The sequence below is a fragment of the Oryzias latipes genome, chromosome 17 (assembly GCF_053564925.1).
Source record: "Oryzias latipes strain Hd-rR chromosome 17, Olatipes_Hd-rR_3.1".
Classification (NCBI taxonomy): domain Eukaryota; kingdom Metazoa; phylum Chordata; class Actinopteri; order Beloniformes; family Adrianichthyidae; genus Oryzias; species Oryzias latipes.
Window position 1 is genome coordinate 21,020,497 of NC_136253.1, and position 71,680 is coordinate 21,092,176.

General features: G+C 38.8%; 4 protein-coding genes across 5 annotated transcripts in view; all 4 read left to right on the plus strand.

Moving 5' to 3' along the window:
• The first annotated feature begins 30,274 nt into the window (after positions 1 to 30,274).
• On the plus strand, positions 30,275 to 36,182 carry rgs18 (regulator of G protein signaling 18). The gene is made up of 5 exons (XM_004079087.5): positions 30,275 to 30,595; positions 30,985 to 31,089; positions 31,300 to 31,361; positions 31,687 to 31,853; positions 34,389 to 36,182. Exons 1-5 carry the CDS (start codon positions 30,474 to 30,476, stop codon positions 34,638 to 34,640), a joined length of 708 nt encoding a protein of 235 aa, XP_004079135.2. The 5' UTR covers positions 30,275 to 30,473; the 3' UTR covers positions 34,641 to 36,182.
• Positions 36,183 to 44,865: 8,683 nt separating this feature from the next.
• Positions 44,866 to 47,103, plus strand: rgs1 (regulator of G protein signaling 1). 2 transcript variants are annotated; one of them, XM_078934995.1, is made up of 4 exons: positions 44,866 to 44,967; positions 45,634 to 45,713; positions 45,791 to 45,957; positions 46,131 to 47,103. In XM_078934995.1, the coding sequence occupies exons 1-4, from the start codon at positions 44,957 to 44,959 to the stop codon at positions 46,305 to 46,307; spliced, it is 435 nt and encodes a 144-aa protein (XP_078791121.1). In that variant the 5' UTR covers positions 44,866 to 44,956; the 3' UTR covers positions 46,308 to 47,103. The 2 variants fall into 2 exon arrangements, with proteins under 2 accessions (XP_078791121.1, XP_011484809.1); XM_011486507.4 differs by having other exon boundaries at positions 44,881 to 45,067; positions 45,629 to 45,713.
• Positions 47,104 to 56,921: 9,818 nt separating this feature from the next.
• Positions 56,922 to 59,045, plus strand: LOC101157397 (regulator of G-protein signaling 21). The gene is made up of 5 exons (XM_004079002.5): positions 56,922 to 57,221; positions 57,314 to 57,373; positions 57,455 to 57,516; positions 57,600 to 57,766; positions 57,873 to 59,045. Exons 1-5 carry the CDS (start codon positions 57,142 to 57,144, stop codon positions 58,056 to 58,058), a joined length of 555 nt encoding a protein of 184 aa, XP_004079050.1. The 5' UTR covers positions 56,922 to 57,141; the 3' UTR covers positions 58,059 to 59,045.
• Positions 59,046 to 71,063: 12,018 nt separating this feature from the next.
• The window catches only part of LOC101157566 (regulator of G-protein signaling 21-like), a 1,461-nt gene continuing 844 nt past the window's right edge, over positions 71,064 to 71,680 (plus strand). Inside the window, exons 1-3 of the mRNA XM_004079089.5 lie at positions 71,064 to 71,262; positions 71,386 to 71,454; positions 71,569 to 71,630. Of these exons, the coding sequence (XP_004079137.2) occupies positions 71,210 to 71,262; positions 71,386 to 71,454; positions 71,569 to 71,630 (184 nt within the window). The 5' untranslated portion in view covers positions 71,064 to 71,209. The remainder of the gene's footprint in view (positions 71,263 to 71,385; positions 71,455 to 71,568; positions 71,631 to 71,680) is intronic.

Consider the following 71,680-nt stretch of genomic DNA (forward strand, 5'->3'; position numbering starts at 1 on the left):
TAGAGGACATAAATATATCAAAAATGTATCTTAAAATCGCTTTTCTGAGCATTTCTTTATTCAAATCATTGTGGATCAGGAAAAGACAAAAAAATTCAGTTTGTAAAAGAGCCTATTTGTGAAGTAGAAAATACACTGGGTGTGCCACAAGCTTCCTCCTTTGACCTCCCAGCGCAAGGGAGGGGAAGGGGGGGCGGAGTACCTCATTTGTGTATTTCTTAAGCTAAATTCTGCAGGTCAGGCACAGCCTTCCCTACCACTCCTGAATTCACGTCACTGGTCTATTGTCACTTTAAATGCATCTTGTAAAAAAATGATGACAAATCTTTAAAAAATAAATTATTTGCATCTAATAAGAAACCAAAGTTTTGAACTCTTTAGCTTCTATAAGAAGTCTTTCATAAATCAAACGTTGCTTTATTCTCACTCCTGCTCAGCTACTTGTACTTACATTGTCATCTTCAAAATATCATGTTGTATATGTAAGATCAATTGAAAGCTGCACTTAATGTTTGTTTGTTGGAAATGTGAAGTGCAGGTAAAAAAAAAGTGAACCAGTGCAAAGCTTTCAGATTTGAGATGTCTAAATAATGAGGCTGCAATTCAAAGCTTGTTCATTTGTAATTGTATTTTCACAGCAAATAAAAGCCGACATCTATGGGTGCATTTGCATGACTTCTCCCATCGCCAATGGAATGGGGGGTCAGCTCTTGCCCGTAAAGCTCAGTGATTATCCCGGACACATTTGAAGCCATTATTGTTGTTTTTAAGTTGTACGCTGTTGTTTGAACCACCACACAACTCCAGTCATTTAAGTGAATGTGTGTACTTGATTTGCATGACCTGCCACATCTCAGAACTTGAGATGGATGGTTGCATCACTTAACTTCCTCAGAGCTGCTCTGAGCCTTTATGGTTTGACTGGCAAGCAGACGGAGCCACAGAACGAAGCGGCGACACAAGCCTCTAATGTGAAGTGTTTTTCTTGTTGTTGTTTTTTTTTTTTTTGTTAAGCAGTGATGGGCTGTCTTCTTGATGATCATGAGCTCAGAGTTAAAAGAGTCAGACTTGGTTACTCAGCCTGCCAACTCTCTCGCGTCCTTTTCTGAAGGTTTGAAAGGAGACTCTCAGCGAGTCTACGCACCTTCTCTCCCCTTCTGGAGCCCGTCAGACATGTTTACCATTTTCAGCCTCACATTGGAGATGCTGCAGTGGAAATCCTCTTCAGGATTCGCACATCAAAAAAGCTACAGCAGCTATTTATCTCAACAGAAAGCAAAAAAGAAAAAAAAGCTTTGTTTTATTTGTTTTATTTTCCCCCTGGATAAACAGGTTAAAAAAAGCGAAACGCCATTCCAAATTTAGAACTTCAAAAACTCCTCGCTTAAGATTTATTGATGTTTTTGTCTTTTTATAATCCTTTTTTAGGGTATGTTTTATCTAAACGTCTTTTAGGGAGGCTTAGTCTTGCTTGTCTTTAGAAAAAAATAAATGACATCAAACCTGAACTAAAAACAACAACTTTGTCTTGTTTTGCTCTTGTGATTTTTGGACATGATCTGATGAGATGAAGCAGGAGTTGCAGTGTTTCAGTGGAGCTACAATAAAAAACTTGAAACAAAAGAATAGATGGTGCAAATCACAACTGGAGATGTGGCTTTTTTAGGACTACTACAAACCAGTTAAGAGATGAAACACACTTGCAATTATAAAAGAGATGCAAGGCAAAAGGACATTTGCATCTTTTCATTTGGAGATAAAAGCTTTGTCACACAGCCATTATGTACCTTTTGCGTATTTTCCATGTATGAAATTGTGGTCTTTTGTGATACGTGCGGGATATACGTAATTCACAAATGTGTTTTGTGTTTGTCATTCATTGATGTGCGCAGATGTCCGTTAAGGGGTTTCAGCTGATGGTTCTTCTTGTAAATTCATTTTTGAGATGTTCAAAACTTATGGTAGGTTGACACCTATTTTACGAAGTTCATACAACATTTTTACATAAATGTTGCACAATTGTGCATGCTTTTTGCAAGATCCATAAGCTTTTTGCAAGATCCATAAGCAAATTTGACTAATCCACATAGTCCAACGGACTTTTAACGCATGTACCACCGATGTATAACTTTTAAGGCCCGTTCACACCGGGACGAATTTCGCCGGCGATTTTTTCGCCGACGTTTAACGCCTCGTGACTAAACAAAGGGCACCAATGAGAGTGTGCACACCGACGCGAAAAAACGCCACGCATCAAAGCGTCAAAAAAAAAAAACGCCTCGGGTTCGTTTTTTTTTTTTGACGCCTCGCGTCGAAATCTATTCGACCAATGAGAATGGCGCTTTTGCACACGTGTCTGGAGCTTCTGAAGTTACAGTAAAACACAACTTGGGGGCGCTCAAACACAAAACTGCCTTGCTGAGCACACATACCAGCGAAGTAGATAGACGCCAAGTAGCGTCTACACTGCCGCGGAGAAATAATGACGGACATTCTAAAATATGGTGCTTGAAATATATAATATTTCAAGCACCAGTAGCTCCAACTGGTGCTTGGAGCTACTGGTGCTTGAAATATTCATGTTTTCTTTGTATTATTCTGACAAGCGCGTAAATACTTGCTCTCTTCTTCTGAGTGAAAAGCGACTTTAAGAAGCGTAAAGTTGCGCAGCGCCACCTTGTGTACAGGAGTATTTCTGTTTACATTAAGCGCCATCTAATGTCAGGGAATGAAATTGCATGTTCGCTCGGCTCATCGTCAGCGAAAATCGCCTGGGTGTGAACACAAAAAACGTGGCGAAAAACGCTGGCGAATAACGCCTGGCGAATATTCGTCCCGGTGTGTACGGGCCTTTATACTGCTCATACAACGCACATATCACGTTCAAATTATGTAATTGATGCACAAATCAATAATAAATCGCACATAAACAGAGCAATAATCACGAACGGTTCATGTTTGCGTTACGTGTTCTTTCCATGCTTTATTTATACTTCTTCCATGGTTTTATTGTGGTTCAACTGTAATACATTTGTGAAAATTTGGGGCCGTGGGGGGTTGTAGAGAGGTGTGGCCACATCTGATGCTACGTTCACACTGGGGCATGTGATGCGCTAATAAAGACGTTTACATAGACTTTTTATTGGGTATGGTTCCTGAAGGCGGTGTGAACGTTTAAGGCATAAACTGCTCTTCAATCAACTCTTATTGTTGTTAATAAGTGAGTAAAAAGTTATTCTTTCTTTATCACAAATGTTAACCCTTGTGCTATCATATGGGGTCCAGATGACCATGACAAAGGTGGATAAAGGTGAAGAGAATTTCATGTAATCCTTGGACACCAGTGAAGATCACAAATCATTGAAGAGAAAAAGGTTTAGTGCACTGTATTGTGGGGTCTAGATGACCCAACTCCTAATGTTAAACCTCCTATGGATAGCACAAGGGCTAAGGGAGTGCAGCTTTGTCCAGACAGCTCAAAAGTAAATTAAAAAATAAATAAATAAACAAATAATAATATATATTAAATACATAAATATATATGTATTTAAAATATCCAATAGTTTTTATTCACTGTATGTTTAGAAGAGTTCTAACTAAAAAATGTATAAGCCGCATTGATTATAATTCAAGTTCTTGCCAAGAAATGTAAAATCTGACAGTTTGTGGCTGAAGCTGACCTTTATTTCATCACCCTCTGATGCTCTCATAAAAGCCAAGAGCTCTTTCAGACTTTTTAGATGTCTTTTTGTTCCAGACTCGGGGCATACTTTGTGTTGAAAGTACATTTCAAGCAATCTCAGCATCCAGCTGCAGCATGAGGTACTTTCACTCAAAATGCTCTTCCTTGTCCTAGATTTTCATCTTTTAACAAGACAAATGTGACTAGCGGGCATGTTAGTTACTAATATTAAGATTTTAAATTGAACTGCAACAAGGGACATGGTTAGAACCTGAGCCACGCTGTGACGTTTTTGTGTAACTAAATCTTCCACTTGTGATTGTCAGTAGTATTTTAACCAAGCGAATGCGGGCAACAGCAAATCAGGTTGAATGCTGCGGTGCAAAATGCAACAGAGGTCACCAAGTTTCTGCAGAGTCAATCAGTGTAGATATTCAAACTTTCTGTGGCTTTCTGATGAGGCCGACAGCAATGTGTAGAGAGCTTAATGAAAGGGGTTTCCATGGCTGAACGACTGCAACCAAGCCACACCTCATCAACTGGAATGCAAAGTCTTAGATGCAATGTTGTAAAGCACATGTAAAACATAAAAAGGTGTGTTCTTTGGTGTGACGTTGCTTGGAGCGCCTTACTGGTGTCACTTCACTTTGTCAAGAATATTGATAAGAAAATTTGACATAGTGAGTGTGACCTTTCCCATGGAAAATGACTTACTTCCGGCGTCAAAAAAAGGAAGTAAATTCAAATGCCTTTTTTTTTTTTGCTGTACTTACACTCTCATGTTGGAACCAGATGACGTTTATAAGCAGTGATTAGTTCGAGTAGGTATGAGTCCACATTTCTATGGAAACCACTCTCCAATCAGAGGTGAGCTTGTTGAAAGTCTCTGGAGAATCTGTCAGACATTTTGAAGGTTCAACATAGGACCACATGCTTTTATTAAGCGATCTGATTGGTCAGTTTACAACTTGAATAACTTGTACTACCGGATAGATACAGTGAAAAAATAGGATTTAATAAGATCATGTTAAAAAATGTAAAAGAATGGTTATTCTAACAAATATAACAACTTCTTAATAGCTGTTTTTTTTTTCCTCTATAGAAGTCTATGGGATTTTTGGCTTCTAGAAGCGAGCGGGTACTTCCTGTTTGGACTGCAAGAGGGGGAGGACACACAGTCCAGTTCTTACATACAGTCAATGGTCACGATTTGTGGAGGAGGGGGCATGGTATGGGGTTGTTTTTAGGAACCTGAGTTCCAGCAAAATAAATTCTAACTGTAGCTTCAAATGCGTTTTTGCAGACAAACAAATACTTTTGCCAGTATAATGTAGGTCTTGTAACAGTATGGTGCAACTTTGCATTAGGCCCTTTTTCTTAAGTCAACCCTAATAAAATTAGAATTTTTTGACAAACATAAAAAAAATCCTATTTATATGGGACATTGCTGCACATTTAATGACACTTCACACAGCGGTGTGTGTCTTATCTAGTCACTGTAATGCACTGTAACTGCAGTTAAGAGTTTAAAGGTCCGTTTTTCATATTGAATGATGAAATTTTTATATACGTCTTATGTAAAAGCATAGACCTTCAGTTTCTCCACTGAAGTGTCTGATAGTTCTGTGCTATATTTTATGGAAACACATAGATGTAGTTCTAACAGCTTGATAAGTGTTACATAAATCTGACAAATTAATCAGTTAAAGATGGATTCAAATCAAAACAGACAGATGTTTAGCGGATCAAGGTAAGATGCTTAAAGCAATTAAAGCATATTCATTAGTAAAAAAATATGACAGGGAATGTGTATTTATTTACCCATTCTTTAACTCAAACAAAAGTCGCTGTATTTTGTGTTTATATAATTGACAAAAATGTTCATGATCCAGATTGATTCCATCAAAGTAGAAGGTAAAAAAAACAGTGATCTGGTGGCTCTAAGGGTTCTATAGAGAAGAGGGAAAACATATTAGAAAAAAGTGTTAAACCAATTTTAGTTGACTGCTTTTAAAAAAAAATGTTTACCACCTGTATTTAGTGGACAAAAGTTGCTAGTCCTGGATTCCAAACTACAGCTGCAACATTGCGCATGTGAAAAAAAAATAGACATCAGCTTTCAAAAGTGGGTTCCCCATCAGCGCAACCTGACCCACTTTTGTAACCTCAGGAGAGTTACTAATCTCCTGAGAGAAAGAAAAAAGAAAACTAACAAGCTGAAACCTGGCCAAAACTATTTCTAAATGACTTGATCCTTTCAAACTTCTCTTGGTGAGATTATCAATATACTTTCCTGAACAATAAAACTTGCATCTGTTTAGCTTGCTTCAGTAAGAAATATTTTATATCATTTAATATTATACTTGTCACTCACCCTGGTCACCACAGTCTTTTTCTAGAGCTGGGATTTACTGACAAACTAGTGGTTGTTTCCATTATAATTCACAACTTCCCCTTTTATCTTTTCCCAAATCAATATGTTTTTACTAAATATTCATTTGCTCCTTTTTTAATTTGTTTATTTATTTGGCATATTTTCTAGCTAACTTGAACTTTAAACTAAACAAAAAATAAAAATTCTCACTATAAGAACCTACCAGAAAAAAAGTGTTTTTCTTGTCTCCTGAAAAGAAAATATTTCAAAATAAAATCCCTTCATTGTTTTATATTTTCCCTTCAAAAATACATTCAGTTTTGCAAACCTAGTTTACACATTTTACTCCAATATGGAGCCAGTTTGCTACGGCAGATTCTCAACTGCTGAAAAAATCAGTTGCTCATTCTGATTTCCCTCTTCCCTCCCAGACTGCGAGGCTTTCTGTTTCTCATAAAAGTCGGTTGTGTCAATCTCCTGTGCATCAATCTCTATGTTTAGCTTCTAGGTAATAAAAGTCAAAAATATTTCAAACCAAGAGGGAAAAATTATATTTTTAGGTCATGAACAAACCAGAGAAAAAAGATGCTTCTGTAATTTAGATTATTGAGTGTCATTTCTAAGATCTCTGCAGAGGATCTATTTCTTCCTTCAAGCAGGGAATACCTGAATTACTCATGTATTACTCCAGTGAATGACAGAGCTGGAAATTCCGTCTGATTCACTTTGCTGAAATCTCTTCCTCCAAAAAGTGACATTTTGAGGATGAATGGTCTGTGGAAGTCTTTAAATGGAACAGCGTGGATGTTGGCAGCTGTTTTTCCTGCCTTTTAATTAGTTTTTATAACAGGAATGCAGGAAAGGAAGTGTGTCCCTCTGTCACATTCAGCTAATCCCTCGGAATATTAGAAAGGAGGTTCCTCAGTCTAAGGTTCACATTAATACTTAAGATAGAGGTGGTAGAAGTGTAGAATGCCTGACCTCATTTCCTGTTTTGGTAATAGTGTTTTTCCTTTTCTCTCTGTAAATAGATTACACTGGGAACACCCCCTCCATTCTAAGATGACAAGAGATCTGAAAGAGTGAGCAAATGACAAGTCCCACATTTATCTGTGAGTTTTGTAGGGAGCTGCTTTATGGAGAATTCAGTTGTGATCCTGCAAAAGTTAAAGATAGTCAAAGAAAAAGCAGTCAAAAAGAGAACACACAAAACACAGGATCTTTGAACCTAAAGGCTTGAGGCGACAAATCATAAAAAAAGGCCTTAAATCTCATTTATTTGACTGGGCTGGTGGGGAAAAAGCATATTCTAACTTATAGAAAAATACCAGTCCACCTTAAGACTCACTCTGATCATCTTTTAAATTATTCTAAAAACGTTCCCAGTGGTCTTTTAATTATGCCATTTTTAGCCAAAATCAAATTAGCTGTGTTGTCTTCCAGGACATAGCTTCTGCAGAGCAGCTGTAGTTCATTAGAAATTAATGACAGCTGACCGGTGCGCTCCGGTCACTTGTGGGAGGGACCGTTTGATCGAAGCAAAACCGCCCTTCATCCTCTCCTTGTTGCTGAGAGCTTGAAGCAGGAAGCTTGTAGCTCACCCAGAGTATTTTCTTCGTCACAAATAAGCTTTTCTTCAAACACCATTTTTTCACCTGCTACTGATTCTCAACTATTTGAATAAAGAAATACTCAGACATGCAATTTAAGCTTAATTATCGTTAAATATGTCTTCCATCATCAGAAAAACGATCAAGTTAAAAACACCAAAAACAGGATTTTCATTGGAGTTGGTCTTTTGGATGGCGATTTATCTGAAAAACTAAAATGCAAAAGAATTTTCAAACTTATGGACTTGCTTTTTTTTCTCTTTTTTTTTTTTACCTTTCTACTTCCATTCATCCAACTGTTCTCCTCCGGTCATCCGGGACTAGGTTGCAGAGGTAGCAGTCCAGACTTTCCTCTCCCTGGTCTCTTCCTCCAGCTCCATTAGGGAAATCCCAATGGAGTCGATTTCCAATGACTTACATGTAAAAAGTCAGATTATATTCCCAAAATAAATGTTTTAAAGTCAACAGTCAAACATTTGTGATGTCTGTTGCTTTGTTTTCTATTCAGGACAGCAATGGGGGGGTATTTTATCAACTTTTTTTTTTCAATGAACAATACTGATTATATTGAAGATTATCTTTAAACATATTTAAATAATTACATTTCCAAAATTGATCCATAGTGCAGGTTTTGTCATGGTGCCTCTGTCAGGTTCCTCCCCCCTCCCCTCTCTGCTTGGCCTAATTCTCCGCAGCTGCCGCCACTCAACTCATCAGCCTGCCAGACCTTCATAAGGAGCTCCAGGACCAGTAATCAACGCGAGTTTGTTGCCTTTAATGGAATATCCTAGTCCACGAGTGGACGGTCAAGCGGACGCGCCGAGCAGATTTCCATCCACACTCACCTCCTTCAGTGGAGCGCTGTTGGAGTCCACGCCAACTCTCAAGCCACAGTCGGTCCATCAAGCTACGTTTCCAGTCCTCGATCGTCTCGGATCCGCGGACCCCCTCCAGCCACGTCGCCTCCCTGCCGCATCAAGACTACATCACCAGCTGAACTAATAAACCCATTACTTACCACTACTCACCTCCTGTCATCCTTCCGGGTTCCAGCATCTGGGTCTGCCAAGCCTAGTCAGTCATGACAGGTTTATTGGTTTGTTTAGATAAGAGCACCGTGCATCAGATGTCCTCATCTGACATGTGAAACTGAAATAATTTCCATTTCGTTTCTCAGCTCGTACAATCAACTTTCACATGTTTGGATTTATTTTTGCTTTAACCTTGACTTAAACAGAGACAACTGTGTCCTAAAGACAAAAAAGGCTGACTTTAAGCACAGAAGGAAAGAAGATATCGTAAAATCTTTGCCTCAGATACAATCTAAATGGGTTAATTAGCCATAGAAGGACTTCTTCAAGCACAAGGGAGATGCTGTGATGGGACATTCCAACAAGAACTTGATCTGAGGTGCATCATTTTGGGAGTGATTCAAAGTCATGATATATATACTCAAGATTTTTTTCTTATGGGTTTATTGTTAAATGGTATGAAGTTATCTATGGGCAGAGTTTCCTATTTAATGATTATTCTCATTAGCTTTGTCTCTGAACAATGATGTGTAACTATTTCACACTCAACTTCCAGATCTTAATGAGTTTGAAGTTATAGAAATAGTAGTTTACGAATATTTTAGAAAAAACTTCTCCAAAATTATTTAACATACAAATGATTTTCCTGATGAGTTACTTCTTCAGTTTTTATCCTTAATAAATTGTGATTTGCCCCTCCTCCAAAAAAGGAATAATTTCTGTTTAGGCAAAATTTAGTGAACAAAACTATGAACAATTAAGCATAAGGAGAAAAACAATCAAAACAATGTGGAAAAATTGCTGAAACAGGCATCAGTTTTACGGTTATGGTATTTTTCATTTAAGTTTTCGGTATTTCTTTAAATTTTTATTTTTTTATTTTTTTTCAAAGTTCTTTCAAATTTACAAGCACCTTCAAGTTTGAAACTATTTAAAAAAAAATGTAATTGACGATCTGTTTTTTCATTTACTTTACGCCATACAGTGTGTCTATTTTGCAGGTATGTTGGTTCCCACATTGGCAAACCCCATGCTACAACTGGTAATGCTGCCATGTTCACCAATAACAGTTTGGTTTAAAAGTAAAATAGGAAGTTTTTAATGCATTGAATTTTGTGGTCCTGTAAACAAACTGACTGTCTCTTTTTGATGTAGAATTTTTGATGTAGCTTGTTTGAAATACATGATTAGAAAAATGTATGATCTGTTCTGATACAAGAGAACATACCTAAGGTCTTCCTGGCCTCAACAGTGCTTATTCATTTGGCTCTCAAACATTGAACAAGACCTTCTTTTCTCATGTGGAAAGATGGGGGTGCTCTGAAAATGAAGCAAATTTGCTCAAAATGACACAAATGTAATGTTGTGCAGAAGATTAGGGTATATTTTTAAAGAATCCTGGAAAAACCCCTTTGTCAGCACTATTCTTAAATCATGATATTCCTTAAAGATCATGGTAGGAGTCCTAAAGGAAAATGGGATAGGCACGACTTCCATCCTGTCTGACTAATCTGAGGCTGTGTACAAACAAAGACGGGTAATTTCAAATATGCACAGGATGACATCGTAAGTTGGATTTCTTAGCTTAATGTGGAATTTATTCAAAATGTTAAGCCATAAACAGGCCACGCTTACCTTGATGTTTGTTAGATCTCCAAGCTTTGTGCACATTCTTGGTAATCAGCCAGCCTCAGCCCACACTTTGATGCTGGCTGGTCCTAATGATGTTCTAAATCATCATAGGTCACTACCGGAGCACATTAAGTTACTTCTTTACTCATTAAAATCTTTTAATGAGACCCAAATGAGTTGTGTTAACTAGAGCACGAGCTATTCCGACTCACTAATACATTTCTGGGCTGTGTGGTGAGCTGGCAACGCAACGAATCTTTAATCTTTAATCTTTAACATAATAAGGTAAGCTGCTGTGGGGCTTCTTTACAGTGGACTTTAACTCATTAAAAGCACAACACCAAAGACCAGTTTTATCTAATGTAAATGAAAGAAAAATGAATCTTTTAGTAGAATTTTTAGGACATTTCTTAAATGTAGATATATGTAAAAATAATTAAAGTTACTTCAGTGACATCTGCAATTTTAATAGTTTGTAATGATGTAATATATTGATTTATTCCTCATTTAAAGTTGAATACTGAAGTGATGAATCTAAAAATGATGGCTTAGGTCACTTAGTTTTTTCTTAAATTTGACTTTTAGTCTTATTTTCTCTTGCTTTGGAGGAGTTTTAACAAATCATCTGGAAAATTTGAAATTCATATTAATGTCAAAGTTTGATGAAATGTTAACCAAATTGGCCTACTTTAACAAGACTTTAAGGATTTGTATTCACTGTTTGTGAAGATTGTGCCCTTTTTTGCTTTCTTTTAAATAATTTTTGGGTTCTTTTTTGTCATTTTTTAGTATTTTTCCTGCCTTCACAGTCACTCTAAATCCAGGTTGCTAATTATCCACAGCTGTCTTCAATTAAGATAATCATCCTCAGCACATTTTAGGCTGTGGTTTGAAGTTTTTCTTGGTCAGGTCATTTGTGTTGTCATTCTTTTTTTGGTTCTTTATTTTGTCATACAGTAATTTTATTTATTAAACTTTTAAGTTCCTGCCATCCAACCTCGTCTCCTGCATTTTGTCTTCCTCATCTGCAGGGCCTGACACCACTAAAACAATGATGTCTTCCATATCAAGTAAATAACACTACAAGTTATATATTAGATAGAGAGACGATGTGTTTGATAAAGGGGGACAATAAAGAAGAGTGAGTTTGTGGGATTTCTAGGGTGGCCCTGATGTGCAAATCATGTTGACGAATCAACACAATAGTATATTAAAGATCACTTTGGCAAAAAAGCAAAAAAAAAAAAAAGCATTACATTTTAGAAATCAAAACAAAATTTTCTAAAACTAACTAAAGTGATTTCCAGAAATCCAAATGAAATGTTAAAAATGGAAACAAATTTGTACTAGATTGCAAGCTCGGTGCATGAAGAGTGCTGTTAAAACCATGAATGACGTGGAAGAGAGCTGTGCTTTTTCTAGCTCTGGACGGAAACCGTGACGTGGCTCTTTCCTGCAGGGAGCAGAGAGGGCAGCTGATGATTTTAGGAGCTGTGTCAATCACTCTTAACTGCAGGTGTGTCAGCTACAAAGCTTCCAGAACACCACACAGTCAATCAGTATGAGAGGATGCTTGTGACGGTGGAGCGATTAAAAAAATCCCAATAGCTAAATTCCCTCTCCTTTACAAGTCTTATGTAACTAAATATAACTAAAGCCGCTCATGGGGTTTATTTTAGCAGCACCTGATGGTTTGTCTGATGTGTGTGTTTCAAGAAATGTGAAGTTGCTGACTATCTCTGTGCTGACTACATATACTCTGTGTATATATATATATATATATATATATATATATATATATATATATATATATATATATATATATATATATATATATATATATATATTAGGGCTGCACGATATGAGGAAAACTTGCGATATGCGATATTAGAGATCAGTATTGCGATGACGATATAACTTGCGATACTTGCACAAATAGCAAAACAACAAAAACAATTCCATTTCACTGCCACCGTTTAATTTAAATAAGAGTTAAAATATCTTAAATTATTCTCCAAATGACCCTGGTCTCCATAGGAGGCCAAAATCTAACATAAAAGCTCCATCCGATTTGTCCACAACATCAAGGGCTCCATCTGATTGGTCAAATGCATAAATTGATTTCTGCGATTCGTTAAATAGTTCAAGCTGCCATAAGATTTTTTAGGCACATTTAAGGTTTACCATTTATTGCGATTTTCGCCAACTTTTGCGATATGGATATTGCTCAGCTTGAAATCGCGATAACGATAAATTTGCGATTTATTGTGCAGGCCTAATATATATATATATATATATATATATATATATACAGACACACATATATTTGAGAAGCAAGTCTACAATGTTCTATGAAGTCTAAGATGAGTTTATTTCAATCAATCAATTACTATATAGAGCACCTTTCAACAACATGCTGTAGAACACTAGTTGTCTGAGTGTCAGAAAGACAAAGACGAGAACGCAACCATGCACTTATTAAACCTTTACAGTTTAACGGGTAACAAAAGCAATGAGAATGCTATTGACACGTTTTGTTTGGTTACTTTCTAGAATTTGTCAATGTTTGTCTGGTTTTTGTTTTTTAAACCTGCAGAGTGGGTATGTGAGGATTCTGCACTTGGATTTTTGTGTCAAGTCAAAGTCAAAGTCAGCTTTATTGTCAAATATGCTGCATACACAAGACATACAGCACAGATGAAATTGCTTTCCTCTCGCCCCACAGTGCAAGCAGCTTATAAAATAATAAATAAAATAAAATAGATAAAATGACTAATTATAACAAGAATAACAGCAATCTAAACAGTGCAAAAGAGCAATGAGATGGTTATAGTGGCATTTTAAAGTGATAGCAGTGCTAAGAACAGTAAGTAGATGAGTCAGTGATGGCAGTCTTTGGTGAAGATGATGTTCTGAACAGGTGTGAACGTTTTCAATGTGAGTTTGTAGCATGGAGTGAAGGGGGCAGAGCGGGGAGGGCAGGGAGGGAGTCGAGTTTCCTTATCGCCTGGTGGAGGAAACTGTCCTTGTGTCTGCTGGTTCTGGCCTGGAGACCTTGCAGTCTCCTGATGGCAGCAGGTTGAAGTGTCTCTGGGATGGGTGTGAGGGGTCCCCTGCATTCCTGATAGCTTTGTGGGTGAGGCGGGAGTGATAAATGTATTGTGATCCTGGTCCCCTCCTCCCAAGTGTTGTACTGTGTTTGTGGCATCTGGGATCTGCCATTTTGGGGAAGACAATGAGGTTTCTGCATTTGGATTTTGGGTTCTGCACTACCTGTGCCTGACAGGTTATCGTTAAAGTTGTCCAGAGGCATGGGTCTATAGTGGGAAAGCTGTAAAGACAATTTTAATGCACATAAACAAGGCTGAGGCAAATTTACATCAATCTTTCTATTTCACAGAGAACCAGCTAAAGCATGGCACTAACCTAACACATCTTTGAAAACAGACTGACTGCCTTCCCGTTGGACTGTTGGCTTGATTGACATTGAAGTTAAAGCTAAACAGATTGCAGATCAGCTCATGGGTTCCCAACTTCTCCTGCTCCCTGCTGGGGGGACGTATGAGAAAAATGTCCAAATATGGGATCGTTGTGTGGATCTGCCACCCACATGGTGTTTGGGCTGCATTGAAATCTTGCTGAGGACCCTCGGTGATGACTCAAACTGATGGGCCTCACATTTGAAAGATAGACAAAAAGGAAAAATACACGGCAAACAAATGTTCACAATTTCCTGCATCATAGAAATAATTGTGTAAATTCAGTTTAGATGATTTCTTGGTCAGTCGGTAGGTCAGAACCTTCCTAAGGATAGATTTATTACAAGCAGGATAGGTTACTCAGCTTTGATGGATACATGGATTTGATAATAACTCCATTATTATCCATCTCTCCATACTGTACAATAGGCATTGATTCACAAGTTATTTTTTTTTAAATTAACTGGGATAAGAGAATCAAATCATTTGGTCTCCAATAAATGCTGGTTGTCTTATGATGCAAACAGACAGCACCACTTAGGAAAAAATAACGTTTTTTTCTGTCCAACTTTAAAGTTGAGGGCAATTTCCTGTTCAGAGTGCTATTTTTAAATAACATCTCAGAATGTGTAGATGTAAAGTGTCTTAGAAGTAAGTAGCCTTAAAATAATCACTTTTGTGTGAATCTCTGGTGTAAATTTCAGGTATTTTTTATTCATAAGACAAACACAATAAGTCATATAATGTTAGTTTATAGAAACAACTGCAAAAAGGAAATGGTTACACTCCACCTCCATTGGAAATCAAACATTCAAAACTTTAAGTCAAACTAAAAAAGAAAAAATACAACTGACCACGGGCTATTTCAGTGACCTGCTGTTGCATGATCATTATGCTCCACTCATCATTCTTTTCCGGGCAGAGGGATTTCACAGATAACAGTCTATTTGTAGTTCATTGTTAATTGGTTCAGTATGTTTCACAGTCCATCAGCCACAGCCACTGTAATTAGAAATGTCTCATACAAAGCAGGAGCAAGAAATGTGAGCTCTTAGAAAATCAAACTGTTGGACATGAAAGGTTAATGAGCAGAGCAAAAAAAAAAGGAAGAAGAAATTAGGAAGGCAACTTTTTAGGGCTTTATGACAATTACTCAAAATAAAAATATAATGCTCTACAGAGAGGCGACTTAACTGATCCCTCATAAACTAGAGCCTGTGCCCCCCACCCCCCTCCAACAACCCTAAAAAGCATGAGGCTGTTTGAAAATGAGTGGATGAATGGATGATAATAACTATGCAATTATGGATGTGACAGCAGCACACTGTGGGATGAATGTGAGTCACTCTGTACTGTGTGACAGGCAACAAATGAGGAGTCATGAGCTGCAAAGCAGTTTGGTTCAGTTCAACATCATTACTATTTCTTTATTTTAACTTAGGTTAATTTGTTTGCTAGTAAAGTGTATTTTTATTTGCCAATGCCAGCTATATCACGGTATAGTCTAAAAACCAAAAACAATTTTCAGAAATGTCTTTGAAGGTATGTTACAAATTATTGGAGAAAAATCGTTTTTGTTCACCTGCTGTTACTCCTAACAACAAATATAAGGATAAAATCCAATAACAGGTCTGACTTTAAGGTTTAGCAACATGAATGCTGGCCTTCAAATATTAAGATAAATACATAAATAGATAAATAAATAAAATTATGGGTTATTCCAAACATTGTTTGAATTTTTAGCTTACTCTGTTGGCCAGAGACCTTTCAGAGGTGACTCTGAGGCAGCAGTGCTGCTCACTGAGCTGGTCCACTCACCTTTTTGCCTGAGGACTGAGAAGAGAACCTTCTTCATCAAACAGGCTTGAAGCTGATGATGAATACGCATTCACTGCTTCTAAACAGCTCCAGGACGGATGGCCTGCACCTAACCGTGGCGTCTGATCCCCCTGCAGAGGGCAGCGGCAACTCCATCAAAAAAAAAAGAAAATAACTCCCAGTTTCTTGGCAAGAAGTACAAACTGGAGTCAGCCTTTCATGGATGACATCACACCCAGGATAAGTAACAGATTCAATGACAAGCAGGAGCGCTTAGGGGTCATTAATTATGCAAAGGAATAGTGGCTTAAAAGGGACAAAACGTGTTATTTTAGGAGTGATGAAAAGCAGTGGACATGGGATTTTTTAAAATACCGATTATAGCAGAATTATTGTTCACGTTCAGCCAGTGTATTAAAGTAGTTTTCTAATATGCAATCAAAGATTTATAATGTTTTTTGCCATTGATTTGCAGAGAGGCTACATGTGAAATACTGCATTGAGATATTGACAGTAAAGTTTTAGTAGTCCTGCAGTGTACGGGTGTTCTCCAACAGCTGTCAAGGCTGTTCCAGCCCCCAGCCCCCCCACCCCCACCCCCCACCCCCTTTCAAACCTGGGTTGTACTGTACTAGTAGAAATGCTTTTTTCTGACATTCATTAAAACCATCACAAATTACTGAAGCATGCCATATGCTGTGTCCTTATGAATTATTTATCTGGCATAGAAGAAAACAAAACATAAAGTTGTTGATGATTTTATTTCGCTTAAAGCAGCATCCACCCATCTGTCACTGTGGTGAACACGCAGGATTTTAAAAATACAAGCAAAGTTTTACTTTACTGGCTGTTTGAATTTTACCCCACTTGTACATCAGTTCTGCAAAACACTTTTGTTTAAAAAGACTACTGTAGCAGACAGATGTTGATCATCAAATGTTACAGATCATCAGCAAGTGGATCTATAAAGTCCCATCTTTTAAAGTCTGATCATCTTCTGATCTATTGTAAAGTGTTCCCAGTGGTCTTTTAATTATAATGATGGCATTTGTAGCCACACAAAAAAGGGTTATTTTCTAGGACATAGTTTCTGCAGAGCGGCAGCAGTTCATCAGAAATTTACCTCTGAGCTGTGGATGGGACTGTTTGCGTAGAGTAAGCCTGCCCTCATTTCCCATGATCCCTTTAATTTCACTCTCTCCTGCTAGCTTACAGCCTGTCAAACCCCCTTTCCTCGACCGTTTCACGAATGTTTAACAGACTTTTTTCCCGCAGATGTTTAATTTCTATATCGCGTATACAGCGCACATATTACTTTTAAAAAATTATGGAATTGACGCACAGATCACTAATGAATTGTATATAAACAGCACAACAATCACGCATGATCCATGTGAAAATTTCCTGTAAAGAACACAACTTTTCTCACTTTTTTCCACATATATTCACATGTGACCAATTTTCATCCGTGCAATGTGCGCAAAATCTATGCATTAGTCCTGTGTTTAAGCCACACTCCTGGCCAAACTATATACAAAAAAACGCGACTTATACTCCCATGGAAAAAGATCCGGCAATGCACAATTCATTGTACAGCTGCTCTATATTTCAAAAATACATTCTTGGAATGTGCTAGACAAATCATTAGAAACTGATTCCCCTTTGTTTTATCTCAATGACAAAAAAAGAAGCCACAAAACGAGGTCACCCTGTTTGTGCATTCTCTTCATTATGAGGATAAAAGTTTGATCTGATAATTAAAGACAGGCTTGCGGTCCCAGTCACTCCTGAAGAGTAAATTTTTATTGATCAAAGAGAGACTTGGGCATGTAAATTCAGATTGTTATGTGTGTGTGTTGCCTGTGGGGTAGCTGCAGAGAGGAATCCATCACTATTGGCATGTGGACCTGATTACTGGAGACTCTGAAAGTCTCATAGAAGTATGATAAAGAACTCTGTCCAGGCCTCTTTACAAGCACATCACTCAGGGTGTCTGCACAAAGGAGTAGTGTAATGCACAAAGAATTCCTCATGTGGCATGGCTCATCCCGAGAATATTTTAAAGAAGAAAGCCAACTTGAAATGCATAAAACCCGAAACATAAAATCACATTAAAAATTATCCATATCAAAACAGATTTAATATTCATTGCTGTGCAGTGCAGTGTATTCTGACTTGCTTTGAATTCTCATTTAAAAAGTGAGGAGAAAGTGTTTATGCAAAATTCATAACAAGATCTATTTTAATGTGGAAGAATGAAAAGATAAATATGACAAATAACAGAGACGGACTTTGTATTTTGTAGCTGTAGGCGGATCCATTTGAGCTCCCAACCCTGTTTATCCCAAGTGTTTCCTTTTCTTACAGTTTCTCTTTTCAAGCTTAAAATTACAGGGTTTTCAGTTTTACATCAGCTCTTGATATAAAACATAAGCATTATCAGCTACTAACTTTATTAAGTAAAAGTTTTTTTCTATGTGCTCTAACAATGTTCAAAACCAAAGGCTCTCACAGAGTTTACAGTAATTATCCAATGCAAAGGTACAATGGTTTGACATATGTGTCATAAAAGTGTTGCAGCACTCAGAATTATCCTATCAGAGCACAGAAAACAGAACGTTATACCTAAAAGTAGCATGAGGAGTTCACCTGTAGTCTTTCATGGCATAAATCAAAACGATTCTTTTTATTTTCTTTCATTTTCATAAAAGAAAAGTAAATGGTTTGGAGACAGCATTAGCAATGTTGTATGGGGTCCATCCAAGCACAGCACCATTAAGAACCTATTTATTTATGTGACATTTTCAAAACCCAGTTATTTTAGACCCACTCCGATTATTTTTTGATCTATTATAAAATTCCCACTGATTTTGTATTTATGATTATGCCATTTTAAACGTGTCGTTTTCTAGGACATTGTTTCTGCAGAGACGCAGTTGCGTGCAGTCCGGGGAGGCAAGTGATATGGGTGATATAAATAAAAACCCAATAATTTATGATTACTTATCCTGTGTGGGTTTTCAACAGTTCTTTGGTCATTTTTTTTAGGTAGCATATTTACAAATTTCCTGTTCAAATAGGCTACACGAGAGAGCAGCAGGTGAGGCACATGCAGTTTGTGCCTCCCCTGCGCTAAGACAAAAAAATGAATTCATAAGGGATCTAAGATGGGGTACAGGCAGCTGTCTCAGAGCGCAGCAGCTGATCCTGAGAAAGAATAAAGTGAGCAGTAGAGATGAGGAGCTGACTGTGCACATAAGAAATGTTCTAAGTAAAAAAAAATGGTGGCATTGGAAAAAAGGAAAAACAGAAACACATAATTGATTTCTGATTAAATTACCATTACCGTCTTTATTTCAGTCCTTAACTTGATGTCATTAGAAGTGAAAAGAGTATCATCCTATAGTTTCTCCTCTTTTCTATCAGCTTAGTCTGTCTTTTCATTTAAATGCTTTAAATGAAGTTTTAAAAAAGCCAAACTTCAAGACTTTTAGGAATTTTCCCCGTCTGCTGCATTTCAGGGTCACCAAGCCACAAAGAAAGCAAAAAAAAAAACCTTTGAAGCAATTGTGTTAGAAGCCAAAGAAGAGTTACACAGACCTGTTCTATGCATTTGCCTTTTTCCTTTGGGATTTAAACCCACCACCCCTCCCCTCCTTCTCCGTCTAAATCTCATGTGGCCAAGATTTCTGAACTAGTTTTATCCACCAAAATTTTGGTTAAAAACATTTTTGAAGAAAAGCATGTGCAGGAGTCATCTTCCTTTCTTGTATGCTTATGGCTTCTTTTTAATATCAGTTAAACAACATCTACAAACACCGATATTTAAGGCACATGCAAATAAGTTAAAATAATGTTCTAGGTAAATCTGATCAAAGCAGTGCTGAAAGAGGTCTTTATAACTTGTCTAAAGTTAAAGAATTCCAGAATCCCAGATCGAACCTTGAGTTGGGATTTAATGTTCACACAATCAACAGGTTCAAAAAGTTTTTTTTTTGTTTTTTTTTCAGCTGTGATTGTCTGTCAGAAGTCAGAACTCTGTCTCCCCCTCTGGTTACCAGCGGAAACCATCTCCAGAGTTCTAACCACACTTCCTGGATGCTGCACATCTGACTCTTATTCACTCAATCAACCACAGCACTGCACAGAGATGAGCTCAATGTGATGGATTGTTTGTGCTACTCTGCTTTCATCACTGAGTGTTAAATTTGTCTCTCCTTTGATGAACTTCCTGCCTGCCTGACCCTGATTTAGCTTTGTGGACTTTTAGCTGAGCTCATTAACCTGCTGCATTTGGATCCAGCCGTCTGCCTGTTCTTGTGACATTGTCTTTGTCATTGGTGCTTGTCATTTACAATGCTCAGTGGTTCCTAACCCCTTGGCGGGGGACCGGTACAGGTCTGGTGGTCATTTGCTACAGAGCTGCAGACGGACAAAAAAAGCTGATAACTTTTTCTGTTTTATTCATTTTCTGATTCCGAAGGAAGTTTTGTTTTGTAAAAATAAAAGATTGTCTCCTTTCACATCCATCTATGACTTTTTTGGCTTGACATATGTCAAGTTGATCGCCTCTGTCACGTGCCCACTACCTTGTTGAAACGGTTGCTTCGACTGCTAGAATAAAAGATAACATAGTTAATAAAAACAAACGTGTTTGAAATGTTTCTTTGGGGAGAAAGGAGCCGGTGAAAAGAGTAAGAGTCTTTGACTTGAGAGAAGAATAAACATGCAATTAACTGACAAAACCAGGAATCTTCATCAAAATATTTATTTATTGCGACAGGTGTTCCCACGTATCAAGCCCACTTTATTATCAATAGAGTTCCAAAACATGATGGATTCACATATAATATTATATTTCAAAAATATCTGTTTGACTAAAGTCTAAGTTTAAACCGGATGCAAAAATTTTACAAAGAATGAAGATTAAATAAAATAAAGGTACTGATATTTAAAAACTTGTGAATGGTACATTTAAGAATTTTTCAATAGTAAAGCTAAATTGTGCAGGATCCTGATAAAAAAAAAACCTCAGCACAGAAAATACACATCTGTGTTAAAGAGAAACACAAATATCAGAATTTATTTAAAAACAAAATATGATTATTTTTTTTTGCCTTGACAGAAAATCTGGGCCTAAATGATTTTCTCAGGGTCATTAGAGCAATCTATAATAAATAAAAAACTGCAATATTGTGTTTATAGAGTTTTTACAAATCAGATTTCATTGAATCTTCATCATCTGTAAAATATCGACACAATTTTTTTAAACTAAATGTCACTTTTACTTGAAAAATAGTTTTTCTGAAAACCAAAAGTTTAAAAAAATCAAACGTCAACTGAGGCACCATACAAACTATTCTAAGAAAACACTGTCTGAGAGTAAACTGGTCCGTGGCCTAAAAAACCGTTGGGGTTCACTGATGCCCAATAATGACTGGTGAATGTCAGTGAAAATGGGGGTACAAACTTCATTTGAGTCTTGAATTCCTAAACCTATCATGGGGGCAGCATTCAGCCTTCTTAGCGTATGTGAGGCTAACTTCTCTAGAGTTGGATAAAAGACACTGGCTTGTGTTGCAAAGATGCCAGCTTCTCTAAAAAATATATAACAGGTTGACAGTAATAACATACTATGGATTGATAAAGTTATTTCTGCTAGGTTATTTTCAAGCTCGTTGATTTGAATTCCCCGTAAATTACGACCACTTCATCTTTATTTCTTCTTCTGTACATCCCCCCCCCCATTTGCTTATTCCTGTGAGCCGGCGATTCTAACCAGAATGAATAGAGTGCTGCCTTGATCAGCCGTGGAATACATACATGACTCACCGATAAGGAAGTGATGTCACCTGTTTAGCTGAGCCGCATGCTCGCTTTCTGCTTCTCACACTTTTCAGCAGTGAGAGGAACTCATTTACAGGAAACTTTCAATCTTCTTGTAAAGTCTAATGAGGAAGATCCCAGGCATGATGACAACAACATATGGGTCTGCAGATGTGAGCCTCCACAACACAATCTAAACAACTTTCAGCGCTTTAGCCAGTCATTTAGAGCTTTTACTTCAAAGTCCCATGTTTGATCACACTGCTAGAAAAAGGTGTCACTGCTTCAGCCCATCACACAATCAGATTCTTAAAAGGATCTAACAGAAAAAGTTCCATGCAACAATATGTTAGAACACAAAGATTTACCGTTAGTGTTTAAAGACATCGCAATGTCCAGATTCTGTGTATGATCTGGCCTACAGTGAGGCTTATAACCATTTCCTCAGCTGTTGTTTTTGTCAGATTTAATGTTTTCCACAAACTTTTAGGATTTATGTAGATATATTAATGTTAGACTTGTTATTCCTGTTATCTGGAGTCCCTCAAGGCTCTTTCATAGGCCTCTTCTGTTTGCATTGAAACTGATGAACATCACGACGATAAAGTGTCCAGTTCTGTTATCAGTTCCACCCCCTGGGTCAGCGGTCTGCAACCTTCAACACTTAAAGAGCCATTTTGGTTAAATTCTTACCAACCACAACCGAGCAGGAGCCAGAAAGTCTTACTTCACCCTTTAGAAAAACGAGACACTGATTTGTATTTATGCTATTGTTACTATTGTGCTAAAAAAAATGAATGCACTGTTGTTTGGGGCAATAAGAAAACAAAGAAAATAGCATTTTTTTTCTCCAAAATATGAAACCGTTTATAACTTTTGACAGAGGTCCACATGACTTCCTTTCAAAATAAGACATCCTGCGTGACATAGGATAATCTCAATGCATTTTATGAGACCCTTTGTGGTGCATCTCAGCTAGGAATTTGTAAATCTAACTGTCCACAATTAAATCAGATTAGTTTGAGATTAGGTTAGAGCTAATTCACCGTACTTTTTGACCCATAAGACTAACTTAAAATCCCTGAATTTGATCAAAAATAGCCTCAGCCTCAGGTTGCAGACCCCTGCCCTAGGTAAGGGGTGACCTGCATGTGTTTCCAACCAACCGGCAATTGAAGGTCCTTAATGGCTGAGCACACCTGATCCAGGCAATCAGCAGCAGATAAGGCAGGGTTTTTGGTAAACCGGCAGGAGCCTGGCCCTTGAGGCCTGGATTTGGACACCCCTGCAGATGATAGTCGTGTAAACAATCCTTCTCAATTAAAATATACCCAGGCCATTACAGGACTTCTGGTTTGTCTATATTCATTAACAATTAAGAAGAAAAAAAGTAAAATCTCAACTGAAAGCAAAAAGGATGTGAAAAATGTCAAAGATGTCATTTTCAATTACATATTGACTTTTCACACCTCATACATACAAGCCCTGCATTAGTAATTCTGTAAAAATCAAACTGCAAAAGGAAACTTAAAAAGAAATAAACATTACTGTTAAACTCCTAAAAAATGAGTTATTTCACTCCGCAGCTGCCTTCACCCTATCTACATAAATCCTAAAATCTTTCCCAGGGTTGATAATCCTCACCTGAATCCAGAATCCTTGAGGAGCAGTATGATCCAATAGGAACACAATGTCTTCAAATGCAACTTTTCCATTAGAGTTTAAGCATTTAGTCGTAAGTATTCTCTCATCCACCTGTTCTGGAACCTGCTTCAGGCATTTCCTGATGCAACAGCCTCTTTCTTTTTTTAAACAGAGGGACTGGAAAAACTGAGCTAAATAAATGTAAATAAATTTCATGTTATTTACAACACCTGAAATTTTGGTTATGGTTATTGAACAAGGCTTTTGGTAACAGCTGTTGAAAAACAAGAACCAACACATTTACCATTAGCTTTTTTTTTCTTTTTTAGCTTGTTCAAAACGTTGCAGAATGTTCAAAAAAGAAGCGTGCATGTCCTCTGGGTTAATCTCCTTAATCATTATCAGACGATTGCATCATTTATTATCCAGTCTTAGAGCAACTTTGTAAACATCTGCATGGTCCAATTAGTATGTTTTATACATATTTAGGTCAGAGTTTTCAAGTGGAACCACTTGGTCTTCGAATGTTCTTTTTAAGCTCCTGAAAATCAGCTGCACTTAGTAGGCTCTTTTGCAGAGTAGGAGACTTGGACTAGAGGCAAAGGCTGAGAATGGGACTTAACATTGGCACTTGATTCCCACTTAAATTGTGAAAAAGTTGAGGATTTCAAACTTAAGATCCCAAACCTGAAGCTTAGGTTAGGGGTTAGGGGGATCAGGATTAAAGTAGAGTGTTATCATCAGAGTTTATTCAGCTGCTTTGAACTCAGATTGTGAATAATATCTGGAAAAACTCGAAATTATTTCCTCTTTCTCAAACAGATTTGCCCCAATAATTGACATTTTTAAAAAGTCTAAATATGTGTCTTTAACCCTTGTGCTATCCTGTGACCCCACCCTTACATTGACGTGTTATTCCTACCATGACAAAGGTGGATAAAGGTGGAGAGGATTTTATGGACACCAGTAAAGATCACAAATCTTTGAAGAAAAAAGGTTCAGAGCACTGTCTAGTGGGTCTAGATGACCCCTCTACCAATGTTAGAGTGCCTAGGATAGCACAAGGGTTACAAAACTCAACACTTTTTAAAATAAGTTTTCCAGAACTCACTGCTCCCTCTCGGTGGCGACACCTCACAGGACTTCCAGCAGGAAGCTTTACCCTTCTCTGGTTCCCAATGACGGCTATAGCAGACAATGCCTCTCCACTCTCTGGGTGTCAAGGAGGACCTGGCGCTGCCTGCTATCGCCGTGATTGGGAACCAGTGAGATGGAGCAGTGAATTCTGGAAAACTTAAAAAAAAAAAGTTAAGTGTTTTAGACTTTTTTTAAATCTTAATTATTAGGGCATATTTGTTTAAAAAGTGGAAAAAATGTCAAGTTTTTACTAGATGTTATTCACAATCTGAGTTCAAAGTGGTTGATTAAAAAACGGATGACCCAGCTTTCTGGAAGGATATAAACACATCATCTATGCACAAATATGAGGTTGTGAAATCAGTGTCACATCTCCTGGTGCATTTGTAACTTTGTATGTCTATATGGTGATACACATGTGTATCTGACGGTAGGTAGGTACTAGTTAAATATTTGTATATGTAGGAGCTGCTTTGTATTCGTAGTTAGTTTTAAGCTGCTGGAATGTCAAGTTGCATTAATTGTAGTGTGTATTTGTAAGTTTTTAATATTTAAGTACAGTACATGTAAAAACAGAATTGAAAGTATACACAGTTATGCATAAAACATACATGCAAAGACATCAAACTTGACTGGACTTAAGGAAAAAAAGGACCTGTGAACATCTCTGACATGACACTTCAACTTCAGACCTTGTGATCTTTGTTTATGTCCATAATTTGCTCCAAGACATCACCGTCAACTCTAATAAAAAACGTTGCTGTGATTTTCTCAACTTGTTATACTGTATGGGACACTTGTGGCAATAGACTTAAAATTTAATTTGGACTAGAGACATAGTTCCTCGAGATTTGTCTTTCATGAATCTTTTTTTCATTGAAATACGAGAAGTGTAACATTCACTGCTCATCTCTTTGATGAGATCTCTGCAAGTGTTTTTGCCAGCCCACTTAAATTATAACATGTGTCAGTGGGATTGGTTGCATTTTTAACGAGGCTACAAATTTGCCCAAACATGTCAGTTGCCAAGTGGGACCCCCCTCGAGTCACCAAACCATACAAGGACTTTCTATGTGTGAAACTAATTAAGCTCGAGAGACAAAACAGGCTTCATTCAGCTCATCAGGTTAGAGCTAATTTGTACCATTTTGTGCTTTTGCCACACAAGGAGGCAACCCGCTGCAGGACTCGTTAGTCCAGCACAGCCATCTGCCAAAGTGCAGAATGAACTTTAAAAAAAAGCACCTCAGCTGGACATCGGACTCAACTTCCAGCATGGTTGAGCATTTCTTCCGTGCCAGCATTAAATAAGGTCAGCACTTGTGCTGGTTGTTAACATTCCATATTATCATGGGCAGGAGCAGTTGGTGATTAGCAGAGGAGAGATTGATTTGTAATCTAATATTTATTGCATCTCTGGAATGTATGGTAATTACGCTATGATTTCCATCTTTGTTTGAGTGTACTCACTTCTGTTTTGGCATTGAGGTTGTGATTGTAAAACTTTAGAAAAAAGTAAAAATGAAAAAATAAAAACCTTACAAGATCTACAGCATCATCAGAACCAGAAACTGTGGGCTTTTAATGTTGATGATCCTAAATTAGCACATTGCTTTCTGCACTAACACTGAACGTTGGCACCATATAAAGCCTTCGTCACATGCCCCTGTACAGGGGGTTGACATGAGCAGGTGTTGTGGGATTTTGGGTTGTCCAGGCCGTGAAGGATTGTAGACAAAGCAGCCGAATCTCAAGGGGACAGCAGGTGTGTCTTGCAGTTCCCTTGAGGTTCGTGCGGACAGCTAAAGAGACGTGATGAAAAGGGATTGTACCATTGTCGTGTGTGTGGTAAGCGTATCAAAAATTATCTGTCCAGCTAATGTAAGTTACACACACTTTTGACGAACAGGTGGTGCTGTCATATGGTGTCCCGTCGCCACACTCCAGTCGTTGGTATGTGCTTCTTATTGACCGTGCATGGGATATGCAGGTGATAGGTCCCGCTAGGACGCCCACAGAGTGCCAACAAACTAAACTCCGATTGTCAATTTTCCTAACAGTCACAAGGAGCATGCAATGTATTAATGCATGCAATGTACGTGCCTGGATCTCACCTACTTACCTTTGCGTGTTGCTATAGTTTCGCTACGACCAATTACTCGCATCATTCTTGTAGAAAAAAAAGTACATGAACATTTTCACACAAGGCCAGGGGCTCTCCATGCGGTCTTATACTTTCGTGCAGGTCACCTGTATGACCCCTACAAGTTTGCCCATTTTTTGCCTGTAGACAGCCCATATCCAGCCGTGAGGGCAGTGGTGACTGAGGCATAAAACATCAGGTCCATATTAAAAGAAGCATCAGGGTTGGATAGAATGCTCTTGTAATTTTACCATTTCCATCATTTCTGTTTCTTATTTCTCCATTCCTATCTGCACACATTTATTCCAGTAGGACCGAATTCATATATCTCATTTTTTATTTACGCCTCACTCAATAATTGAGCAGTTAACACGTTGTGGATACTAAGAAACAGACAGAAACACGTGACGAGTCAAAACTGGTGTCATTAAATGGAATGTCTAATATGGCAGATGATGAAAAAAGCAGAAGCCTCTTCGTTATCGTTTTGATCTGTCGTGCTGCAGCCCCTCTGGAGAGATCAAGCCCTCCACAAAGTCCTGCCTGCCCGCCGAGCCACCAAATGATGGTTTTCATCATCAACTTGTGACATTTTAGGCTCATTGTTGTGAATATAAGAGCAGAAAAAGGATTGTTGTAAATTCCGCTCATTTTAAGGAAATGGAGTCTCTTATCTCTGTTTGTATTCTGGTTTTCGTTTGAAGTTGCCTCTGTGATACTCTGACATGGCATTTGCTTTGTTTTTTCTTACCAGACTTTAGTGTGCTTCCACCCACACACTGAGCAGACTACATGCACATCAACAGATGTTTTCAGACAGGAAGTAACAAGTCTCCTTCTTCCCCTCCCCGCTTCAGCACTTTGCAGTTTCAACTTCATCATTTCCTCTTTTGCCAGGCACCATTCCAGGCAAGCTCAAAGTATTTACATTTTATCACCAGTCACAGACGTGCAGGCTTCTGTTTGCCAGTTCTGCTTAAGAAAAACTAAATGTTAGTTCATTTCTGCATTGTTACCTCATGATATAAAGCAAACTATTATACCTCAGCCACTCACATCAAATTAGCACAACTGCTATTTGTTGATAAGATAAATTGCAATAGTTTCAGACACTTAAGTCTCAGAGATTATCCTTGAGCTTAATAGTTTTTCAGGGTACTTTTCCTCTGAGAAAAACAATGAATTGAAAAAAGCAATAAAGTTGTTTTTTTGTTTGTTTCCAAATCACTTCTTGAGCTGGTCTTTTTCTGGTGAAATTGTTTCGTTATTAATTTTGTCAATCTGAACATAACTTTTAAAAATAAGTAAATAATAAATAGGGCTTTTGTTCTGTGCTTAGCTGAGCCTTTTTGTGTTTATTTTTATTTTATCATGATTTTCAATGCAGCCAAAGGCAAACACATAAGACCATAAAGAAGAAAGCCTTGACCACTGCTCCATTTGTTTGTGGAAAACTTTAAACCTTGTGTGATATAATGTGTAAATTAAATATTTTAGCTGATTTGATTGCGTAAAAAAACAAGGGTGGGTGTTATTGTATATAGAAGGGGTGGGTCAGCTACAGCCCGGGGGACACATGCAGCCCATTAGACTATTGAATCTGACCCGTCAAACTTTTTCATTCATTCATTCAACTTTTTAACCGTTAGTACCCTTTTGGTGTTCACGGGGCTGCTGGAGCCTATCCTGGCCACTTGGGTAAAGGCTGGAGACACACTGGATAGGTCACCAGTCTGTCGCAGGGCCCGTCAAACTTTCATCAATTATATTGATCATCCTTTTTAAAGTTTTATTTTTTTCGGAATTCTGGTGACTCCCCAAGGATCGCACACACTCCTGGGGAACCTTTTTTATGTTCAATGTATTCATGTTCATGTGGTGATTTTTCGGTTTTTCTGTCTTGAAGACTTTTTGGTGGATCAGCTGGAGACGATTCAAAGTCCTCATTTTAGAAATCTGTCCTTTGTTGACAGAAAAGCTTTAAATTATTTTGATATTCTTTAAAATTTTGTTTTTTCAGGAAAATTTGAACAGAGCCATTAAATTGTTGTCAATAAAAAATGTTATTGGGGCATGCAGTCAACATTTTGATCACATCTGATGACCACAGACAGTATTTAGCTCGGTAGTGTGACTTCAGCCACTGGCTTTGACTGGTTTGAGATCAGTTTTTAAATTGCCTTTGCTTTTTTTGGTTGTTTTCAATCAAGTCTTAAGGGAGGAAGGGAAAGTGTTGCCCTTAGTGAGTGAGTGACTCAAACATTTCAGGATGTTCTACAGATGTATGTGCAATACTTTTGTGAATGCCCAGATTTCTATCTATTCATGCTCTCTGTCTTTTAAAGCCCCATGAGAAAGAATTGACTGAGCAACATTTCATTGTTGCTGAATGGCCTGCTGTGCTTTTGCTTTACTTTGTAAAACTTTAAAGTTCTATCCATTCATGCATAAATGAGTGTATTCTCTGAACTGTACCACACCGTCATCAGAACAGCAATCTGCTCTTTCATCATACGATACTGTATTTTGTTTTGTGTTCAAAACTTCTTGGTAAGTAAGAATTGATGACAAATCCAGTGTGATAAAACTGCTTTCTAGATAACAATTTAGTCCATTTTTCCAACAAAGCTAAAAAAAAAAAGATGATTTAATATTAGAATTGTTTCTATATAAGTGGCACCGTCAATGAATGGTCTATTTTTGGGTTTATGTCATATATAAGGCACACCGAACTACAAAATTACTTACACGCCATAGCATGTTAAAGAGATCACTTTTAATGAAAAGTCTATGTAAATGTACAATTTGAGAAAAAAAAAACCTTAGACAAGTCTGTCAGTCAGCGAGACTTTATTAACTGTGTTTTAAGTCATTTTAGAATGTGTAAGTGACAAGTTTCACATTGGTCGCACTAGCGTTTACACAAAACCTGTAAGTCCTAACCTTGTTTGTACACGTAAAAAAAACAAAACTAATTTAAAACAAATGTGACTATGTTAACTTCTATGTTAACAGTTTGATACCAATACACATTAGCAACATTAGCGCATTAACAATAACACCCAACCTTGTTAGCAACACAAAAAAAATAATAAAAAAACAAAATGGCATTTTGACAGAGCACCATGTACCTCTAAAAATCACTTTGACATTATTAAGCACAACCAGAATTAATCCATTTACGGCGCTCCGGATCATAAATCGCACAGTTGTTTATGTCATAAGTGCATCTTCTAGTGCTGAAATTGAAAATGCGATATTTTATTTGCTGGTTCCATATACAATACAGACAAAGTTTGAAACCCACAAAAACAAAATGGTAAAAATATGACAGCTGTATATTCGAGGACTTTTAGGATTTTTTGTCACAAGCTTTTCTAATTCTAGTTTTTGAAGAGCAAAAGCTGAGAGCTTGAACTGCAGATTAATATCTATACTCCCACCTGCCATGAAGGTTTTACAGACTTCATTTCAGACCTGTTGCTTAGGGAAATACATTGTTTAAAAAAGAAAAAAACTTTTGTTCTGGTTCCGCTGGGTGTCAGCTTCCCTCTCTGACAAAGCCATGAGTGTATTTTGTGTTTCCCTCTACTGTGTCATTATAACCCGCAGCTCGGGGAAATGCAAACACGCAAGCCCACTCTAAGCATTTCCTCATCTCTGTCCATGTGGTTTGTCACCGATTGATAGTCAAAGGGTAATCGATGGAGAATGGACACTGAGTGATACCAGGGGAAAATGTATCAGCCCTCATATCATTCATCCACCCACGAGTTCACAGTGAGAAAGACGCAGAATCCCCATGAAATTAAAAAAAAAAAGAATTCACAAGCCCAAGGCACGAATGACTCACAGCACGTTTATGTTTGCATCTAAGTCAGCATTGAGCACTGGAGGGATTTTTTTTTTTGGTTTTGTTTCGTTGACAGCGCAGTGAGCAGTAACACGCTCACAGGAAGTACAGCAGGTATGGGAAACCAAATCCGCGCTGGGTTTCTAAAAAAAATGTGGTTGTTCTTCACAAGATGGGTTAAACAGCTTTCAGGGTGCTATTTGTGGCCTACTGCTTTGCACACCAGACACACAGACAGAGCAGCATGGAGACACTTCTTTTTCTATTTCCTCAATTTACCTACATGGCCCCAAAGGAGGAAGCATATTTCAAAATGTTGGGTGCAGAAGACGCACAGGCAGCAAAGATGAAGGACGACAGTAGCAGGTCGGTGTGATTTTTAACCACTTTTAAACACTCATTTTATTTGTAAATATGTTCCTTTTTTTTTCTTTTTACTTTTGTGAGTTTTTTGGGGAGTTTCAGTAGGAGCAGCTGGGATCTTAATAACTGAAGTTAGGTGGCTAACAGAAGAACAACTTAAATCCACTGGAAAATTTAAACAAATTTTAGGAACTTTTGGCTGTTTTTTATTTTTGACACTGCTTTTAAAAAGCTCTTTACCACAGAAATGATGTGTAATTCACCTCTTGTCATGTCAGCTGCTTGTTTTTTTCTGAAGTGTAGACTATTAAAACTGCTGTTTTAGTCAACATGGTTAAGTGCAGGACAGACATTTTGTGGAAGTTGATGTGTTTTCTCTTTTTTGCTTACAGACAAAACGAGAAGGAGAGAAAGAGCCGCTTCAGCCTTTTTCTTACCAAGTCGGGCTCCCATGAAAACATCAGTCCCCAGAAAAAGACAAATACAACACTGAGCAAGTGAGACATGACCCATTAACTTCACATCCAGCCACTAGCACTTCAGACAAGTGGAATTCATTTCTAAGCTGCGTTTCCAGAACCCTTCACGGCTCATTAGTCACACACAGAAACATGGCATCTCTCTGAAAATGGCAAACATTCCTAGTCCCATTACAAGTTGAGATCTGACCACATCTTTTTATGCTTATCTATTTCAAATCTTTGCAGCATTTCACCAGAGACAGCCTTGCAATGGAGCGACTCATTTGAGGATCTGCTAAAGCATCCAGGTTTGATCATTTGAACTTTTTCAGTTAGTGTCCAGAACCACGTTTTTTTTTTTTTTCCATTTCTGAAAATGATTGCTTCGCATGATTAAATATCAGCATTATTAAATCAGTAATGGTAAGGTTTTTGTGGCTCCTTTTATTGTTAGTCAGAGCACAGAATAATGCAGAAACGGCAACTTCCTTCTAATCACACCAGTTGCATTTGTCATCACATTGTGTTGAAGTTTTGTGATTCTGTTTTTTTTCCTCTAACCCCCATTTCCCCATTTACAAAAAAAGATTGTTTTTATTTGTCTTGAATGACTTTTTCTGTTTTGTGTGCCAGATGGGGTGGAAGCCTTCACTCAGTTTCTCCGGACAGAGTTCAGTGAAGAAAACATTGAGTTCTGGTTGGTCTGCGAGGAATACAAATCCATCGACTCTAAATCAAAGCTGCTGTCCAAAGCCAAATATATTTATACGGTTTTTATCGAATCCGAGGCCCCCAAAGAGGTATGTCATAACATTTTTACTCCTCATAAATTGTATAAATTTTAGGCTTTTGATGCAGAGCTGCAAACGGTCAAGTAACATTTAGCACTGGCTGCGCTTTCCTGTCACCGAGTGCAGTTAGAGCTGAAATATGAATGTCATTGCCATAAAAATAACAGCGAGTCGATGCCAAGGCTCTCTCCAAAGTCACGAGCTTGCAGCACGCTGACCTTTTTGAACAATTGTTGGGGGCAGCGCCTCAGTGAGGTCGTGCATCTTGGCGCATGCTGCACTTCAAAGGAAGCCAAGTGTGTCTGTGCAAGACAGTTGCGGTTCAAAGGTTTCCATTCGCTGAGCGAGGATGATGCGACCACCATCTGATCAGAGCCGGCTCTGGACTGTATAAGAGCTCTGTGTCTGTGTGTGGTTTCGGAACATCCTTTGCAAAGCAGGGGAGTGTCTCCCACACACTTTCATAGGATGACTGCATATGTACATGTCAGAATGGGGGAGTTTATCTACTTGGGGCAAAGAAAGTAGACTCTTGAATTATGCACAGGAGGAGACAAATTCAGAAATTATTCTTATTCCTCCAGACCAGGTAGTTCAACTCTAAATTTACAATTTTTAGAGAAACCCGCCTAGAAGTTTAGAAAATCTTACAAGTGAAGACACTGTCTGCGGGTTTGATATGTCTTAAAAATAATTTTTTTCTGCTATTTCCCCTCCGATTGTCCATGTGTTCTTGAGTGTGAACTCCAATGTTTAACAGACCTCAACGGCAGGTGTCAACTATTTTTATTGGATACCACATCAATTAATAAAATGAAGAACAGCTTATGGCACCTAAAAGTCTCCTGTGGGTTTCATGCAACCATAGTCCCACAGACTGATTTTTATTGGACACAGAATACTAAAAACGTGTACCCCTTCATTTGGTTTGGTTTACCTTCACACACAGGCATCAAACGGTTCAAACAGCTGCTTGGTTGGAGGGCAGGCGGAGGGTTGGGTGTTGGCCAAATTATGTCAGACCAGGACGGGACAGAAGTGCAAAGAAAGAAGAAGAAAAAAACTTGATAGTCTTCTCACATCAGGAGCAATGTGAGGTTCAGTGTTTAGCCCAAGGACATTTTGCCACATGGGTGGGCAGGATGGGAACCAAGCCTTTGATCTTTGATCAGAGGTCGACCGCTCTCACACTATGTCACGGCCGCCCCATAACTTCGCCATGACTCTACTGCATTTATGATGAAGATTCATAAATTCAGATTCAAACATTCAGGTTCAGGTTCAAATTGGGAGCTTTTTCTTTCCTTTCTCGCAATGCTTTGGTTTGGTTTTGCTTTTCAAAAAGTCTGTAGATGCACACCTAAGAAAAACTCCATTATCTTCAAGTAAACCAAGACCCTCTCTGTCTGGCAGACCAGAGTTTGCCTGTTTGGTCCAGATCAGAGTTCAGCTGACCTTCTCCCCTTGACATACACAGCCAATCATCTGGAAATACTTAAACTCAGATGTGGCTCATGATACGTCGGTAGGGATGCGCTTAAGATTGTGGCCAATAATGGGGAAAAAAGTGGTCCTCCATGGCTATAAAGTTTTATGAAAGGCAAAAAATATCATGATGCACCTAACGGTTTCGATTATGATATTTAAAACTGAATAGCTATTTGACATATTTTGGCCGACATCCCAACCTCCGCCTGCCCTCCAACTGAGCAGCTGTTGGAACCGCTTGGTGCCTGTGTGTGGAGGTAAAGCAAACCAACCATTACATACTAAAGTCGGACGAATTGAAAAATGAGCTACATGATTCTGGGTAGAAGCTGTGGTACCAGGGTTTCCTCTTTGTAAGTGTTTGTATGTTGTTTTTGTTTGCCTCATTTTCCACACTATAAGGTGCACTAAACGCCTTCAGTTTAAAAAAAACAACAACCATGCGCCTTATGATCCGGACGGCCTTATATATGGAATGTTTTTGGTTGTGTTTACTGCTGTCAAAGCAAATTTGAGAGGTACAACATATTTGGTTGGGTATTATTGTGACGCTGACCCTAATATTTTTTTTACCTATTACCAACAAGGTTGGGAGTTAGCATAGTCACAGGAAAGTTGTTTTAGTGCCATCTGTCTGTGGCTTGTTACTTACCAGTTTTAAAATTACTGTGAGTGCAGTCAAGGAAGTCAATTCATTGAAGGTGCGCCTTATAATCTATTGTGTCCCATAGTGCTGAAAATACAGTATATTTAAAAATACAGACATTTTTTACGTTACATAAACAGTGTTAGGTAAAAATTATTGCTAAAAGCAAAAATATTAAATGTGTGTTACATATGATTGTTTTAAACATGTTTAGCTATGTGTGGCTCACCTTTGCATGCCTGTCTCATTGTGCTCCTGCACAAAAGTGTCACAAACCCAGAAAAAAGTCCAGCTTTAAATTGTCTTGTTCGTAAAAGCTGTTCTCCAAAATTTTATGAAATGATCTGATTGTGACCTTTTTGTTTTTTTTTTAATCTTTTTTTTTCCCTTTTTGCTTTCTTCTTCATCAGGTCAACATTGACTATAACACCAAGATGGCCATCAAGGCCAACATGTCACACCCAACAAGGAGCACTTTTGAAGCCGCTCAGATGAAAGTCTACAGCCTGATGAAAAAGGACTGCTACCCCAGGTTCCTGCACTGTGACATTTACCTGCGCCTCACCCGGAGGAAGGGTCCCGGAGCCACCATGTTCCGCAGAAGGTCACGCTCCTGCGTGTTCAACGAGAGGGGGGAACCAACCCAGCCCTCAGCCTGGTAGAGGGAATATTGCAAAGACATTGCTTGGAATGGATTCCCAATCATCTAGCAGATAATCTTTCATCTGCAGCACAGTTGTGTAAAAAAAAATTAATCCACAGGCTTTCTTCTGCAGAGTGCAATAGATATATATATATAAATATATTGGTTTTTTTTTGTTTTTGTTTTTTTATCAAAGCACCATAAGAACTACTCAATAAGGATTTCATTTAAAGGTACATTTTGGGAAATTTACTTTTTGTCAAAATTAAAAATAAAATACAAACTTTCCCATGAGGATGCTGGAGGTATTGATTTTGACAAACTATAATAAATGGGAACCCAGGAAAGTCCTACATGATAATCATATCTACATGCACTGCAGATTAGCAAATGAAGGAAAGAGCAACACTCAAATTTTCAAAGCTGTTTGGTGTATTTAGCACAAGGAAAATGGCAGCACATTCACTAATAACTGGGACACAGATCAACATATGAATAAAGTAAGACAGAATTGGTATAAACAGAAGAACCAGTGGAGCTGTTAAAAAGCTACAAGATGAAATCCGTTTTTCTAAAACTAAAGTTCTGTATCTTCTGTAGCTTATTTTCTTGGCTGTTATAGCTTTTTTTCTCTTGGTATAAAATAAAAAAAAAGTTTTCTTTTTTAGTAAATTTAAATACTTGTAGTTTTTTTCTCCATGATACATCAAAAGTAGCAATTTAGTAAATAGTATTTTTGATCAATCACCTCTCATAGACAGTAGTAATAAAAGAAAACATCAGTTGCATTTGCAGATGATCTGGTCATTTTCTGGTTGCACTCAGATCTTGCAGGGCTCAGATGACAGTTGCAAAGATGCAGACCGAGTCACAGACTTGCTGTTGACAGTATCTCGTCAGACAAGCAGGCAGCTTTCCTGATGTAAGCCGCAGCACACTCCAGCTCCTTTGTCCTCCAGTCCACCAGTCGCACCTCATGCAACATTAATACTGTTGATATGGCGCACATGCTAGTGTGACAGCCTCTCATTAAAATGTAAAGATTTTATCCCTTGCACTGTTCCACTCCCCCAACCATAACAACTGTACAGCAACTGTTTAAAAGAAGCGGAATGAAGGATGTGTTACTCTGCAGAAGCTTAAAATCTCACCAAGTTTTTTATCTGATCCTAATCTCTATTAATTTGATACATTTGATAGAAGGCAGTGACTTGCTTTTTTTGAGAAAGATATTGCTAAATATTGTGGTTTTAAACAAAATTCAATAGAAGATAAAAAAATATGGTAAAAGAAAAGTCATTCAATCTCACTAATCAGCTGTGTTTTTATGCCAAAACGATTTTAACAAAGAATTTGACAAAAACACTTTAGGATTTAGAGATTTTACAGTGAATGTTTGTGAATAATAACAATATTACACTTATTGACAACAGATGCTGTCTTTCAGTTTGCAATAACGATTAATTTATGTGTATTTTTAATCATACATGTTGGCACAACTGTTGTAAAATGTATATTTTATATGCTGAGCAAGTGAAATAAACACTTTTGTGTAACAGCAGTTGTAAAACAACTTTTAATGGCGTTCATTAGTTTCAATGATTGTATCCAAATATGATAAATGAGGCAATAGAGTGTGCATTTCACGCTAATGAAGAACTCTGCGATTGCACGTCGCTCCCCTTACATCACAATCCCTGAAAAATGAATAGGTCTTATCAAGTCCCCGCACTCTGATGGAAAATTATTCATTTCATAGTATGTTTGCAGAGACTACACAGCCTGCAAATAAGTATTCATAACTGTCACTCTCGGATCCCTGAATATGTATGCAGGAATTGTGAGTAAACACAATGCGGAGTTGGCTCATTAGCACAAGTGTCAGGCGTTTTTAGTAGCCTTCAGAAGGATAAAGTCCTTTTTAGCCCGAGTTAGTGTCCGCGTCTCAAAACCTGCGCCGAATGCCTTACAATTCCCATTAATTATTCATCCTCTGTGCTTCCTGCTCTCTTCTCACACAAATAATCTGTGAGGCTTTGTTGCTAGGGGATTTGGATGGAATTTATTGTAATGGTTATTTTTTTAACAAGAGCATAAGCTCAGTTGCCACATGGAATACATCACAGCATAAGATTAGTCACCAGCTAAGATTTTGCAGGCACTTTTCTTATTTTTTTTTTCCACACTGATTTTTTAATTTGTTACTTGGTCTGACCTAAAAGTCTCTAAAATCATCCTCATCTTGTATTTCTGCTGCAAAAAAAAAAAATCAAGCATGAAAGCTGTTTGAGCCCTGCAAAACAAGATCAACGCTTATATAAAAGGAATTTTAAAAATACTGCACATTTCAAGGTGTCTTTATAGCTAATTTAGAGCTGGTTTTTCCCATGTAATAATGTAGGAGGATTCCCTGTTCAACAAATTTAACAAAAAGGCTCCTTGATCTGATCTGTAAGCATAGGAGTTTTGTACCCCCGAGCTGAAACTTCTGAAGCAGCTCATCGCATCTCTGAAGCTCCTTTATCTGACCTTGCATGAGCTGATTCCAGCAGGCGATTTGATGACTTCCAGGCTCAGATATTGAGCTGTGAAATTTCCCCTCTTAAAAAAATCAGTTTTCACTCAAAGCGGGTGGCCTGCATCAATATTGACAAACTAGAATAAATTTCCCCTCGAAGTTTCCATCTGTGAAGCTCCAGGTGAGCGCTTGCCTCTTTCCTTATTACCAGTTAACCTTCCCTAGAGTGTCGAAAATATCTTTTTCACAATTTATGTTTTTCTTCTGTTCTGTTAAACTGCAAGAGTCTCTCAAAGTCCCCCTCCGATGAAATCATGTTTTTTGAGTTTTTGACATGGACTTGTGGCATTTTTCTTATGAAAGAGAACAAATGTAATAAAAAACAATTTCACTTATTGCATTTCTGAGTATTTCTACTTTTAATTTGCTTTCAAACAGTTGCTAAGGCGCTCGGTTTAAATTACTGAGCCGTTGTGATGTCACAACGGGCCAGTAGCACAAGCTCCCTGGTTTCCCCCGTCCAGTGTGCACAAGCTCAGGTGCGGTAGAAGAGAAAATACGTGCGGCCGATGCAGCAATGTGTCATCTTAAAAATCCAGTCCAAGACTGGATTTTGTTGTTGGCAGCACATATTTAAAACTTAAGGTTAAAGTCCTTAACGTGTTCTCCGCATTTGTGTTCTCTCTCTGACCGAGTTTGAAGACTTGCTGTTAACCAGAGAGGGTAAGAGGAAAACATAAATAAAATCATGGGACTGTTTTTTTATTATTGCCCCAATGAAAATAAGAAAAATATCATAAAGCTCCGGAGGCCCGAGCTGGCTGGTTCCCCATCCAGCAGTGGTTTTCTGTCGGGCTGCCAGCTCGCCTCCCGGGAGCCGGAATAGTGATAGGGATCGCTCCAGCTACATTGGCCATGTGACAGACTGTCAGATGGCTGTCTGTCAGCACCGCAGGACCTCCGATTGCGTCTGTACCATGAACTTAACATTAAAACTGTACATTGCCAAGAAAAAAGTTCAGCCCTGGCTACACATTTGTAAAATTACGTGTGAATATTCACTTTCTTTCTTTCATTTCATTTTATTTGCTGTGCAAGTGAATTCAACCTGCATGTGCTAGCATTAAATCAGTTCTGAGCCACAGCCAGTGCTGCTTGCTCCTCCAATGTAGCCTAAATTATAATGTAATTCAAAGCATTTTTTATGGTCTTATCAAAGTTATTTTTTGTGTGTCGTTTTTTGTAGTTTTTTTTTTCCGCACATTGTTCGAAAGTGTCAATTTGGAACCAAAAATGTCACTTTTGACCGTTTCTTCATCACTAAAGAGAAACTTTGGAGAAAAGAGACAGTCTGTGTCATTTGTGTCAAGCTCTTCACTCATGCAAGACAGTTTGCAGAAAGGGGGAATCGAGAGCGGGGCTTCTTTTTTTTTTAACTTGTCCTGTCCAACAGCTGGGCAGGCAGATGAGAACTGAGGGCCTCTTGTGTTGGACATATTTTAATTTAACAACAGGGGTTATTAATCTTCAGACAAACCAAAGGTATGTCTGAATAAACCCCTTTTGTAATTGAGGCCAAACTTTATTAATTTCAATCATGTTTGAAAATCTTTGGTGTTGGACCGGACGGAAAAAGAAAGAAGGGAAGAAGAGAGAGGGATGTTAGAGAGGGGGGGGGGGGGGGGGGGTAGGAGGGTGATACTAGGAGGGGGGGATAAGACAATGAAGCAGCATAGAGCAGCAAGTTTACTGGTTGTTTATCATTACGGTAAGGTTCAAATGTAGTACAAAAAGGGCGGGGCCTGTCCACACACACACTCAAATGTTATCAACACACCTGCTAGCTGCATAAATGTCCACATGTCAACATGTACACAAAACAGATAGTGTTCACACATGCATACTTATGCCTTCAAACCAACAAGTGTGAAATATTTCATTCGTTCAATCATGCAAACTATTAGTGCAAAGGTGAGCTAACACCTGTGCTCAGGTGAGTGTTTATGTTCTTCTAAAATGGATGGTGGAATGTGAAAAAAGGAGGGAGAGTGCCCAGCCACCCCCACACCAAGACCCCCGCCGCAGCAGCAATGGCAGCCGGAACCCCCCAATGCCACACGGCAGCAGGCAGGGAACAACCGCCCCCCGGGCGACCACATCCGCCACCCAGGCCAGGGCCAACAGGACCGCCGCGAGGCCCCCAGAGCCAGACAGCAGGGAGGCATGGGGGGAAAGAGAGCGCCGCCCCAGCCCAACCAGGAGAGCAGCCCCCCCGCCGCGCCGGGAGAGCCCAACACAGGGCCCCACCCGAGAAGGGTGCCCACAGCCCCAGACGAGCACCCCATCACCACCCAGGAGTTTTGGGCATCCCCCCGCCCCAACCCCAGGTACGAGCCAGGACCCCCCAAGGGAGACCCGCTCCGAACTCCAGGCAGCCACCCACCCGGCCCACGGTTGGTCCAGGGAGGAGCAAGGCAGGGGCCAGCCGCCCCCGCCCAGGAGAGGAGCACCCCGGGGAAAAGGGGGGGCCACAAGGGGTGTTGTAAACATGGCCCGACCAGGCTCAGCCACAGTTGGAAATTTGGCAGGGCCCAGTGCTCAGGGGCAAGGACCAGAACCCACCCCCCAGGGACACGGACACCCCCGGCTCAGGTGTAATGTGAACCCCTCCCCCACGCGGAGAGAGCACCGCCGGGCCCAGGAAACCGGCACCCAGGGGACACGGCCGCCGTTGCCAAGGGCCCCGTACCCCCTACAAGGGAAGGGGTAGGGGACAGATGGTCCTAGGTCCCACCTTCCTTGCAAAATGTGTGTGCGTGTAGAGAGCGGGGCTTCTTAGATCAGCACCAACAGCCACGCCCATGTAGAGGAGATTTTGGAAACAGACGCTTCATATTAACATGAAATATGGTGTCTTAAAACATTTAGATTATGGAATTTTGTTTAAAATCTTCATAATCATAATTAAAAGACCACTGGGAACGTTTTTATGAAGAAAAAAAATGTCATAGTACCTTTTATTTTTCAAAAAGGAATCCCTAACTCCCTTTAAAATAATCATCTTTTGATCTATTTTAAAGCATTTCAAGTGGTCTTTTAATTATGATTATGCCATTGTTAGTTAAAATAAAAAGAAAATTGTCATTTTTTTATGAAATAGTTTCTGCAGAGCAGCTGTACTTCATTAGAAATTTGCCTCTAAGTTGTAGGTGGGAACATTGGGGTAGAGCAACCCCGCCCCCTTTCCCATCACCCATAACTTTGAGCCATCTGTTTACGTGCTCTTCCCCTAGCTTACAGCCCCTCCCACTCACCACCTAACAACATTGGGATGAAAATAATGACGTACATTGATCAAGTCCTCTACAAGTGAATGCATCAGAGTGGAGCAGGACAGAGAGCTTGTGACCCTCATGATGTATTTCCTACGTAACAAATACGATCTTCTTTCAATGGTATTTTTATGTCTGCTCCTGACTCACAATTAGTCAAATGACAAATACTCAGAAATGCAATTTTAGGCATAATCTCCCTTGTTTATGTCCTCCATCATTAGAAAAATACCACAAGAACATGTTAAAAACACCATAAACACAATTTGTGATAAGGTGGGTTTTAAAAAGATAGAGGACAGCTTATATTTATATTAGCTCGAGGAATTGTAACAAGGTTTGCCTTTTATTTTAAACCACCAAAATGAGAAGATTCTTAACTTTCTAGGTGTATAAAAACATTTCTTTCCCTTTTTTATTTTGTGAGATTAATAGTTCAAAAAAGTGTTCTGAAATTTGAGCATCTTGTACTGGATTTTTAAAGTATGAATTTGTCTGTTTTGCCTAAATAAAACCTTTTTTTTTTGGTATTTAAGAACTTTTGAATTATTTGGCGACATACTTTTTTGTCTTATAACACCTAAGCAAAAACCCTCATAAAGTCATCCACTGAACGTGGCAGCTTCCTTGGATTTATAATCCACGTTTGAAAAATAATCGGCATTGTTAATACAAAAAAAGACCTTTTGTATCAAATTATGCCTTTAAAGGCAAATGCACATCAGTGCTTTACGAAGAAATTATGGAAATTGAAATGAGACATTCCTGAAAGAAACAAATGTATCTGCTGGATTACTTTCAGGGGCTGAAATCTAATTTGTTTTTGTTTCTTGGCTGCAGCCTCGGTCCACACTGATCTTCATCTTCAGCTGAAGAACCAAAGTCCCACTCAGGCTTAAATGAATAAAACAAAAAGCAGGACAGGCAATAAGGAGAGACAGACAAATTCAAGGCTTTTGTAATTACAGGGGGGGGGGCACTTGGAAGTAGAAGTGAAGAGAGCTATAGTGCCACCCTGTGTTTGCTAAATTATCTGCAGTGTCCTCTGCTGTGGAGCCTGGACCACACCAGTATGAAAACACAGCACTCTGCTGCAGAGCCCAGTCAGCCCTTGGATGATGTTGACAACCTGCATGAATGACAGAAGGCTGACCATCTATGTTTCTTCTGAATCTGCTTTTATATGTTGTCCTGATCTGTTTCAGGTTGCCATTTTTGAAAAACAAACGAGGAGCTGGGGCTTCTGGTAGCATGCAAATCAGGAAGGTCTGGGTGTTTTCCATCATCTGCTGTGATTTACATCCTTGGCTTGATCAGCACCATGACAACTGGTGGGCAATAGGGTCAGGGAAGGTGAAAACACACTGGACATACGTAGGACAAAGTCACAATAAGAGATCGGCTTTGGCACAGTTCAGGAAAGTTCCTGAAGGATCTCACAGATGTTTGGTTTATGTTACTGCAACAGAGAGTCAGCAACACCTCAAACTTCATTAAAAAGCTGGAAGAAATGTAGTGTGACAAACGGCTTTCAAACAGTGCCTGCAGGGACGGTAAATGCTAAATGAAACAAGTGAAAAATGAAATTGCAACCCGTTCTGCTGACTCACTTTCTGTTCAATGAAACTCTGAAAGTGTCACTGAAATCTAAAAAAATAGCACAAACATTTACCAGAATGCACAGTTTTCAATTCTCCCATATTGAAGCCTCGGGTCAGCCATATTTTTGGATGGATTGTTTTGCGGCCTCTTGTTATTTCATTTTGTCTCATCAGCACTTTTTTTTTGTGGCACCTTCACGCAGCATTCAGGAAGGATCATATTTTAGTGTCTAGAGTTGTTTAAATATGGCGATTGATTTTGCATTAATCTGGTTATAGTCACTGAGTTCTCTGGAGCTTATCCCAATTGCCCAAAGGCAAATTTATCAAAGGGTCATTTACAAGCAAACACACTCACATTCACTCCTAATGACAATCAAGAGTCTCAAATAAGCTGCTGTTTCTGGACTGGAAGAGGAGGTCTGAGCACCTGGAGAAAGTCCTTGTGGACATGCAAACTTGCCAATGCAGGAACTCATCAGGGATCTGAACTCCTTCATGCACACCACCATGCAGCTCTGTGCACAATAATAAAATACACTCACCCGCCACTTTATTAGGTACACTTTGCTAGTACCGGGTTGGACCGCTTTTGTCTTCAGAACTGCCTTCATCCTCAGTGGCATAGTTCCAACAAGGTACAAGGAACATTCCTCAGAGACTTTGGTCCACATTGACATAATAGCGTCACGCAGTTGCTGCAGATTTGTCAGCTGAACATCCATGATGCCAATCTCTTTTTCCACCACATCCCAAAGGTGTTCTATTGGGTTGAGATCTGGTGACTGTGGAGGCCATTTGAGTCCAGTGTCATGTTCAAGAAACCAGTCTGAGATGATTCCAGCTTAATGGCATGGATCTGTATTCTGCTGGAAGTAGCCAGTAGAAGATGTGTACACTGTGGTCATAAAGGGATGGACATGGTCAGCAACAATACTCAGGTAGGATGTGGCATTGTAACCATGCTCAGTTGGTACTAAGGGGCCCAAAGTGTGCCAAGAAAAAGTTCCCCACACCATTATACCACCCCCACCACCCCTGAACTGTTGATGCAACCATGCCTTCATGTTGTTGACGCCAAATTCTGAGCCCACCATACAAATGTGGACCAAGCAACATTTTCCCAATCTTCTATTGACCAGTTTCAGTGATCCTGTGTGAATTGTAGCATCAGTTTCCTGTTCTTAGCTGATAGGAGTGGTGCCCACAGTGGTCTTCTGCTGTTTTAGCCCATCTGCCTTATGGTTGGATGTGTTGTGCATTCAGAGATGCTCTTCTGCAGACCTCATTTGGAACAGTGGTAATTTGAGTTACTGTTGCCTTTCCATCAGCTGGAAGCAGTCTGGCCATTCTCCTCTGACCTCTGGCATCATCAAGGCATTTCCACCCACAGAACTGCTGCTCACTGGATATTTTCTCTTTTTTGGACCATTCTCTGCAAACTCTAGAGATGGTTGTGGATGAAAATCCCAGTAGATCAGCAGTTTCTAAAATACTCAGACTAGCCCGTCTGGCAACCGCTTTAAGTCACTTTAAAACCCTTTCTTTCATATTCTGATGCTCAGTTCAAACTGCAGTAGATCACCCATACCATGTCCACATGTCTAAATGCACCGAGTAGCTGCCATGTGATTGGCTGATTCGAATTTTTCGTTAACAAGCAGATGGACTGTTGTGCCTAATAAAGTGGCCAGAGAGTGAAGATTCACTCCAACATTTCTCTGTTCTTTTGTACAACCCAAATTCCCCAAATTTCTGGATGTAATTTTAAGACTTTCAAATCACACAAGTCAATGTGACTCACAACAGAACACAGAATAAATAACATCAATGTTCAAACGAAAAAATGGAATACTATAATCTACCACATATTATTTAAAATATGTGGGTCATGGGTCATGTTTACAGCAGTATCTCCTCTTTTTTTATCTGCTTAAAAATGTCCGTCCATCAAAGTCAGGAGCTTCTTGGTTTGTAGCCATCTTTGACATCATGGTGCAATGTAGGATCTGGGCATCACTCATGCTGGTGTAAAAGCTGCAAACTGGTTTGTGCAAAGTATCTAAAATATCCAAGCATGAAGTTAGAAGTTATAGTGCACTCTTCCATTCCAACGTTGAAATCATGCAGGAGCATCTCTTGTTACTTTAGCTTGGAGGCTAAAGTAAGACTGATAGAACTTTGATTGAAGAGAATGTGGATTTTGTTTACTCAGAGGTTTTTATTGTCATTGACAAAGTTGTGCTGATGAGATCCTAAAATCCATGGATGTTCTCTGAACCTTTTAAACCTTGTTACTTAGTTTCTCCTTGCAGTGTTTAATGATTAAGCTAAATGACCAGTATCGAAGTTTCTGCAATGACTTTTGAAGGTGATGTTTGATTTATTTTGGTTGTTGTTGCTAGAGTTACACTCCTGAGATGCAAACTGAAGGATGACCAGCCATTTGTTTACCTTTATTTGTTTGTGGTCAGACGGTTTTCCCAGAGCTTCCTGTTCTCTGTAATTAGATTGAGTTCTCATTTAAAAACTTTTTTGTACTGTTTTTATCAGTTATCATAGTTATGAAGGAATGTTTGACTCTCAACAATTTTTGTGCTTTTAAGTTCTATTTTTGAGTAAACACACCATGGTTTTGATCGACAGCCAAAGAGGTCATCTCCAATCACGGCTGAGCTCTTGTTTCTTTGAGGTGCAGCACGTATGGTAGGATGCCCAGGCTTTTCCAACAACAGCACTTTGCATGCACATTTCCATATCTTCCATTCATGACGGGTGGGGGTCATTTAGATTTGCCCAAGCACTCGCCTCCTTCACTTTCTAACAAGCCCATCTTCAGCCTGGCAGGACCTTATCTCTGTCTCCCACTGTAGAGGACGAGGAGATGGCGATAAAGTGAGTTTACTGCATATTTGATTTCTGGGCCTTTTACAGTTTTCAGCAGCAACAGCTGGCAGAAGCCATGTGGAAACTTCCAAAGAGTTCTTCTTTCACTGTAAGTCTCACTTTGCACTCTGATTCCTTCAAGAATCAAAGGGAGGTTATCAGAAAATAAGGGATACTAGATGTACAAATGAAAAGAAAGAAAAAGATGCCTTGCTTCAAGATTTAGAGGTTTTTTTCTGTCTCTTAGAAAAAAACTGTTGTGCAATAACAAAATAATTGCAAAAAATAAGTGCATTTTTTAACAAAATAAGATTAGACTGATGTACTAGACTTTTTTAATGGTTTAGTTTTTATATGAACAAGAAAGAAAAATAAACCATTTTCAATCATTTTAATTTCCAAAAAAGAAAAGAAAAAAGGTTTGCAAACATTGCTGGAATTTAAGAATTTTGTTTGGTTTTCAGATCCAATATGGTACTAAAGTTTTAAAAGTTGTGTATTCAAAAAACATATTTCATGTCAAATGCTAAATAAACCGATAAACATTACAATGTAAGGCAACATTTCTTACCCCAATGGCTTTTTTGTAATTTGAGGCAGTAAAGAATGTTGCTTTGACTTAGACTTCAGCTTTAATGGACTAGTGATAGATCTCAATGCTCTTTTCAAGGGTAGATTGTGTTGCTTTCCCAAAGATCCACTGGAAGATGTTGAGACTTGGAGTGAATCTGTGGATAAAGTTCTGGGCTGTAAAGGTGAAACTATCATTTATTGTACAGTTTTTTTTTGTATCCATGCAATAAGTGTACTCACTGTCATTTGTGTGTTTTAGCCGGACAGATAGCTTTTCGAGAATTCCTGAAGTCAGAGTACAGCGAGGAGAACATACTGTTTTGGCTGGCCTGCGAGGAATATAAGAAGATCAAAACGGTGCCTGAGATGATCTCCTCCGCAAACAGGATCTACTCTGAGTTTGTACAGACAGAGGCACCCAGACAAGTAAGCTAAAACAAACAAAGGTACATTATTTTTCCAGTTTTGGACTGATTGATGCAAAGGCTCTGCTGATATTAGTAAAAAAAAAAAACTATTCAACTCTGTCCAGCTTCTCTTCAAAACATGACAGGAATTTGTGATAGAGCACTGCTTCAGGCTTTTCTCTTTAATTCCAGATCAACATAGACTGCACTACCAGAGAAAACATTACAAAGAACATCTCCCAGCCGACCCTGACTGCCTTTGATACGGCACAGAAGCTCATCTACAGTCTGATGGCCAGGGACTGCTACCCACGCTTCCTAAAATCTGACGTCTATCAGGGACTCCTGAGGAAAGCCGAATCGAGGTGACTGAATTCAAGCTGACAGCCTCTCAGTCGGAGCTTCTGCTCAGCACTGGTTTGCTGTGGCGCTCTGACTCAGTGTGGAAAACAAGACATGCAGTCCAGATCTTAGGTGTAGCTCATGTAGTTTCTCTTAATCTGTGTGATGCTGTAGTCAGATATGCCTCCAGAAGCCCTTACTTTTTTGGTTAGACAAACATTAACACACACACAACGCTACGTTTTTTTCCATGTCAAATACAAAAAATAGTTTAAAATTATTTTATTTTTTTTGTAAAGTATTATCAAAACTTTAATTGATTGTGCAAATAGACTTGCTAATATGTTGTAGACATTTGAATTTATCTATGCAAATAAATTTCTCTCTTGCTTTGTGCCTAGCTGAAAGTTTTTTTGGTTGTTTGCATTGTGGCTTTCAAAGACCTCCCAAGCTAAACAGGCTCAGCTCCATGGCGCACTTTGAATGCAATGCAAATTGGGGAAGCGCTCAAACAGCAGGTGGCAACAGAGTACTTCCATTTTAAAAAAAGGAAAAACTTCAAAGTGTGCTCGCTTTTACTGTGTATTTCTGCAGATTCTCGATGGCTTTCACATTCTCAGATAACAAAAAGTTTGTTTTGAAAAAAAGTTTAAAAATCAAATGTAGTTCTGGTTAAAAGGATCTTAAACTGTGGGATGCAGTTCACCACAATTGCAAAACATGACATTGAATCCATTTTTAATGAGGAAAATTATGTTTATGTCCATTTCAAAACAGTTTCATTTATTTTTTTGCTTTGCATAAAATAAAAATGTCTTCCATCTCCAGTCGCAAAGCTTGTTTTGGTGTCAGGCATGACGTCTTCCTCAAGCAGATGCCATGCAAAAACATGCAAACACATCAAACAGCAGCTGGTTTACTTTTGCACATGCCGTGCACTCATGATAAAAGCACCAAATTGCTGTAAAACAATCATTTCATATTACTACTCAGAATAAAATACCCCATTTTAAAGAGAAGGAGTGGTGTCTCATGTGTTATCTGGTGTGTTCCTTTTGAAAGTGGAAGTGAGCATTATTTTTTGTGTGTACTTTGCATGCACAGGCTTTTGTACATTTCATCTGTTTCACATGTTTGGCTGCAAAAACTCTGTGTTGCGCAGACACCAGACCGCAACTTCCTCAAGCTGACATGGTCCGGTTGCACTCACCTATTCATGGGGAATGGTTATGTTTTTTTGGGCTCTAAAAGGAAAGAAAGACATCACGTCAATGTCAGTTGTTGTTTTTTCAATGTATGTAAATGTGTTGCCAAGCAACAGTGTAGGCCATTGCATGCAGGTAGAACATAAGCCCCTAAAATGTTAAAAACTGAAACCAGTGATAAGAAAAAATGAGGGAAAATTCACAAATCTGCAGCTGGTAAAGATTTGGGTTAAGATCAGCATAGGAAGTTGTCACTGTGTGCTTTTCACAAAACATCAGACACAACTTTGTCTAAGAAGCATCACTGTCTAGTTCCTATTCAGCAGTTTTTGCGTCACCCATAAGGCTTGCGGCCACTTCTTCGTGTCCCAGATGTGCTGACACTGTGCCATAAATACAGATACAGACATGTTCAGATGAGCACCGCTCAGCGCTTCAGTCTGACTTGAAGAAGTTCAGGAAAGATCTTAGAAGCTGCAGCTCTCTTGTAGAACAAATGCAGCAGCCACTGTAGACAAAGGTAAGCCATGCTGAAGATGCATGTTGGATTAAAAGTGAAGATTAATTGTATTAAAAAAAACATTTTTAGCGTTTACATAGATTTTCATTGAATGGGGTCGCTCAACCACATGTTTCAGACCCCGGTGTGAACATAGCACAACACTTTTGACCAAAAAGATGAAATGTTTGAAACATTCCACTGTGTCCCTTCAAAATTAAAGCCCTAAAGTGGCGTTCTCATGATTCGGATCTCCCTCACCACAACAAGCCTACATCAGGTGGATATGTTTTACTAAGGACTGTTTATCTTGAGACACAAATATACAAATTATTGTCACATACACGTTCAATCAAGCATTTCTAAAAAAAAAACTATTTTTGGTTTTGAGGCCTTGATTGAAGTGGTGTATTGGGAAACCCTTCAAAGTACAATAGAGCAGTAGATTTTAAAATAAAAAGTTAGTTTATAAAAATTCCTCCTCTGTCCTTTGGAACCGAGTTTTTAGAAACTGTAAGAATCAATTACGGTAGTCATTATTTATTTGATATTCAATAAAACTATAGGCATTAACTGATTTAATTGATCTACCAACAAAATGTATTTTTGGACACATTCATGGTTACTGACCTAAATCTAATAAGTGTTGAAACAAGTGGTGGACAGACATAGAAAGAGAAACTTCCTCATTGAGGAGTCTGAGAGCTCTTTGGCTTTCATGTGAAATTCAACTTTAGCGCCATCCTACTTCCTTCAGGGAACCTCGAACTTCCTGGTTCTAACAGTGGAATTCCAACCTCTGAGTTCATGGAAACCACAAATTATTTTCTTACACATATGCAGCTATAAAACAGAAACACGGTCGGAGACTGCAGCAAACGGTTATGCAGACTATTCTTTTTTTCACATGCTGGTAATGTTGAATCGTCATGATTTTGGGTTGGGACTACAACAGAACAGGTAGTTTAGTTTGGTAGTTTGTAGTTAATAACTTTTTGTAGTCAATAACTTTATTGATGCCAAGGATCCTTCATGACTACATTTTTACTTTTTAAATAGATTATGTGAATTTTGCCAAAAAAATATGCTACTTTTTGTCTTGCAGCAAAGCATGCATTTGGAGTTTTTTTATAGAGACATGATGTGCTTAAATTTTACTGGAGCTTAGTTTATCTACAAAAATCTACTGAAAAATTGCAATATTATTGTTTCATTGTCTCATTCTGATATGTTGGGTGTAAGTTTTTGTTCACAATAATTTTAGTTTAAGATGCAGAAAAAAAGCTATTTATTTACCCATTGTTTTATATTTGATCCAAACATTTTTTAAATAGAATAACTGTTTAACATGTAACAATATTAATAATAATAATAATAATTATAATGTATTTTACATTATTTGATACAGCAAGTATTGCTGTGTTGTGTTTTAAAAAATGAGTTAGTTTTTCTCACCATAAAATTTTGAAAATTAGATAAACGCTTTCCTGCCTAAAGTGTTTTTGAAATTTTATGGGAGCAGACATTTTCAAATGAGCAGAGAATGCCCTTCTGCTGCCCCTAGTGGAATAATAATGAACTACAGGGCAGAAAATATGGACTTAAGGCCCGTTCACACCGGGACAAATTTCGCCGGCGATTTTCGGCGACGTTTAACGCCTCGTGACTAAACAAAGGGCACCAATGAAAGTGTGTACACCGACGCGAAAAAACGCCACGCGTCAAAGCGTCAAAAAAAAAAAACGCCTCGGGTTCGTTTTTTTTTTTTGACGCCACGCGTCGAAATCTATTCGACCCATGAGAACGGCGCTTTAGCACACGTGTCTGGAGCTTCTGAAGTTACAGTAAAACACAACTTGGGGGCGCTCAAACACAAAACTGCCTTGCTGAGCACACATACCAGCGAAGAAGATAGACGCCAAGTAGCGTCTACACTGCCGCGAAGAAATAATGACGGACATTCTAAAATATCCCCGAACCAAGCACCAGTTGGAGCTACTGGTGCTTGAAATATTCATGTTTTCTTTGTATTATTCTGACAAGCGCGTAAATACTTGCTCTCTTCTTCTGAGTGAAAAGCGACTTTAAGAAGCATAAAGTTGTGCAGCGCCACCTTGTGTACAGGAGTATTTCTGTTTACATTAAGCGCCATCTAATGTCAGGGAATGAAATTGCATGTTCGCTCGGCTCATCGTCAACGAAAATCGCCTGGGTGTGAACACAAAAAACGTGGCGAAAAACGCTGGCGAAAAACGCCTGGCGAATATTCGTCCCAGTGTGTACGGGCCTTAAGTCTGATACTATGGTGTCTTTAAGGAAAATTTAGATCATGCTAAGGACACAGGAGTCTCAGAAATGCGTTCAAATGTGATATGAATGTTTTTATAGGGTCATGCTGCGATGGAGCGCACCACAGCAGAAAAACATATCAGAATGGCTTACTCATTCAAAGAGATTTCTATCTTTTCATGACTATGAAAATTGTAGAGTCCCACTGAAGTCATCAAAACTATGAATTAACACATGTGCAATTATATATACATAACAAAAAAGTGTGAAACAACTGAAAATATGTCATATTCTAGGGTCTTCAAGGTAACCACCTTTTGCTCTGATTACTGCTTTGCACACTCTTGGCATTCTCTTGAAGAGCTTCAAGAGATACTCACCTGAAATTTATATCACTTCACAGGTGTGCCCTGTCAGGTTTAATAAGTGTGATTTCTTGCCTTATCAATGGGGTTGGGACCATCAGTTGTGTTGTGCAGAAGTCAGGTGGATACACAGCTGATAGTCCTACTGAATAGACTGTTAGAATTCGTATTATGGCAAGAAAAAAGCAGCTAAGTACAGAAAAACTATCTGCCATCATTACTTTAAGAAATGAAGGTCTGTCAGTCCGAAAAATTGGGAAAACTTTGAAAGTGTCCTTAAGTGCAGTCACAAAAACCATCAAGCACGACAAAGAAACTGGCTCACATGCGGACCGCCCCAGGAAAGGAAGACCAAGAGTCACCTCTGCTGTGGAGGATAAGTTAAAGTGAGTCACCAGCCTCAGAAATGGCAGGTTAACAGCAGCTCAGATTAGAGAGCAGGTCAATGGCACACAGAGTTCTATAATGTCTATAATGTATGCATAAAATTGTACATATTTTTCAACAAATACTAATATTAGTTGCAGTTGTTTTCAAACTGGCTCGTTAAAATGTACTCCACCCATCACTTCCATTGAAGAATGACTTGTTTTTCATTGAGTAATTTTTCTTTGTTTGTTATAACAAAAAAATCTGTTAAAAACCTTGAAAAGTTTTGTCTTTGAGCAGAGCTAAAAAAAACAACAACTATATTTTTCAGAAATTTTCAGTTAAGTCCGCCCACCGCGTTATATCAGGAAGTAAAAAATAAACCGTGACTTGTCAACCCCTTTGTTTAAAGAAGAGACAGTGGCAAAGACATTGTTCTGTAATGCAGACAAGGAAGCAAGATGGCGGAACAAGATGAAGGAGGCTTTCTGTTTTGCGCCAGATGCAAATTTGCACAACTTTGGGTTGCCAAGTTTTTCTGGAGAGAAAAAAAAATGACTTTCAGAATTTTTTTACCCGTTTGCTTTTTCTAAATTGGAAAGGCTGCTGTGGCTTGGTGGCTTAAAAAAAATTGTAACATGCAACCGCCACCTGTCTGCTGTGGTTCCGGTGATTGGCCCTTAGTGACACATCCACCCCCATCTTCACTCCACCCCCCACCCCTTCCGCTTTCTATTTGCCTACACTGTCTCAGAAACAAAATATATCAAGCTGTGGGAATGAAGACGAAAACATCAACAGAAACAATGACAGTTTTTTCACTTTTCAGTTTTTCAAGTGTTCACTTTGTTGTTTTGTCCCCTGCAGGACATCATGACATGCAGACCAGCCTCACAAACTGCTTATCAAACCTTTAACTTAATTCTGCAGTCAGACCAAACAAAAGAATAAGGATTGTATGAATTGCATTATGATTACATTTTTTAATAACTCATAGATTACTGGTATTTATTATTTTTTTTAGACCTTTTTCCACCCATCCATTTTCTATGTTCCCAATCAGAATGACTGAGCTTTTGTAATAGAAAGCAAATATCTACGGTTGTGTGTGTTTGCTGCAATGACCACTTTTAATGATTTTGGTTGATTTGGATATTTCCATTTGAGATATTCATATCCTAGCTTCTTACCTTTGTTTATGCTGCTTCCTTGTATGCTATTTGTTTTTTTTTTTTGCATCTTTGTTCTGTTCTGTTCTACATTTTCCCAAATAGTGGAACTGTCAATTCATTTACAAACACATTTGTACGTGTTACAAACCTAATAAATATTCAAATGCATTTACAAAGGGGAGTGCACGTGTACCAGCAAACATACATTCTTTATTCATTGTATCAGTTCGGGGAAAGTGTTTTTTTACGACTGTGGAAGCTCAAAAATAAAAGAAAATGAAAAAAGATGAAGTCGTGTTTAGTATCAGTTGGGGAATTGAAGAGTTTCCCGCACTAAGCAGGAACTTGCTATGTGATTTTGTCATTAGAAAGACCCATGTTTAGGAGATCAGCCTGGAGGCAGAAGCTTCTTCATAGAGAAACAGCTGAATAAAAAAATTAAAAAAACATAAAGAGGTGAAACAAAAAAGAAACTATCTCTGATTACCAGAAAACCAAAAACAGAAACTGAAAAAACTATTTCTACCTAGTTTGTTTGTGGTTTAAGGGGAAAATAGATCTGACTTAACCTGAACACAAGCAATAACCTAAAACTGCAAAAAACTAATAGTACTTTCGATAGATTTTGCATTTGCTGTCAACATATTTCCACACATAAATGAGCAGAGTGTGAAGCTTTTGAGGAAAGAACAGTTTGTGCAGTTTATGTAGGAGTGTAGGAAAAAATCGTTACTTGTACAGATTGAAAATGCTGTCAAGACGATATTTATTAAATTATTTATGTGCGTCCTTCAGCGTCCAACTCTTGTTTTCCACTTAACCCTTGTGCTATCCTAGGCACTTTAACGTTGGGAGTTGGGTCATCTAGACCCACTATACAGTGCTCTGAACCTTTTTTCTTCAATGATTTGTGATCTTCACTGGTGTCCATGGATTACATGAAATATTTCCACCTTTATCCACCTTTGTCATGGTAGGGAGAACACGTCAATGTAAGGGTGGGGTCATCTAAGATAGCACAAGGGTTAAACCCCCCCACCGCTAGTTAGCAGCATAGTACACTGAGCCTCTTTGAGCAGCTCTACACCGCACAAAACAACAGATCCCGTGAGAACCAGCATGTATTAAATATACAGTAAGCCTGGCTGTTTTTGTTGTTATCAGATACAGTTTGCACTACCTACAGAACCTTATTGGCCAAAGCACATTCCTTTTAAGTTTTTTTTCCTTATACTGAAAAATGTTTTGTGGTGTAAATCAGACAATGTTGACTGTTCCCTGTAAGAACAAATATATTTTAAAATACCAAAGAAGAAAAGCTCTATGAATTTGCTTGGGTAAAAGCAACTTGTATATGAGATACAGTTGCAGTGCTTAACGTTATGCTTATTAAAGAAAATGAATATAATCATTTTATTTTAATGAAAAGTGTATTAATATTCACGTGGAGTTCTTTCGAAGTCATACTCTTTAAAAAAATATTGAAGAATTGTTCCGGTACAGTCTTTGGATGTAAACCGATACGTATTGTATTGCTAGGTAGGCCTTGACGGTAGGCCTTACTCTGCGCCAACGGTCCCACTCATCACTCAAAAGCAAAAATATAATGAGCTACTGCCCCTCTGCAGAAACTATGTCCTAGAAAATGCCACATGGGTTTGATTTTGGCTAAAAACGACATAATCCTGATAAAAAAGACTACTTGGAATGCTTGTAAAATGGATCAAAAGATGATTGGAGAGGGGGACTTTACACTTACTTTGTCTATCAGAGGGAGGCAAAAACAATATAAAGAAATTACCGGAAGATCTGCAAAAATAATTCTGCTGCCGATTTTCTGATTCTCTGAAAAGTGACTTGAGCAGGTGTTCAGTTTCCCGTCATAAGACACAAAAAAAAGCACAACAGGAGCTGAAACTGAAAGCTCTTCAGTCTGGCTCTGGCTTAAAAGAGAAGTTTAACTCTGAAACTGGGAAACCTTCAATGCTACATGTATTTGCAAACTTTCAAAAAGCTTGGATTCTAGCAATGTTACAAAAAATACAAAATTTGTTTTAAAAATTGCCACAACAAAAGTCCTCCTAGACTTTAATACCAACAACAACAAACCTATGTAACCCTTGTGCTATCCTAGGCACTTTAACATTGGGAGTGGGGTCATCTAGACCCACTAGACAGTGCGCTAAACCTTTTTTCTTAAATGATTTGTGTTCTTCACTGGTGTCCATGGATTACATGAAATCTTTCCACCTTTGTCATGGTAGGGAGAACACGTCAATGTAAGGGTCGGGTCATCTGGACCCTAAACTTAGTGGATTTTTTTTAAAGTAAAATAAGAGGCACAACATAAGCCTTTCCCATATATGCTTTGGCATTTGCTAAAGCACAAGATTTTTTCTCCAGGGCTCTATGTATCCAGAGTGTAACTGAAAGCTCCTCATATGGTATTAAAAAGGCCCTTTCATGGACTGAAATCTTGTCCAACTGGTCCAGGCTCCAGATATATCAATGTGCATTTGTCTACATGTAAATATCATTTTGAAGGTTAAAAAACACGTCTGTGAGGTTGTTAGGTTAGAAGCATGTTTGTTTTTTTCCGAACAAGGTTTTTTTTTTTTTTTATTGCATCAACATTCTGTAATAGCAACTATTACATTCTCAAATGGGTAAAGGGGCACTCTTTGGGACACTGCGGGGGATACTTCAAATTTAGACACATTTTTTTTTATGACATAGAAGATTTTGTTTACTGGCTCTGGAATTTAGGAAAACTTTGGGTTTTCTTTATCCTAAATTCCATGTTTGACCCAATATAAATCCTAGTTTAGTCATTATAACTAGTTAATCCATCTTCTGAACCCACCGAATCCCTGTCGGGGTGACAGAGTTATCTGAAGCCATCCCAGCTATAGTTGGGTGAGGGAAGGGTTCATCCTGAACAGACTGCCAGTCTGTTGCAGGGCCAAATACACACACACCTATAGGGGCAATTCAGAGACATCATGAATTAACCCGTGAAACATGTTTTTGGAGGGAGGAAGCTGGATTGCCCAGAGAAATGCACTGGGAAGAACATTACACACAACACAACTAATCTGCCACTGAAGTTTTTTATTCGCAAAACCCACCTGATCCAGGTAATCAGGAAACAATGGGCTGGGTTTCTGATAGCAGCAGAATGCCCTCAAGGTCTGGAGTCCAACACCACTTCCACCTTGAGCTTGTCGCTGCTCGATTAGCTAAAAAAAACGATTCACATGGAGTATGTCTTTAAAAAATGTTAAGAAAAGAGTGAACAGTAAAAATCTGAATCACATATTCATGACCATAATTTTGTAACAGACAATATAGGCTCTTTATATTATGTTTTTGATTTCAGAAAGCATGTTCAAAAATATTTTCAACAATAAATATAGTGTTTTTACAGAAGGACATTAACACACATAATAAGTTAATTTATCTTGATAAGCAAATTCATGCAACAATGTAACATAAACAAAGATAAAAGTTTAAGTCCCATTAGTTATCACACAACTGGGGATGTGAAATTTTATCTCTGCATTTGACCCATTCCCTGGGGGAGTGGGGATGGGGAGCTTGGGAACCATTTGGTGATATAAGCCTCAAATCCAACCCCTCAATGCAGGGAGGCACTGGGTCCCATTTAAAGTCTTTGGTAAGACACGACCTTGGATTTGACCTCACAACCGTCCACTCTAAGGGCAGACACTAGCCAAAATAAAAATAAAAAGCCTGTGTTGTTGCAGAGCGGCAGTAGTTCATTATAAATTAACCTCTGAGTTCTGGGCAGAACTGTTGACACAGAGTACGCCCAATTTCCTGTCATCCGTCTGTTTACATGTTATCCCACAAGCTTACAGCCCATTTCAACCCCATTCTAACATAAGTGATGCCACAAAAAAGGTGAGTAACATTGAAGCCATCCGGCCGTACGGTTTGAGCCAAATGTCAGCTCGGACGAGGAAAATGAAGGCGTTAATGGATCTATTTGTCTGCAAGTGGATGTGTCAGAATGCAGTGGAGCAGGGAGCTTGTGGCCTGCCAATTGTGATATCTATGTCATAGCTGCTAGCTTTTTCCAACGGCATTTTTGTGCCTCCTCCTAATTCACAATGATTTTTTTTTTTAAAGAAATATTCACAAATTGAGTTTTGATCTTTATTTTTTTATATAGGTCTTCCTTCATGAGAAAAGTACCACAAGATGTTAAAAACAAAATGTTTATCGCAAAAATGACAAGTATACTTTGTCTATATTACAAGTAAGGCAGTAAACTTAAAGTATACTTTTCGTATACTATCTATATATTTTGAAATTAAAATGTTACAATTTCGTCTGGCAAGTATTCAGTTACTTCCTACACTACACATACATGGGCTACAGTAGATTCACTATACTTAGTAACTTGATGAAAAAACTTTCAGTGTAGTACTTTTGGCCAAGGGATGTGAGAACACTGAGCTTCACAGTGAAGCAGAAGTTTCACTAGAGTCAAGGTTTTTGTGGCTCAGCGGTGGCTCACAAGTCTCAGTGTGTTTGAGTTAGTCCATAGCGCTCAAAAGGCCTCAGTATCTGGGTCACAAAATGTTTCCAACACCAGTAACAGCTGGAAGGAAAGGCCAGACAGATAGCTCTTAACTCATTTGCTTATCGGCAACAAAATGTTCCACTGTCATATTTGCATCCCCGGACTCCAAACTAAACAATGCAGGTTGAAGTACAGTACAATCAGACAGCTGCGTGCGACACGTTTGCTCGAACGTTTGCGTCATCCGCTGCTTCCTCTTTGTGTGTGGTTTGTTCAGAATGACGAATCCCGCCATGCTTTCGGTCTTGTGCTTTTGCATACTTAAAAAGGGATGTTGGGCGCGTTCGCCACACAGACTCAGTTGCAGCTTTCAGAGAGCAGCTTAACATTAAATCACACATACTATCTTTGCCATGCCAAGCTTAGTTGCATCACCATTTGACTTGTGGCACCAGAATATGGATTCTGACGATAAAAAGACAGAAAGAAACCGGTAAAAAATTTTATTCTGACTTCCATCTCAATATCTCAGAAATGTTTGATTTTTTCGGTTTAGTAAAAAATGTGTTTTCTTTTACTAACCAGGGGAGAACGCTTGAGGTCTCGGTCAATCAGCATAGCTACTCAGGCACTTAACACCGACGGGTAAGTTTAGGAGAGAAAAAAAACCTCCTCACTGTTTTTCTTGTGGGTTCACAGTTTAATAACGCACACTGTCTTTTGCAGACTTTGTTTTGAAGAGATGTCTCAGTGGTCGGACTCGCTTGAGAGACTTTTGTCCTCTAAATGTAGGTCAAAAAATATGTGTTGACTTTTTTTAAAGTTGTCAAAAACAAAGGCTGAGTCTCAACCAGTTTCCCAACTGTTCCAGGTGGAATGAAGGTCTTTCAGGCCTTCTTGAAGTCAGAGTTCAGCGATGAAAACCTGGAGTTTTGGTTGGTATGTGAGCAATTTAAGAAGATGAAACATTCCTTCAGGCTGTCCTCCAGGGCCAAGAAGATCTTCAAATCTTATGTTCAAGCCGAGGCTCCCAGAGAAGTAAGCATTGAACTCTTTTAGAACCCACCGCTGTTGCCATCAAAGGAAGCACTGATAGCCACTGCTTCGTTCTTCTGAAGTCTCATTTTGACTCCTTTAATTACAGATCAACATTGATCAAAAGACCAGGGAGCTGATCAAGTGGAACATGAAGACTCCTTCCACCACATGTTTCATTGAAGCCCAAAAGATCGTCTTTGGGTTAATGGAGAAGGACTCGTACCCACGCTTCCTGAAATCAGACCTTTACAGGACTTTACTCAACTCCACATCAGAATCAGTGAAGATGTAAAGACGGAAAACCCTCCAGGACTACATGAAGGCGGACTGTTAAGCTACGTCCAGTGTTGGACTTACTAAAAAGGGACTTTGGTGTGTGCTTGCTTCAGTTTGGAAGAGGTCTTCGTGCAGAATATCTCCAAAAATCGTTGTTTCCTCCAGAATGTAAGCGTTGACATGTTGAGTCTGAAAAGTGTCCCCTTTCATCTGACGGACACATGTAAATGAGTGAACAGCAACACAAAAATAGCAAGCTATGTAAAATCGTAAGCGTGTTTTGTTTTTCCATGCACGTAAACCAAACTCAGTCTTGAATTTATCATAAACTGTGAAAGGAGGAACCATTTAAGACCAAGAGAGAAGCAGAAAGTTTGATATGCTGTCAGGAAAATAACTGAGCAAACCACAACTTCTTTCCTTTCATGCACTGGTTGCTGACTTCAATGTGACCAAAGGCCCACACTTTCTTTTAGTGAGACATAAGCTCCTACTGGGGGTGGAGGGTGGGGGGCTCAAGTCTTTCTTGGAGAACTACAACAATTTGATCTGAGGGCCAACTTCTGTTATGAGGTGGAGCTGGAGGAAGAACGACATGCCCACATCAAAGCGCCACTGCAAAAGCCCGAAAGCTCAATTCTGATGATAGTAAAACTTTTGATGAGTGCAATGAAAATTTTGGGGACTTTCTGTTATGACAATAGGGCCATTTGTGGTGTAAAAAGCACCTTCCATCCAAGAGGAAAACAGACTTTTATTTTAAAACAAGTTTTTCTCATCTTGAGGTGTTTTTTTTTCACTAAAAAAATGTAAATAGAAAGTTTGTTTTATACAGTCTTCAATTTTTACACTCTTACATCAGCTGACACTGTATTGTTCATAGATATTTATGATTTGTACCAACTGTAACTAAAAATGCTACATATTTACACCAAGGGATATGGTGTTAAACTATTTTTAAAAAAAATAAATGAGACTAAGAAAAATGGTCTTTAATACAAAATTTGCATCCAGAAGTATGTTTTCTTCCTGCTGATATAGTAATAAACTATATCTTTTTAGTCTAACTATGTATTTTTCATATTTGTTTCTGAATGCAACATCTTTCATCTGCTCCTTTCCGTGGTCCAGATACATGGGTGTAAAGCTTCTAAAATCAATATTAGTTCCTAAACCTTTTAATTTAGCTACAAGTAGTATGTACATGGAGTATTTACATTTAACATTAAGAATTAGCATTTACAGTTATAGTCTACCTTAATGTGTGTATTAAACGTTTAATTTAAAATTGTACTTAAAAATTGTATTTAACATTTTCAACTGAAAATTTAATTGAGATTTAGATTTGATATATCGCATAGATTGATATTTATACATATAATATACCTTTATTTTATCCATCCATCCCTCCATCCATCCATCTATCCATCCATCCATTTTCTAAACACAGTGAATCCTTTTCAGGTTCACAGGGTTGCTGGAGCCTATCCCAGTTACTGTTGGAGGAAGGTGAAATACAACCTGGACAGGTCAGCACTCTATCACAGACCACCACACACACTTAGATTCACAATTGTTATTATTAAAGCATTTAACATTATGAAGCCCATTGAGATGACCATTGTTGTAAATATTGGGATATATAAATAAGATTAAATTGAATAAACATTTAGATATGGTACTTGGTTTCATTGATGGTATTAGCTAAAACAATCAGCTTAGTAAATGCTGGTAAAGCCTGGTTGGTGTGTTCCAGCAATGGCAGTTTTTTCTAACCTATCTTTAGGTTAACTGGAGGTCAGGTGAATTGAGCAAACAAGGTGACTAGTCTCCATTAACTAATTTTTACCAAAACATATGGAGGATGACTGATGTAATCTTATTTGCAATGACGTGTGGTTAGGTTTGTGGCTGCTGAGGCACTGACTCTTTGCTAATAGATAAACCCAATGTATTTGGAAACCTACGTGGTTAAGGGAGGCTGCCGTCATGAGATGTATACAGATCTGTGTATTTTGCGTATTTTCTCTTCTATTACAGCATAGGTAGTAGCGAGATGATGCCAGTGTCAAGCTTTGACTAACGTTATATTGCGCAATCCCATGTAAAGTCATCGTAAGTAAAACACAATAGGGGTGGGATTATTGCAGCAGAAAGAAAAACTGTCTGCCTTAACTTATATCTTTTTTGAGATAGGTGAAAAAGGCTCAAATGGTTGCTGGAGCCTATCATGTTATATCGAAAGTGAGTTCGTGTCATAAAAATGTCTACAGTGTAAAAAAACAACATTTTACTGGTTGGGTAAATACAAAGTTAGCGAAAAGGACGCGGTCAACCCAGTTTGCAAGAGATTGCACAATCTGCTAGGAGACACACCTCGGTGCCGCCTCACCTCACAGCCTACACTTCAATTGAACAAGAAATTCACAAAATAGCTATATTGAATCTAAAAATGATGGAAATTATTTTAATTACATATAATTTACATTTAAAATTTGTAGAAAAATATATGTTATATCATTACTCTACATCTCATGAATGCAGCCACCCTTGAACACACTTTTATGCTTATCTGATATTTTCAGTTTCATGCTTAAGGGCCGTACACACCGGGACGAAAATCGGCGCACGTTATTCGCCAGTGTTTTTCAACACGTTTTTTGTGTTCACACCCAGGCGATTTTCGCTGACGATGAGCCGAGCGACCATGCAATTTCATTCCCTGACATTAGATGGCGCTTAAAGTAAAAGAGAAATACCCCTGTACACAAGGTGGCGCTGCGCAACTTTACGCTTCTTAAAGTCGCTTTTCACTCAGATGAAAAGAGCAAGTATTTACGCGCTTGTCAGAATCAAACAAAGAAAACGTGAATATTTCAAGCACCAGTAGCTCTAGCTCCAGTTCCAGCGATGAAGAAATTATTGTTCTGTTGAATGATGAAAGACGCCGGAAAAGACGCCGATTTTGGGTACATCCCATAATTACGAGAAGAGAAGAACATGGGGAGTTTTATCGACTGGTACAAGAGCTGAAAATGTATCATGAGCGTTTTCGGGGATATTTTAGAATGTCCGTCATTATTCCTTAGCGACAGTGTAGATGCTACTTGGCGTATATCTTCTTCGCTGGTATGTGTGCTCAGAAAGGCAGTTTTGTGTTCGAGCGCCCCCAAGTTGTGTTTTACTGTAACTTCAGAAGCTCCAGAGACGTGTGCAAAAGCGCCATTGTCATTGGTCGTATATTTTTTGACGCGCCGCGTCAAACCAAAAAAACGAACCAGAGGCGTTTTTTAAAAAATGACGCTTTTACGCGTGACGTTTTTCGCGTCTGTATGCACACTCACATTGGTGCCCTTTGTTCAGTCATGAGGCGTTAAACGTCGGCGAATATCGCGCGTGAAATTCGTCCCGGTGTGTACGGGCCTCTTGCTATATAACATAACTGTTTTTTCTACATTTTCCAATTTTTCACATTTGCATTTTCCGTGCTGTTAATTTTTTTTAGATATTTTTATTGATGTTTTTATTGATCATCTGCTGTTAATAAGACTACATGTAGTAGCTTTTTTTTAAACATTTAGATCATTGTACACAGGTCGCCTTTTGTGTCCAAAAAAACACAAAAACTTGTTGGTGTTTGTGACATGACTTAGATCCCTATATGATCTCACATCCGTCTGCTCTGAGTAAATGTCCTGTGATACTTTTCAAATGAGTTTTTCCTGCAACAACTTACAGAGCAACTCAAAACACAACAACTAACCAGTCGTTCTTTTTCTTGCAATGAACAAGCAACCCCTTAACAAAAAAGAAAACCGAAACAGTATTTGTGAATAAAGCTGATCATAGAGGAAGTTTGCACAAAGACTTCAGATGTCAATCTCTTAAAGTTAACGCCTGACTACTTCACCACATCCTTTTTTTTCATCTCAATTGTGTGAAAGAAAATGAGTCTATCTGTCGCCGCCTGTCACGTACTTGTGCTTTCAGTTGGTTTTTGGCAAAAGCAACTAAAAGCAAGTTGATGGCATTTTTGTTTATTTCCATGTTTACAATGTAGTTATATCTTTGTGTTTAATCATGGAATGCAAAACAAGACAGCGCCACAATCATGATGTCATGCCGTAAACAGTTAAGGACCACGGGCGCCATACTATCAGAGCATCCACTAAATAAAAATGAATGTTTAAAACTAAAAAAAATTTTTATCAATGCATAACTTCTTTTAAAACTCTGTCCTGTGACATTTTTGAAACAGAAGTCACTCATTGATACTGCATGACCTGAAGACAGGAACTAATGGCGAAACTGCTCAACCAGTTCAGTAAAGCACGCTTTGTTTGAGGTCACCGTGACAAATGAAACTGTTCAACTGAGGAAAGTTTTGGCGTCAGATAAAATCTGTGAGTAAAATGTGTAAAGGAAGCTTCAGTTCCCCTGTTATCATCTGTACCCACTTCTTCCTTTTTTAGGTTCACGGGGCGTTTGCTGGAGTCTGTACTTCATCTCAAAAGGAACTTTTTGTACCCCTCTGTTTACAGAAAAAAAACACTGAATGTTCTCTGAAGTACGACAGAGTATTAGGGACACCATAAAAATGAAAAAATGTACTAGAATAAAGTCGTAAGATTAGATTAGATTTGTTTATTAATCCCACGAATGGGAAATTTCCTTGTCACAGTAGCATGGAATTTGGCACAAGTATGTACAGACAGTAATTAACAAATACACATTTTTGAAAGAATATATACAAAAATAACAGTGTTCTGAAATAATAAACAGGGAAAGAGATGTGCAGGAATACAGAGTCATCTGTATATATACATTTTTTGTACAGTGGAATAAAAAACTAAAAACTAAAACTAAAATTATTTGCTTAGGCTGAGGTTGAACAGCTTGATGGCAGCTGGGATGAAGGACCTGCGGTAGCGTTCCTTTTTGCATCGTGGGTGCAGCAGTCTGCCACTGAAGGAGCTGCTGAGGTCTGAAACAGTCTGGTACAGTGGGTGAGAGGGGTTGTCCATGATTGATGTTAGCTTGGCTAACATCCTCTTCTCACCCACCTCCTCGATGGAGTCCAGGGAGCAGTCCAGGACAGAGCTGGCCTGTCTGACCAGCTTGTTCAGTCTCTTCCTGTCTCTCTCCGAGCTTCCGCTGCTCCAGCAGACTACTGCATAAAGGATGGCTGAAGCTACCACAGAGTCATAGAAAGTTCTTAGCAGTGTCCTGCACACCCCAAAGGACCTCAGTCGTCTGAGCAGGTGGAGACCACGTTGGCCCTTCTTGTACAGGGCGTTTGTGTTCTGTGTCCAGTCCAGTTTATTATTTAGGTGAACACCCAGGTACTTGTAGTCCTCCACGACCTCGATGTCCAAGCCCTGGATGTTCACCGGTGCAGTCAGATGTGGTTTCCTGCTGAAGTCGATCACCACCTCCTTCGTCTTGCTGGCGTTGATGTGCAGGTGGTTCAGAGCACACCAGTCCACAAAGTTGGTGATGACCTCCAGGTACTCCAGATTGTTTCCCTAAGATACCCGCCCGACAATGGCTGTATCACCAGAGAACTTCTGGAGGTGGCAGCTGTCAGTGTTGTGTGTGAAGTCCGATGTATACAGGGTGAATAGGAAAGGAGAGAGCACGGTGCCCTGCGGCACCCCAGTGCTGCAGACTACAACATCAGACACACAGTCATGAAGCCTCACATACTGCGGCCTGTTGGAGAGGTAGTCGATGGTCCATGCAGCTAGGCTACTGCTGACTCCAGCTCCCTCCAGCTTCCCCCTGAGCAGTGATGGTTTGATGGTGTTGAAAGCACTGGAGAAGTCAAAGAACATGACTCTCACAGTGTCGTCTAGGTGGGAAAAACATCTGTGCAGCAGGTAGATGACAGCGTCTTCCACACCTATTCCTGGACGATAGGCGAACTGCAGCGGGTCCATGTTGTCGTTCACCAGATAACGGAGGTGGTCCAGGATGATCCTCTCCATGGTCTTCATCAGATGAGAAGTTAGGACTACTGGCCTGAAGTGGTTCGGCTCACTGGGCAGGCACGTGCAGTCTTGGGAACTGGAACCACGCAGGATGTTTTCCACAGGACAGGAACTCTCTCCAGACTGATGCTCATGTCGAAGATGTGCAGAAAAATCCCACAGAGTTGGTCTGCACAGTCCTTGAGGAGTCTGGCGCTGATGCCATCTGGGCCAGTAGGCTTCCTTGGTTTGATCTTTCTCAGCTCCCTCCTCACCTGGTCCGTGGTTATGGAGAAGTTGGAGGGGTGATGTGAAGAGAGCCCTGTTGTGTTGGGTGGGGGTTGGGGTGAATGGATCCCCCCCAGCAGAGTGTGGTGGAAGAAGGTGCGTTTCTGGTGACAGTTCAGAGGTGTTCTCGGGGGTGGGGATGTCGTGGGGGTTGAGGATAGGGGGTGGTTAATGGGTGCCGTTTGGTCTGGACTGTGGGGGGTGGGGGAGGAGGCAGGAGCACAGTCAAACCTTTCGAAGAACGGGTTCAGTTCATTGGCCCATTCACGGTCTCCCGCTTCTGGGCCCCTTCCGCTGTCCTTCCCGTGTCCGGAGATGGTTTTCAGGCCTCTCCAGACCTCTCTGGTGTTTTTATCCTGGAGGCGCTCCTCCAGCTTCCTCCTGTAGCTGTCCTTACCCCTCCTTATCTCTCTCTTCAGCTCTTTCTGGATCCTCCTCAGCTCCTCTTTGTTTCCAGTCTTGAAAACCCTCTTCTTCTCTTTCAGCAGAGTTTTTAATTCCGGGGTCACCCAGGGTTTGTTGTTGGAGAAGCACCGTACCTTCTTCATTATGGAAGCGATTCTGTAGCATAAATTAAAAGCAAAGTCAAAACGAGAAATGCTTTTTCATTTTCAAAATAAAGCTGCATTTTTTGACTCAAAATTAAAATGAAAAAGCAATCCACCAAAATGCTTTTTCATTTCCTTCCTCAACACAGCTTATTCTGTTACTTAATTAAAATTAAAATGAAAATGGTATTTGACATTTCATTTTCAAGACGTTCTCTGGTAAATGTGAAGCATAATTCATTTAGAAATGTCTAATTTGACAATTAAAATGGATTAATAGAAATGCTTTTTAATTTTCAAAATGAAGCTGCATCAAATGCCTCAAAATTAAAAAGAAAAAGCAATATTTCAAAATGCTTTTTCATTTTATACTTAAAACCGCTTATTCTGTGTCATAATTAAAACGAAAATGCAAAGAGGGGATTGCATTTGCATTTTAACATCCAACCTGCGCACCTTGTCGCAATATTCATTTAGGAAAAGCATTAACAGAGGGGAGGCGGGGCGATGACTGGATCACTGCTTTTTCCGTGTGTGTGGCCGCACACGTGTGATTTAAGAATGTCTTTTTGTGAGTAAAATATGTGTTATCATAAGTATATGACCATTGAAAAGAATTTGGAGGAAACTGGGCCTCTTTGGAAGAAGATTATTGATGCACAAGGAGTGGGTTTCGGCGGGCAAGCCGTTTACGCCATCATAGTTGCAGAGGTCCAAATGCATTATAGCACATAAACTTCTGAGATAAACTAAAGTAATTTATGGCATCGCCAATAAATAGTATGTTATCTAGAAGGAGGCTTACACAACTATATATTTTTGAAAACACATTGCTTTTCTCTCTTAAAATTACGATATTTTTGATCTTATGATCATGATTTTACGACTTTATTCCAGTTAAACTGCAACTTTATTTTTCTGAAATCAAGACTTTTTTTCTCACGATTTTATGACTTTATATTCGTACGTTTTTTTTATTTTTATGGTGCCCCTAATACTCCATCCTACAGAGGTAACTTTTAAAGTCTTGTTTCGAAGTTTTGACAGACAATCACACACTTGATAATATGGCGAGTAGAATTCACTCACCTTTTCTCCTGGTTTTGGGTACAAACAGTTAAATGGAGGGTATCGTCAGGATCTGTTTTAAGTTTTCCTTTTTTTTATGGTTTGCTCTAGAGATTTTGTACATAATTTTGGTATTTCAAAAAAATTTCAAATTTCTGCTTCTGTAGTCTTACTTTAACCCCTATTCCGTTGGCTTTCCGTTAAATTGTTTACACCTGGTTGTGGTTCCTGTCACCACATCGCTTTGTTATCTCCATTATCTGTCTGCATGTAAAACTCTCTGTGTTCTGTCACCAGGTGCCACGTCCAGGTTTTTTTTTTTTTTTGACGTGTCTCTCTCACTCTATCGTTCTTTAAATGTTTTGCTTTTTTTAAGTGCCACTCCAATCAGCTTTTAGGCTATCGTAAAAGCATTCCCAGTGACCTTTTAATTATGATTATGCCATTTTTAGCCAAAATTTAAAAAAAAAAGCAGTGTCGCTTTCTTGGTCATAAATACAGCAGAGCTGCTGTATTTCATTAATAGTTGGCCTCTGACTTGGGGGCGGGACCGTTGCCGTGGAGTTGACCTGCCTCTACTTCCCCTTATCCATCCGTTTTACAGTTTCTCCTGCAGCTTCAAATTAACCACATAAATGTTTGAATCTAATGCCTTATCTCAGTCACAAAGGTCAGAAAATCCCACAATAATACAGATATATTCAGATAGGGCCTCTTTGTGGTTCCTATTTTACCAGATTATGCTCACAAACCTTCAAAAAAAATCAGAGTGTCTCAGCCTTGATCAATTTAAAATGGGCAAACCAAACTTCTTTGCAACGATCCCACATGGCCTCATTTGTCTCTGCTACCATGGTAACGCAGCAATCTAGCAGTTGTGCCATCGCCCTGCTTTGATTTGAATTGCAAGTGAAATCGTCTGAAGTCTTGGCGTCTGCTCCAGTAACATGTAAATCCAGCGTTTAAATGTGAGTGAACTCCCTGTCCTCACGCAAATGTAGGTTATGTGGCTCCATAGGGGCTTTTAGAGCTTATTTTAAAACAACTAAGGTCTATATTTGGCCCAAAAATATGCTTATGATTATTTCAATCTATTCAAAACATGTTTTCATGTTGCACAAATTCACATATAAAGTTGTCTCAAGCCTCTAAAATAAAATAAAAAAGACTGTAAACAAGCAGAAAATCAAATTACTCGCAGTTTTGATGCTTTAAGATTTCTATAATGCAATTTAGTCAAGATTACTCCAATAGGACCATTTTGTCCTAATTGTTCCTTAATTATGCCTCACGTGGGTCCAAACTGTTCAAATAGACCATCTATCGAAGCATTCCCCTGCATTCTGCATGCATTTCAACTGGGAAGACAACTCAATGTGAACATTGTATCCAATTTAGTCCATGAAAGTTTATTTTTAACATATCTTACATCAGACGATATGAATGGCTGCTTTTATCTCAGCTCTTTATGTAACTTTTTTAGATGAAAAAAAGAAAACTGCGCACAGAGAGATCCAAAATATCCAACTGCTCCATGCATGAGTCATCCATCTGTCAGCTGATGTTCAGCCAGGTCCAGAGATAACAGGACCTCACTGGGTTAAATCTGTTACTGCCGCTCCAACTGAAGCCACACTTAATACCATCCAACAATAAGAGTCTGTTTGCAAATACTCTGAGTCATGGTCATGTGAAAGTAGAACTCCTCTCATCTGATTTTTATTTAGATTTTTGAAAAGTATTAACTCATTAGCTGAAATATTGGTGTTTAGGAATTTTCACTTTAAGTAATTATTAAGTCTTAAATGCTTTAATATACATTTAATTCAATGTCTTCTTTTGAGTAGTTAGGTATCTCTTCTTTTGGTTAGTTATAATAATTGCATTTTAAAAAGGGCCAGACTGACTACCCGCTGCTTTTGGAATCAGATGTGCCCACAAACATTGACGCTTGTTGCTCACAAGGTTAAAAATGGATCCCAATTCGTTTTTGGTTAGTTTGCCTTTTGGGTGCTCCATTTGGGGCAGGCATGTCCAAAGTCAGGTCATAATTGGAGCACGGGTTCAAATTTAAAAAAGCCCACAGGCTCTGGTCATAAAATCATTAAAATGCGTTCCCCAGCACTTTCTGAGATTTCTAGATCATGATTGGCTAAATTCATTTATATGCCGTTGTAAACCTGTGGCAATAACCTAACTTGACCTCCAGAGCCTTAACGGCCAAATGAGAAGAACTGGTTTATTTGTTTTTGTGCTCAAAACTGCAGTGCTTTGCACTTTTAAAAAAAAATACATTTTTGCGGTTATTTTCTTTTTTATATGGTTACAATTAGAAGTTTCATGTTAAAAATTTTAGAAGGAATTTAACATTGACAAAGGTGTTTTTTTCTAGACAGACTTTCTTTTTAAATTTTATTTCTGGTCTTCTACTTTTAAATTCAAAGTAATTGAATTAAAAATGCTAATGGATATAATTATGTTCCAATGTGAAGAAAGGAAAAGCATCCCATTGTAAAAAGAATTACATGTTGATTTGCATTTAACGTTTAAAGAATGCACACACCTCACAAAAGGTTTGGACACCCCTGATTCATCCATCCTTCCATTTTCAGAATCCGCTAAATCCATTGCAGGGTCGTGGGGTTGCTGGAGCCTATCTTTGCCACTGTTTGTTGTGAAGGCAGGGTTTACCCTGGATGGTTTGCCAGTCCATCACAAGGTAACACAGAAACAGACAATCCCAAACCCTCCTAGGGACTACTTAGAGTCTTCAATTAACCAATGAAGCATATTCTGGGAGCAAGCCAAAGTGCCCAGAGGAAACCCACCAGTGAACAAGGAGAACATGCAAACTCCACACAAAAAGGTCCCAGCTGGGATTTGAAGCAAGGGCCTTCACTGTGAGAGAACATCATAATCATCATCATCATCATCATCATCATCATCATCATCATCACGGTCCCTCATCTCAACAACCGTCTCAGTCTGCTTCCCTGCATTTATCTCCAAAACATCTAACAAGATCTGTAACACTGATGTCTTCATTCATCCGTCTAATTATCAAACATTTTTCCACACCTCTTAAGCACGTCAACAGCTAGAACAGAACTCTAACCAAACGTGAAAAACAGAATCCTGTGATAACATGACCGGAAAGATGAAAACCTTGACAGCTATCTTTCCCTAAGCATAGCTGCTGAACTTTCTATCTGCCACCAGACATTTCTGTTGTCATGCTGCTTTTTATAATTGAAAAATGCCCTCCCTTTGTGCACATTTACAACAAAAAAACAGATCCTCGCTGAAGGCCTCAGTATTACGGGACTGTGCATGGGAGCTGCTTTTCTGCTCTTACTTAAGCCGTTACATAAACCTCATAAACAATCTCCCTCCACTGTCCTGATGTTTCCGGGACTTCCGGGGACTTCTGGGTTCAGCCAAGTTAGTTTGACTTCGCTGCATAAGTGACTCTTAAAATTCCATCTTTTTAAATTTGCGAGGCAGTGATCAAAGTTTTCCTCAACGGAGAGGAGCATGTGCTAAAGAAAGACATCCACCGTTTAGCATTTCTTTTCTTTTGGGGCTGCATTTAGACCAAAGCTGCAAATTATGCAAAATAGGAATATATCATAGGCTTTGTCCGAATTCCCACCCAAATCCCTAACTACTAAAAAACTATATAGTGCGGGACTATCTAGTACCCTGGATTTTAAAAGCAATTTGGACGTCATGCTCACTCCTTTGTTTTAAACAGGAAATATGGTGTCACAGATTTCACAAAGTGAAAATCTAATCAATGTGAGCATTTTACAACAACTATTTATGAATCCAATGAAAATGTTGATTGTTCATTTAAAAAAATGCATTTTAACACAGTTTTTTTCGCAAGAATTGTTGAAACACAATGCATTGTGGCCTATATTTGCCAATCTAGTGAACAGTACATTGGTTTTTCGCAGAGACTGTGGGAAATTTGTAGGGCACTGGATTTTGAATTTGTAGATTCAGACAACGCTACAAAATGGCAAACGCACTATTTGATGCACTATGCAGTGAGTAGTGAAGGAATTCGGACACAGCCAAAGTTTAAAATTCTCCCTGTTCAAGGACTTTTTTTTGCAAAAAAGGAAGAAAAGTGTGTCAAGTTCTCGCATGTTCTTATTGAACTAATTAGATTTTGTTTCAAGGCCATGTCAGCCACTATGTACATTTTGTGCTACATGCGTAATCTATGGAATTCATAAGTTTTTCTTGCGTTCGTCATTCATCAACATGCACAAATTACCGTTGATCTGAATTCAGTTTTGAGCTGCTCAAAATTTTTGGCCGTTTGGGAACTACGCAGTTAATGCTTATTTTATGTAGTTTATACACAATTATTACGAGAATCTTACACAGTTCTGCGTGATTTTTGCGAGATGACTACTCAAATTTGTTGCTTTTCACGAGCGTTCCATGTATGTCCACATTCTGTATGTCTAACTGACTTTTCATGCATTTAGCACTTAGGCATAACTTTTATATTGCGTTCACAGCGCACGTATCATGTTAAAATACCGTAACATGATTGGGGCACGAATCACGAATGAATTGTATATAAACAGCACAATAATCACACACGGTTCATGTTCTACGTTGATTCATGTGTTTTTGTGTGGTTTATTTGCACTTCTTCTGTGGTTTTAATGTGGTTCATTCGTGAAACATCAGCAAAAATTTCATGCAAAGACCACAACTTTTTTCCCATTTTCAGGTATAACCAATTTTCATCCGTGCAATCGGTGCATAGAGACATAGTGGCATGACCTTCAGAGGGAGTGAAGAGCTGAGGAAATGTCAGAGTGGGAAGCAGAACAAACCCGAATCTCCTGCTGCTATAGATAGCTCAGACTTAAGTTAAGTGACGTAGACGATGAATGACTTTCATCAGCTTTCCAAAATGCATGAAAGCATGGAGAATGTGATGAGGGGGGCTTTGACACAGAGAGCAGTCTTGTTCTATAATTACACTGGTGTGACGTTCTGCAAGCATCCATGTGGCTCTTTCTACAAGAGTCATAGTTGTGGGAAAAAGGGGGCAAGGAGGAAAGTTTTTTGTTTTTTTTTATAGGGGGGGGGGGCTGAAGTTATGGGATGTCATCACAGCTGGACTCCATTCTGACCCCAACCTCAGCTAGTGAGTAGACAACGCGGAGGCTTAAAACCTGGAATTCAACGCTCTGCTGGTAATTTTGTTGCAGAGCAATTCTGTACATTAATAATTTAAAGTTGTAATAATGTAATTCGGTTTAACAATGAATGGACCCTTTAAGCTGTCACAAATGGACCTCAAGGGCACAAAGCGACTGTAAGTGTTTCATATTTCATTTACAAAACAATAAGGGAATGAAAGCTGTTTGCTGTGTGTATTTCAGGCACAGGGGTCTTCTTTGCCTGATTTCATACTCCAACTGTTTTTCCACTTTTGTAGGAACGCAGCATGGAAATCCAGAGTGCATATCTTCATGCAGAGTCCATTACAGTGGAAGAAAATCAGCTGGTGCTTTTTCCATCTGTTCTTTCAGAATACTAATATTGTGTTTACTGCTGTTTTCTTTCAATGTAAAGGGGGAAGAAAAATCACACAAATCTTTTTTGTTCCCTCTGCTTCCAGGCAAAAAACAAATGAAACAACCCTACTGGGAAAATCTCTGGAGACCCTCCTTTCTAAGAAAAGTAATTTCCATCTGCTTTTAAGCAGCACACAACAAATGCTGTGGTTGCTT

Coding starts and splice junctions, on each gene's coding strand:
- rgs18 (XM_004079087.5), top strand. CDS start 30,474: ATGGAGACACTTCTTTTTCTATTTCCTCAATTTACCTACATGGCCCCA. Junction 30,596..30,984: donor ATGAAGGACGACAGTAGCAG/GTCGGTGTGATT, acceptor TTTTGCTTACAG/ACAAAACGAGAAGGAGAGAA. Junction 31,362..31,686: donor GGATCTGCTAAAGCATCCAG/GTTTGATCATTT, acceptor TTTGTGTGCCAG/ATGGGGTGGAAGCCTTCACT.
- rgs1 (XM_011486507.4), top strand. CDS start 45,035: ATGTGGAAACTTCCAAAGAGTTCTTCTTTCACT. Junction 45,714..45,790: donor TAAAGTTCTGGGCTGTAAAG/GTGAAACTATCA, acceptor TGTGTGTTTTAG/CCGGACAGATAGCTTTTCGA. Junction 45,958..46,130: donor AGACAGAGGCACCCAGACAA/GTAAGCTAAAAC, acceptor CTTTAATTCCAG/ATCAACATAGACTGCACTAC.
- LOC101157397 (XM_004079002.5), top strand. CDS start 57,142: ATGCCAAGCTTAGTTGCATCACCATTTGACTTGTGGCACCAGAATATG. Junction 57,222..57,313: donor AAAAAGACAGAAAGAAACCG/GTAAAAAATTTT, acceptor TTTACTAACCAG/GGGAGAACGCTTGAGGTCTC. Junction 57,374..57,454: donor CAGGCACTTAACACCGACGG/GTAAGTTTAGGA, acceptor TGTCTTTTGCAG/ACTTTGTTTTGAAGAGATGT.